This window comes from Lytechinus pictus, chromosome 5 (assembly GCF_037042905.1).
Source record: "Lytechinus pictus isolate F3 Inbred chromosome 5, Lp3.0, whole genome shotgun sequence".
In the NCBI taxonomy this organism is placed as follows: Eukaryota; Metazoa; Echinodermata; class Echinoidea; order Temnopleuroida; family Toxopneustidae; genus Lytechinus; species Lytechinus pictus.
Window position 1 is genome coordinate 46,239,126 of NC_087249.1, and position 72,089 is coordinate 46,311,214.

Consider the following 72,089-nt stretch of genomic DNA (forward strand, 5'->3'; position numbering starts at 1 on the left):
ATACTTAGAACGTCCTTTAATCCCGCCTCGAATGATTCTTGCACATTCCGGGTGTATTGACTGTCGAATGCAGCTCGAATACAGTCGGATCACAGGAAGAATATTAAGAATGCTGTTAGAATGCAGCAAGAATATTTAGAATGCAGTCAGAGAGCAGTCAGAATGCACTTCGAATGTCGTTCGATATTTCTCCACTTCGAATGCACTTCGAAAGTTTTGAACATGAGCAAAACATTCGGGCCGGTCACAAGAATGGACCCGAATGTCTGGAAATGCACTCAGAATGCAGTCAGAATTTTTAGAATGCGCTTTGAATATCCAGGAATGTACCAAGAATTTTCATTCCGACGGCATTCCGGCTCATTCCGCCTCTAGTGTGACGGGGGTTTTATGGCGTGCGCTTGTTATCTTTTAAACTTTATGTGAGAAGCGCAAACTGATTTTTATAGAGGTCCGTGGTTTGAAAGCTGACATGGACAAGTCTTTATGATATAGAGATAGATCATTACTCGTGATGGTAACTGCTCAAGACACGTTGTAAAACACACCTACACACCCACCCTCACACCCACATTCGCATACAAGTTTACATACGCATGAATCCTATTTCTCCAACAAGATAACCGTGATAACTTGGCCACAAAGTAAGACCATCATGGGTCCAGATTTAGGACTTTGTCTTCCACTCTATACATGATAGGCCTATACGCGACGTCTTGATTTGTGAAAGTGATATATGATGTGTGGGCCGCCATCATCACTACCGACGAGTACGAGTACTTGGATCATTGTCACCATTGTGGGTGACGGACACTCCAGATAGCCACTTGACCTGTGCTGGTCTAGGAAACCCGCCCTTGTTCTGCATGAATATTGGCACCTTATCCTCCAGTTCAGGCACTTGCTCATTAACAACGTCGAAAAGTGAGAACGAAATTTGAGCGCACGAGGACGGCGATATGAATCCTATAGCTCCTTAGCCGATATCGTTCACCTTCAAACCGGACAAAGGAAGACAATCATTTTAGCTTTCAGCGAGGTTGTAATATGAATATATCCCTAAAGGTTGTAATACAAAATACCCCCGCATCTTCATGAATGTATAAAAAAACCAATCGTTTTGGGACTTTTTAAAATAAATTCATTCAAAAAGTAACGGATGAAAAATAACACCAAGATATCCTTACACGCAATCATACTTCAGGAGAGAAATTTTAGTGTAACATCTAAGGACGTTGATTTTGTTTTATTCCCATGCCTAAAATACATATATTCATATATAAAAAACAACTTTGGTCAATACTGGATTTAGCCACTTTTGGAATCAAGCTCTTCAATTGTTGAATACGGTGCACAAGAATTATTATGCCCTCCGCAAGTAGAAATGTAGGTGTAGACATGCCGTGTATATATACGGGTGTGAATCATTCGGAAGGTCATATGACTATCTACCATGGACTACTTTCTCAAGCTTGATCTGGATTACCTTCCGGCAGGTACTGAATTCGATAACTTTTTAATCTTTTGCTCCGTTTCATAAAGAGTAAGTCCAGATGAATATATATATTTTCTCTTTCGTAATTCGTCGTTTGCTTTTATATCTCACTATCAGTTATCATCCAGTAAACTATTTATCAATTCATGTATTGGAACTGTTTATCATATGTAATTTTTTCAATGTTTTTTTATTATTATTACAATCTATTCACTTTTGTTCTTACTTATTTCATTTTCAATTTATTGCTGATTTTTTTTTTTAATTTCTATTATTGTTTTGTTTTACCGTATTTATTCTTAGGGGGAGGGGGTGGAATCCCCAAATTTAAGTGCATCCATGATGGGGCCATATCTACTTGTAGTCTCAATGGACATATCATTCTCATCACCCCCCCCCCTCCAAAAAGACACACATATACACACACACCCCCTCTCTCTCCCCCACTCTCTTTTACCAATGATACTCATCTCTCTCTCCCCCTCTCTCTCTCTTTCCAATGATACTCATTTTGTTTTTACACAATGGTGAAATCGTTTAAGAAAAGAAATAACGCTGAATCCAGAATGAAATCTAAAAATAATATATATATATTTTTCTATTGAACATCTATCGAACATCTATTACTCTGTTTCCGAGTATGTAATGTGGCGTAAAATGATAGTTATATGAGACTACGCTTGATTACCTCATTGCCGTGATCATTGGAATGTGAATATTACACCTTGATATAGCGACAAATCTTTTTACATATAAATTACATATACTTGAACCACACGGTTGCATACATGGTCGTATATCGAAACAGCATATGGTATATTTATGATAAACATTATTCAATATTTAAAGGGCTGGATTAAAAAAAATACAAGAAGAATTAACTTTATATCCAACAAAGGGAGAAAACTATGAACAAAAATAAAGTCAAGTTGCCAAAATTCAAACAACTTTTATGCAATTTGAAACATGACAAAGCTAATCAGGGAAGATAGAAACATCGGCTTTAAAGAAAGAATACTTAAATCACAGGTTTTCTTTAAAGTTTGTTTTAACATTAACATTATATTGGAACTCCTACTTTATGGAATTGTCACGACTTGTATTATTTATCGCGAGAATATAAAATGATCCCCCAAAAGAGCAAATCAAATGTATAGACTCATAATAGTAAACGTGCTAAACATAGTTACGAGGAGATAGGGGAATATGGAAGGGGGGCAGAGGGGAGAGGGGGTTGGGAGCGAGACAGAGGGGGAAGCAGGGCCGGATCTGATACACACTATATATTGTGATGCGGGTGTGGACTGTGCATTGAAGGGACAGAATAATCTGGTAGAATGATATGATAGGAAATGTTAACAAAAAAAATCAAGAAAGAATGCAATGAGCTAGATATTTACAGACTTGTTTTGTATGAATGTAACAACGATTTTAAATTACTTCGTTGAAAAAAAAGAAAGATGTAATGATGAGGAGAGTCGGATCCATAATTCATTACAGACCACATCTTTCCATTTCCATCTGATTATTTATAATGCGCTTGAGACAAACATTACCCCTGTCATCGGATTCATTCAGTCGCCCCCCCCCCCCCACATAACGTATACACATTCTCCACCCTCCGGGGAGTATTTCAGCCAGTTGCTAATGAGGGGCGCACAATGCTGGACAAGCTACAGCGACTCTCACATCATACCTTGGTGGAAATTGGCAAAGGGATTAACGCCTTGCCAAGTGACGCTAGGCCGCGGTGGGATTCGAACACACGATCCTCTGATTACAAGGCGAGAACCAGAACCACTACACCATCGGCTCTTCAGTTCTATTGCTCCGTAATACAAATACATGGATAGTTTTCAAAGTTGCACGGTATCAGGGATTTTCCATAATGGTCCGAAATACTTGCTATAAAATTGCATTTGGGTGACTGCAATTTTCAAAGGAATTACAAAGTTTTTGTAATCTTGATCTGCATGTATATTAAATACAAACACACAAACCCCCACACACCACCACCCACACGCACACAAACGCATTCGCACGCAAATTGTAGTTCTTGGAGTAGAAACTCCAACTTCTGACTGCTTGTGAATTTTTAATGGCTGATATTTTCACACCAAGCAGTGTCGTTGTGTTTTGCACGTACTTAAAATATTTACATGCAAGAGTGTAACAACGTCCTTTCCTGCCCTTTTCGATATGACAAAAATAGAAGCATTTTATTTGATACGTGAAGAAAACTGACAAAGAACATGTATTAATCGAATTTCGGTGTAATATAAGGAGCGGTCTGAATGCGCACGTTGATGGCACGGTAGATGAAGAAAGGCTCATATTTCCATAGTCTGAAAATAGTTTCTTTATGAGTTGAGTTACTGTATACTTTGCGTACAATAAATATTGTAATATGCACAATACCACCAATGCATCATAGTCACTTTGTGTTGAATTTAAAGGGATATACTTACAAATGTATATGTACATATACATGTTTATGTCATGAATATTGGGCGAAGACTACAGTTTCTGATATTGCTCAATTCTATTATTGCCTCACTCATGCATGTGTTTAAAATTATCATGTGTTTGCTACTCAGATGCCGATGAGCTTTCGCGCGACACAGAATGTACGACTTATATTTAAACTATTTAAGTCTATGAAATTGAATACATGTATATATATATATATATATATATATATCTATACTGTACAAATTGAAGTGATAATTTAGCACTTACAGTGCTTGTATAGTGACTGCACTACGAGTGCTGATTTTCTTGTTTAAATTTGAACTAGAAAATCAGCATTCGTAGTGCAGTCACTATGCAAGCACTGTATAGTGCTAAATTAGCACTTCATTTTTACAGTGTATATATATATATAATTATATGTAATTCATGTATATTTATGCAACAAATTGAGGGAATAATGATCGCGTAGCGCAAATCAAGTTTACCCCCTGCATTTCTCCTCCCTTTCCTTCGTTAAATGTCATTCGCATACGGCCTATATATGTTTCGACATTATTGAGTGGTGCACTGTAAAAAATGAAGTGCTAATTTAGCACTTACAGTGCTTGTATAGTGACTGCACTACGAGTGCTGAGTTTCTAGTTCAAATTTAAATTAGAAAATCAGCACTCGTAGTGCAGTCACTATAAAAGCACTTTAAGTGCGAAATTAGCACTTCATTTTTTACAGTGTGGTATTCTGATGGCCTTTGTTCAGTTAAACCTGGGCTAAGATAAGGCCACACTTTTATGGAGTGCCAGTTGTCAACTTATTCAACTGTTAACAATTATTATCTTGCTGCTGCAAAAAAAGTTGCCAAATATTAAATGAATCGTGAAATGGAAAGACTTTGAAAATACAGAAATATAATGAAGATTATTATTAATTGGTACATAATATATCCACGAACGTGGAAGAAGTATTCAATATGAAGCAAGCATTCAGTAGGAGTGTGGTTTAAAATTTTACTTTAGACTAGGGTTAAACATAGGTTTAATTGTCAGAATACCACCGATAAAGTGTAATGAACCATTTTCAAAATAAACATTTTTTTTGCTACGCTCTTGTTCTATATAGTAGGCAATGAACCGAAAGGAATGCTGTTATAAAGGCAGATATTCTGATTAAGTTACTTATTCTGGATTTGTTCGGGATGTTAGACTCCCATATGTTTAAATTCAGATTGTACGAGTAATAATTGAGATGCAATTAGCATGGTGAAAATTAGTTTCTTATCCGATTTCCAAGATATAATTCTCTCCGCCAGCGGCAAATGGCTTCTAATCCCATGTATCAACACGATGAATACGCATGCGTGATGTAGGTATATATATATTTTTTCTAAATTGTCGTTTATCAACCAATTATTGGATGGATGTGCCTTCATCAGCAATAAAAATATATTTTTCTGTTCTAAGGAATCCAAGTGAACCATGCATGCCATTTAATATGCTTCCCATTCCCCTTTCCACGATTGGGATTAGAATAGGATATTCAAAACTCGTCGGTGCATATACACATAAGTATGGCATAATAATATGTCTCAAATTTCAAAGATAACCATGCTCAACCAACCACTGGAAATGAACTCAGCTTTCAATACATGAGGGGTTCCCATAATAAGTTGATTCTATTTAATCTTTGTTAAAAGTCTGTCAGGTTTATTGTCACGTAATCAATATGATGCGAATTTAGAGGACTTTAATTTTCTTTTTCTTATTTTGGATACAATTTCACAGGAGAAACTGGCGTCATTGGCTGTATATTTCGACAGGTGATTCTATTCCGGAAATGGATTTCATAAAGGTGTCATTTAGAAACAATAGGCTCATGTAAGATAATATCTAATTTAGATATCCATATTCAATACAGTTCTTTTTTCTTACATGTACGTTCTGTTTCTGTTGATGTAACTCCTGTATAGAAACTCGACACGACAGCTTCTTTCTGGTTTCACACCAAGCCGGTATACAACCAATTACACAGGAAACATTTTTGGAATTGGCTCCCTTGATAATATCTATACAAGAAATTATTATAAGGTTAATAAACGACCAAGAATTGATTCCTTTGATTTTCAGCAAGTAATTTAGGACGATATTCAAGCGAGCGGCATCGAATATCTTGGTAACAAACGTGGCACATTGACGGTTTCACCTTGATTAGCCTATTTCCATCGAACGTGCATTAAAAAACAATTAGGCTGGGATAACATAGAAGTATACTATTCGGGTATACGGTGCACGTTTTCGAGGGCACGCGAATAGCTTGAATCGAACAATAGGATTTCCTAATACCGGGTCACATGAGAGGGCATTATACGAAAATGCCGTATAGCTGCGTATAGTATAGTATAGTGGGAATCGTACTTGTTCGATTTTCGTGAAGCGTATACAGACGTGGCAGGTGGTGTTCTGAATTTCCCTATAATATTTACTGTGTGCGTTGGTTAAATGAGGTAAGTTCAAATGAAATGATTTCTTGGTACTCATTTTATTGGAATTTCTTAGCACATGCCGTCATATTTAAGTTATCCAGCACTTCAGATTTTATCTTGGGCTGGGTTCACATAGAAGTATACTATTCGGGTATACGGTGCACGTTTTCGAGGGCACGCGAATAGCTTGAATCGAACAATAGGATTTCCTAATACCGGGTCACATGAGAGGGCACTATACGAAAATGCCGTATAGCTGCGTATAGTATAGTATAGTGGGAATCGTACTTGTTCGATTTTCGTGCAGCGTATACAGACGTGGCAGGTGGTGTTCTGAATTTCCCTATAATATTTACTGTGTGCGTTGGTTAAATGAGGTAAGTTCAAATGAAATGATTTCTTGGTACTCATTTTATTGGAATTTCTTAGCACATGCCGTCATATTTAAGTTATCCAGCACTTCAGAGTTTATCTCATGCACATGCTGTATGATTTATGTGGGCTCTGCATTTTTCGTTCTGTCTTTTTTTACCTAGAAATGACTGAAGATACAAGGTCAAAAAGGTCCGCAGCGAAGGCTACTTGAGCTATGTTGTTGTGTATCGCTGAGTCATGTTTAATTAATTACTTAATTATTCTTATAATAAGTCGATAATAATGTGGAAATAGATTTCATTCAAGAAAATATTGTTTATAAAATCATTTATTTATTATTTCACTTTTGCTATGATTTCACAGAGCTGGGATGGGGGAGTAGAATCAAGCTCCCCCCTAAAAATGACGTCATCAAAGCAAAAATATGAATAATTGATAAAATCAATTATAATTTTGGTTTTGGTGGTGATTTTTTACCTGATTGCTAAGAAAGCATGAATGCTTGTAAGAAAGCAACCAGAGGACCGACGGCTTAAAGTCCTCTCCGAAGGACCTGGTACTGAGGATTAATGCCTTACCAAAGGGCACTAGCGCACCAAGTGGGAATCGAACCCGGGTCACCGGAATACGAATCCCCCGCTCTACCGACTGAGCTATCGCGCCTCCATATTAGGCTGATACAGGTTTGAAATCTTAAAATATAAATTTGGAAACATAACTACAGTATTTCCAATAACATTCCTCAACCCCCCCCCCTCCCCCAAAAATAAAATTTTAGTTTTTAGTGTACAAAATCATATGGCTCAAATAAGCCCATCTCGACGGACTGGCTGAACTAACCCCGTTAAAAAAAATCATTAAAAGTTGTATTAAATAGAAGTTTAATATTAAATTTGCAGAGGTGACTTCTCTGCTTGAAGTTAGTCCAAAACAAGCTTATTTTCGAATCTTAGTAGGTTATGTAGAAAAAATATGATTTTTTTTTTTCCAGAAATTAACTTCAGCTAGGAAAAAAATTGTTTTGTCATACCTGGGCCCCGTTGCATAACACTTTTGCCATACCGTTCTTCTTTACTTCATATGTACCTCCTCAGCCTCGGCCAGTAGGAGAAGAGCCAAATCTTCTTCGTCTGAAGTATCAATTTTGAATATTAAAGTAGGACACGCATGCTACCTTTATGTGACCCGCCATGCCCGTATAGCGTATAGCGAATAGCGAATAGAGAATACCGTATACCGTATACTTCTATGTGAACCCAGCCTAAGGACACGAAAACCGCTGTCGTCACTACGACATTTACGTAACCTCTGTTATCGTAAGATTCCTTTGATTTTCAGCAAGTAATTTAGGACGATATTCAAGCGAGCGGCATCGAATATCTTGGTAACAAATGTGGCACATTTGACGGTTTCACTTTGATTAGGCTATTTCCATCGAACGTGCATTAGAAAACAATTCTAAGGACACGAAAACCGCTGACGTCACTACGACATTTACGTAACCTCTGATATCTGTAAAACGACGCGAATGGTTAGAACATGGATCTTCGGTTTTGCTTTCAGTGACGCCTAAGGGTTTTGTATTTGTATAATGATTCAAAAAGTGAACAATTTTACCCTGTATTTTATTGATTAAGTGTAAACACTTTGGAAAGAACTTACAAAAGATTATGCATCGATTTCCACGAAATCTGAGTTTCTTGGTGGATCGATTTGAACACATTATCTTGGTACATTACAATTATTTATCTGTTTACATTTATTCATAGTATTGAAAGGTATTCAAACTTTCAAATTATAAATAAACGAAAGCTTCCAATTACTATCCAATTTCACGCTTGTAAAATGGTTGGTTTAAAAAAAAAAAAACATATTTGGGATCCAATAATTCAATTTTTTATATTTTGTCTTATACGGATATCGTATCGAAAACCTACAGACAGAATAATTGGCAGGAAAGCAATAAATAAAGCTCCTTTTGAAACTAAACCCCTTTTATAATTTATTGGAAGTTCAAGGAAACGTCCGACTTTCTGCGATTTCTTGCTTTCATTCCAAGCAGACAGTTCTATTTTTTCAGGAGGGAAAATGGGTGGATCTAAAGCGCAAAGTACTTATAGATCTTGCATATTTATGACTGAAACCACGGCGCTATAAACCTGTGCAATGCATTCCTAATCGATATCGTCTCTCTGAACGTCATTCACGACCCATGCGACGCACTCGTATAAAGGGTCTTGATGTGTTGCTGGCCATCAACATGTGAAGAGCTTTCGATTCGGGACGAAGGAGGATTCTTGGCATCAACATCTCATTCAAACAACCATACTACATGAAGTTGTAATTCCACTATATCCATCAGACATTGATAGGGGATCTATACTCTCTTGGAGATGAATTTTGAATAAAACACCGGTGTTGATTTAACACAAGCCCGGTATCTATATCGGTCCACACCAGAGAAGCGTTGACGCAACACCAGTTACGAATGTTGCTTAAATGCCAAATTGGTGTTAGCCTTACGCCAAACCGGTGTTGTTTCAACACCTCTCTGGGGTGGACCGATATACTGTAGATACCAGTATGGTGTTAAATTAACACCGGCGTTTTGCAGTGTATCCCGGGCCCCATATCACAAAGCTTAGTGATTGATCATTGGGCTGTTTTCTATGATTGATTGCATTGATTATTGTGTATGATGAATCGTTAAAAAAAATCAGCCCCAAATCGCTAAGCTCTGTGTTACGGGGCACAGGTAGCTCTTCCTAAGTTACGAGCGACATCACGAACTACTGATGATTCTTATTAGTTTATTTGGTGTGGATTAAGCTCCCAAGAAAAGGTCAGCAGTCGCTCGTAACTTACGAACGGCTTTATGCCCCCCCCCCTCCATTGAAGGTGTTTCATAATACTTAAAAAAATTAAATGTGACTTAGAATCGCACTTAAATCCCCAGTTTTGTGTGGTATTTATAAAAGCAATCAACACATTAGTCAAATCAAGATAACTTTAATAAGCTGGTAACTTATAATGCGCTTAAGACGTGCTATATATAAGCGCTTAAAGATTTATTATTACCCCGGTCATCGGATTCATTCATTCATCCCCGCATACAACGTATGCACATCCTCCACCCCCCCCCCCCGGGGGGGGGGGTACTCCAGCAAGTGAGGCGCAGACAGTGCTGGTGGGTGTTTAAAGCTGTTCGTAAGTTAAGAGTGACTTTAAGAACGACTGAGGAACCTTTCTTACGCGCTAAATAATCACCAATGAATGTTGAATATCATTTACCACAAGAAGCTACCGGGTACTTATTTAGCATCTGGGTGGAGAGCGGCAGTGTGGATTAACGTCTTCCAATATGATGCTAGGCCGCGGTGGGGTTCGAACACACGACCCTATGATTGCAAGGCGAGAGTCAGAACCACTTATATGCTTTTCACACTGCACTTTTTCCCCTTTACCCAAGGAAATTGGTGGGGCTAAGGGGGGTCTTAGCCCCACAAATTTCCCGGGGTTAAGCTTAGCCCACTTCGTTTTCACACTACGTTTTAGCAAAGTGGGCTAGCACGGGAAATAGAACGGTACTATCTGGCCCTGCAAAAAAGCAGGGTTAGCCGGCTTATATGCTTTTCACATTGCATTTCCTTAACCCCGTACTATCCTTAACCCCGGACTATCCTTAACCCCATACTATCTTTTTTTTCGATTCACACTGTCTTTCTTAACCCCGTACTATTGCTTAGCCGGGGTTAACGCCTTAACCCCGGGCAATCACACAGCTCATAAATATTGATGATTTTACCATACAGAGCGCGATTAACGTGCAATTTCGACTTCTGTGATTGGCTAATGCTTAGCCCCGCTTTTGCTTAGCCCTGTTTCGTTTCACACTGCATCTCTAAGCACCGCAATTGTGGTAGCACCACAATAAGCCGGCTAACCCTGCTTTTTGCAGGGCCAGATATAGTACTGTACTATTTACCGTGCTAGCCCACTTTGCTAAAACGTAGTGTGAAAACGAAGTGGGCTAAGCTTAACCCCGGGAAATTGGTGGGGCTAAGACCCCCCCCCCCCTTAGCCCCACCAATTTAGGACAAAAAGTGCAGTGTGTGGTGCTAGCACCACAATTGCGGTGCTAAGAGATGCAGTGTGAAACGAAACAGGGCTAAGGAAAAGTGGGGCTAAGCATTAGCCAATCACATAAGTCGAAATTGCACGTTAATCGCGCTCTGTATGTTAAAATCATCAATATTAATGAGCTGTGTGATTGCCCGGGGTTAAGAAAGACAGTGTGAATCGAAAAAAATATAGTATGGGGTTAAGGAAATGCAGTGTGAAAAGCATATTATACACCTCCACACACTATATGACGCATATTACTGCGCATTAATCAATAAGATTGCTTGTTACAGACGGTATCATGTGCGCATCAAAGTCACAGATAATTCTTTGCGAAACACCACCGGATCTATATCATTCATGAGCAATTACCTGATTACTGTATAGGAAAATAGCTCAGCGAGTTCTTTCTGCCATTCATGCTTTCTTTTCTTATGAATTTATCAGCAAGTGATGGTAGCTTGAGAAAATTTGGAAAATGCTTTTGCATGCCGCACTATGAAGATATGGTTTCACAACAGACTTAAACCTGCTCTCGAGGTTAGCGAACCATACAACATATCATCATAAGATGTCAGTAATGATTGCACTAGAGAAGCGTCAGAATGATGAAACGGATTCCGTCGAAGTTACTTTATATAGAAAATATGTTGACAGGTAGAGAAGATGCAAATCCTTAAAGGGGCGCCTACAATTTGAATATGAAAGTTGATTGCTATAGTTGAGCAATGCTATATGTTTTTATTCAAGTAGTACGTAAATGTGTTTCATTTTATCAACGATCACGGTCAAGACATCGTTATACATGTATTTTTCCCAAAGGGGATCTTTTGTCATAATTGTTGATTCCTCAGCATAATATCATCAGTGATTTTGTCATATTCATAATTACATCCATGATCATCAATATGGCAATTTTCTCCGTTTTCGCAATCTCCTTCATTATCACTTATTGTTTTGTCATCACAGACCTTGTCCCCACTGGCTTAAAGAAGGCAGGGGGTAGAACAGAAAGGAAAAGGGGCGAGTTATGAAATTTTCTGAGTATGATGTGACAAATTTACGTTACATTAGATTTTCGTTAGAAAATCAAATTGTTTGCTTGCTCGCCTCGCTCGCTCTCTCGGGATTTAAAGGAATTTGACTTTTTATACCTATGCCATTTTGTGCCCCTTCAAAACTGGTGGCCCAAAGGTACCTCTGCTCGTCCTCATGTTCAGTTTACCATTACCTTTCCTCATATTTATTCTTTACCCAGACTTCTGGCATTGTTTATTAATTTCAATGAAGATATTGGTTCGCCACGTAAGTACATGAATGCCTAAATGTTATTATCATCAATTTGGTCGTTGTTCATATTTTTACCAGTATCGTTATTGTTATTACTATCATTACAATTTTATTGTTACTATAATGTATTTTCATCATCATTATAATTACTATTGTTGTTATTTTTTTATTTTATACTATTTCATTACAATCTCAAGCTCGTCTTACAATGGCCGATTATGGTAATGTAATAATGTTCATCCGTAAATTGAATCTGATTATATTACTTGTATTATGTTTAAATAGAAATGAAACAAAGTCTTGAATAAGAAAAAGAGTATTATTTACATGTACAATCATCATCATAATATTTTTTATTATTAGGCACATTGGGCCCATCCCTGAACCATTAATCTCACTATTTATGAGCATTCATTCTGAGGGTTTTTTTAATCATATAGTCAGGCAGCATATGTCATGATTTACCGGCTACTTCGACAAATTGGCTAAGTCTGATTTTTCACTTTTTTGTATGTGGTGACATGCATTACAAGGAACAACTTCCAACTTGGTGACAAATTTCTAATGGTCATCTTGACCATGTTAGGGGTCAAAATGTGGTTAATAGGGGTCATTTTTTAAATTGTCCCAATTCTGTCGAGTGACACATTAAATTGTTTGTCTTATTATATTGAACAAGAAAATGTACACAATCATATACTATTGACCTCCCGTTAAAACGTTATGACCGGAAATGTCAAAAGGTCAACAAACTTTCGGTAAACATGCATGGTAAATTGCAAATTACCCTGAAAGGGTTAAGAAAGCTCTTTTTCAGTGTTTTTATGCATGTGTGTACTTTTTTATTTTCGATTTTGATAATTCTATCGTCAGAAGTCCTTATCCAGAAGATACAAAGGGTCAAGACAAGGTCAGGGAAAGGTCAAAAGGTCAACAAACTTTCATTGGAAGCCAAACTACACTAAAAACGGTTAGAATTTTAGAAGTCTTATATTTCGTGGGTTCTTTATTTTGAAAAGTCTCTATCTAAGAAGACGTTATATATAAAGGGGTCAAATCCGAGGGTCAAATGTACTTATTTAGGAACAAAATAGATAAACAGAGATAGACGTCGAATACATTCAGTGTGGTATCCTGGTATTACATGAATACCTTGAAACGACTTGACAAACCCTAATGCCCTTAAAATCATCTTCATGATGTGATAAGTGCAACAAGCTCTTTCCGAGTTTTTGTTCATTTAGGAATTCAATTCAAGTTCAGTTCATTTTCAATTACTAGTCTTTGATATGTAAAGAAGTATTTCCTTTATTTGCTTTGTACAGAATGTTTTGATTAACATAAATTATTGTAATGTATTAAAGTATAAGTATAATACTACGTTAACAGAATAATCATATCGATTGATCAGTGCTCCCAGTTCCTAAGAAAGGTGCCTAACATTTCATTTGGATTAACTTGCGAATAAGAATAATGAGGTTAGGATTCAGGATGATAAGTTGGGCTCCTATTGCTCCTCAATTAATTCGAATGTGTGAGGTTATTATTTCTGTCAAAGTGGCAACATCATGCAGGCATGCTCATTGTAGTCATGGGTGTCCATTTTGCTGTTATGATATATTCTGACCGTTTCTGGTGCATGTGCTGTTCTGATCTTATCATTGGGGCCCTTTTGCATTTTGTAAAGTGAAATTTTATGCATACTTTTGTTCAACTATATTTATTTTTCAGTAAAAATGCAAGTCTTCACAATTTCTGGGGGCAGCTGCCCCCCCACCCCCCCCCCCCCCCGCTGCGGTATGACCGTGGTTTACTTGACATATGTGATTATTCTTTCTAGCAACATCCAGGTAGTTCAGCAAGCAGGAAAAAACAACGACAAAAGAACAAAATCAAAATCTGCATCTACATGCACATCACTATCGTGAGAACTGGTATTAAGTTTAGTTTCACTTTGTATGCTCTGGAAAAAACACACTTGATAAAATAGTACAAGCCGTGTTAATGGCTTCACATAATCAGAAATGTGTAGTCCTTCTTGGCTCCAGAGATCGAGTAATGGTCAAAATATATCACATCAGCATGATGGACACCCATGATTGACTGTAAGGAGCATGCCTGCACGATGTTGTCTCTTTTTCAGAAATAACATAACCGTCATACATTAGAATTAATTAAGGAGCAATTGGAGCCAAACTTATTATCATCCTCAATCCTAACGTCATTATCTTATTCGTAAGTTAATCCAAATAAGATGTTAGGCCTCTTTCTTAGGAGCTGGGAGCACTGATCAATCGATGTGTTTAGTCTATTAACATAATATTACACATATACCCCAATGCATTTCAATAATTTATGTTGATTAAAATATTCTGTACAAAGCAAATGGATGAAATGTTTCTTTACATATCAAAGACTAGTAAATTGAAAATGAATTGAACTTGAATTGAATTCCTAAATCAAGAAACTCGGAAAGAACTGGTTGCACTTATAACATCATAAAGATGATACAATTTAAAGGGCATTAGGGTTAGTCCAATTGTTTCAAGGCATTCCTGCAATGCAATGATACCACACTGAATGTATTCGACGTCTATCTCTGTTTATCTATTTTGTTACTAAGTGAGCAAATTTGACCCCTTTTTATCTAATGGATAATGTCTTCTTAGAAAGAGACTTTTCAAAATTAAGAACTAACTTATAAGAGTATAACCGCTTTTAGTGTATTTTGGCTACCAATGAAAGTTTGTTGACCTTTCGACCTTTCTCTGACCTTGTCTTGACCCTTTATATCTTCTGGATAAGGACTTCTGAAGATGAACTGATCAAAATCTAAATTAAAAAAGTACACTCATGCAAAAAAAAGATAAAAAACGAAAAAATTAGCTTTCTTAACACCTTCAGTGTAATTTGCCATTTGAACTTTTGACATTTCCGGTCATAACTTCTTACATGGAGGTCACCGGTATATGATTGTGTACTTTTTCTTGTTCAGTATAACAAGACAAACAATATGATGTATGACTCGACACAATCGGGGCAATTTAAAAATTTGACCCCTATTGTACCCCATTTTGACCCCTCACATGGTCAAGATGACCATTAGAAATTTGTTACCACATTGAAAGTTGTTCCTTGTGATGTCACCAATCACATAAAAGTGAAAAATCAGACTTAGCCAATTTTTCGAAGTAGATGACATATGCTGCCTGACCAATACGAGTCGTCATGATTATTTGCAAAGTCATGACTAATTGATGGGGGTGTTCATCATCCAATAATGTCCTCTCCCGATTCGGCACATGGTCTACGCCAATTCTCAAAAAAAAAAATGTTACAAACTGCCTTTATATGTCCTTTTTCAATTTGGTTATTCACCAGCGAGTCTGCGATTACAATCAACAAACCATTTTTTTTTAATTACTATTTCACGCGTCACATAACGTGCCTACCTCACACCCCTACTTTTCGCTTACGCTCGTTGAATACTGATAACATGGAAAACACGTTTGCTTAAGGCCCGGTCCCACTGCACCTACGGATGCAAAGAGGATGCAAAACGAACAAATATATATGACTATCCATTGGAAAACGCTATGCATCCGTTGTGTACTCATTGCATACGTACTTCACACGCTCTATCGATCGAGCATCCGTCCACTGTGATTTCATCCGCGCAGTAAGTTTTAAGCAGCACAAAACTTTTAGAACGGATGAACTTTCTGCCGTGAACGATGTAAATCCGCATAATATACGAGCAAAGCGCTCCATGTTTGTTATCATCCGTTAAACGTCCATTGTATCCTCTCATACATTTCATATCGTACTATATATAAATTATTCAAAACCCCCGATAACCCCTTCGGAACTGTCATCCACTTCCATTCGCTTTCATCCGCTAGGTTTCCAACGAACATCCGTTTAAAGGCCCCCTCACACCTAACCGAATAGCCGTAAATATGCCTTGCGATGGCTGGCGAAAGGCATTTTTAAACAAATCGTTTTCAATGGTAACTGATAGTAAATCATATTTACCCTTCGTGTTTGGGTTCGTACATCTTCTGAAATAACAGCTGCGATTATTCAAATTCGCGCGGAAATTTTGAACATGTTTGAAATTTTCCGACGAATTGAAAAATCGTTCGTCATCTGTTTGAATTCGCATCTCCTATTTAGTCTGCGGTAATCGTTTGTTTATCGTTCGTGTGTTTTTGTCGCGCATAATCCCTCTTCGCGCTTTTGCCAAAGTGGACCGATCTCGAAAGAAACCGTAACGAAGCAACACGATGACACAGCGAACAAGATTGCCCGATCTAATCCCTCGTCTTCGTTTCTAATCGCACGGCATACCAAACCATTGCTCACTGTTCGTTCGTCTTATTGAGTTATATCAACCCTTCGATCGCCTTCGGCCGCAATTTTCTCAAAGAGGTGAACAGAAAAATCGATATAGTTCGCATGTCATATTTATCCTTCGCTTACCGTTCGTTGTTAACATTTGACAATAGTTACTGATCGCATGATTTGACCGACATTTTATTTGAATTCGTTGAATTCGTGTGCGTTTCGTTCATTTTTCCCATTCGTCACCCTTCGTCCGCCTACACTCGGTCAGGTGTGAGGGGGCTTTAACATCCGAGCTGCATACTACCCACGTCCGTCAATTCTTTCCATGGTTTCGCAATTTTTTTCTCTCCAATTTTGTCCATTTCTGGAGCGGATGAAAACGGATGGAAACATCCCCGAAATTTTGATCGTCCGCTGTGTTCTTTATTGATACGTATTGTGTCCGTCGGCCGATGGGACCAAGCCCTTACATCATTTGTCACTGATGTAAAAGTGAACGTATACATGAATTGATTGTGGTCTGATATCTTCCCCTAATGCTCCTTCAAATTCAGCATTATTGATTTCGCGCTTAGGTACTTTTTAGTCTGGTAAATGGCAAGGACGAGATCGTGGATAAACGTTGCGTAAGTGGGAAATATCTGTATACTGATTGGCGCGAAAATGGTAGGATACCGTGTGAGTCCCCAAAAAAGAAGAACTTGACACCTCACAAATTCCCAATTTAACGAAACAGTTCTTTGCACAATTCAGTGACATGCAAATGAGAAACTCGATGATGCCCCTCGCTCACTACTTCTCTTTTTTTTTAATCATCTAATATTTCATTCTTTACAGATTTGACAATAATGCCCAACTTGACTGAACCATTAATGTTAACACAAAAGTAATTCCGCATGTTCAGTGAGGAATAAAACTTTGTTACAGGAAAATAAGGAGAAAATTAGAATATTTCATATGTCATTTAATAAAATACAAAAGAAATAGTGAGTAAGTGATGTTATCAGTCCCCTAATTTTAATATCGTCTAAGATGTGCTTATAACTGTTTTGTGAAATGAAGCGAAAATTTAAAAAGGTCATAACTTTCTTATTTTAGATCCGATTTTTATGACATTTTTAGTGTTTTGCTTCTTGTATTTATCTCTTTTTATTCAAATTTTTGTTGGGGTGGGGTGGTCCTTTAATGAAGAAATATTCTTTGAAGTGATGTAAATGTAAAGAAGGCCATGACTACAATTTATGAATCCAGATGTAAATGATGTCATAATCCTATTTGAGTTTATTAGTAAACATATTTGCAAATCCATTTTCAATGAAATTAACTTGATAATTGATACTAAAAAGTGTTTATTAAACAGTAAGCAAATTTGGACAAAACAGAATGTCCAGCTAAATCACCGAGCAACTCTTTCAGCCTATTGAACTTTGTACTAACACGAGCCCCTATATATTTGCGCACTTTCAGCCATTGCAGTTAATACAGAGTACATCTTTGCAAGGTAATGCGTTAGTTTCCAATAAAAAGTTTGTTCCAAATAAATTCCGAATATTTTCGACGTAATACCACGTCTTCTTCAGGGATACATTAAACACGCTTTGTATTTACTCTTTGTCTCTTCATCTGTATCCAACACGCGGAATTTCTCTTCGTCATAATAACGTAGTTGATAACATGAATAAATAAAATACTGAAATAATAAATAAAGAAACAAAATCAAATAAGAAAGAAATCAATGAAAAAATGGAAATTAAGAACTTAATTAAACAAATAAAAGAACAAAAAACAATATTTTAATTTACTTACCAATAGCTGATGCAATTGTCAAAATGCGAAGTATCATATCCATTTTCACCTGAAATCCCGAGTTTTAAAGCATGTTGATCACTTTATTTTTATTGCTTGAATCAAAGGATGCTTTGTTGCTCCTGCACGGTGGGATCGTTCCCCTACGGGAAATGGAGTCGACACGGATCCTGATTCTCTGGGGTCGATTATTCAATGAAGATGATCAGGTGCGACACCAGAAACGGAAAGGGGGATCAGAAATGCTGTCTTTATGCGAGGCACGTCTGGGATACTTGAAGCAAACTGTCCTCGTGCTGATCTCTTGTCAGGTCATTAAGGGGTTTGTAGAAGTGACGAGTAGTTTCGAAGTCCCGACATCGGAGAAGCAAGAGCTTTGAAAGAAGTGTGCTCACAAACACTGCTTGCGGGATGAATGTGATGGCAGTTTAGGCAAGAACTAGTTCTTTGCAAATGGAAACCGTTACGTCGCCGTTCAGGAAAACTTGAAGATTCCGAATGTTTCCAAATTTAAAAGAATGTATAAATAGAACCAGAACTGTCTTTCCAGTATCAGAATCGACAAAACCGAAAGAATCCGCCTCGTTGTTGACTTTTTCACTTCATCTAACAATAGGTGACGGGGGAAAAATCATCACCGCCTCCGAAAGTAATCTTTTGATATATTTGGGAGAGGCTGTCACTATGAACAATTTTGTTTAGCACTTATTGGAGGAAAATTTATTCAAGAACCCTGTATCATTTGGTAAAGATGTCAATGAATTGTCATTTTTTAAGTAGATATCCGTTGGCTGAAGAAGTATTTCTTCCCACACCATGGCAAGAAGCGCGATGCGTTAAACCACTAGCTGACACACACTGTGCGAACTGAAGCAAGAAATATAAAATGGACTTGGCGGTGATGATGTGTTCTTGTTGAAAGTGCATTAACTGGCGTCGATGAGATGGAAAAAAGAGAGAAAAGTGTACATCTCAATTCTGTTAGTAACGAGATATGATCCGTAAGTGGTTGACGACGAGGCGGTTGCAGGGGACGTGTGACGAGCGAAATGCGGGAAAACTGGGGCAGCTCTCGAGCCGACGTGTCAGGAAAAGACGAAGGGCGCCATCTTATGTCGAGAAAATGACAAAGAGATTGTGCCTTGCCTGTGATGTAGCTATTACTACGTCTCTGGATAAAAAAGGTACCACCCGCTTCGATTTGTCCAAACAGGAAATATTATCATAATAATCAATTCTACACAGTGTCAGGAGTAAAATATATTTTCAGCTGTATCGATTAATCATAATTTAATTCTCGATTGTGATTCTAAGGTTATTCTTTTTCTCTTTGTCGTTCTTTGCCGTACGCTTTTTTATCATTGCTACGTTTTATGTAGATTTAATTTCTGTCATCTGCTGTCGATCATATGTTTTCATATTGTTTCTTCTTTGTTCATGTCTGTGGACGAATCTTCCTTTAATTTATTATTTCAACATTATCTTTCGTACCATATTTTTTTTTAATTCAAGAGCATAGTACCCTGTTGATCATGTGCCTTTTCTGTTTTTAAATCAAAATTTCACATTTTAAGTTGTCTGTTTTATGTCATGTTGCCTACTATATTCAGTATTTGAAAAATCCTTAAAACCTACGACATTACATTGTGCAACTCAATTCACCTTGTCATTGCTATTTGTCTCGCCTGCGTAGCAGAGCGATACTATTATATAGGCCAACTTTTCCGACGGCAGCGGCGGCGGCGGCGGCGGCGTCGTCAACATTTAATCTTAACCTAAGATTAAGTTTTTGAAGACCTAGTTCATGAAACTTGGACATAAGGGTAATCAAGTTTTACTAAACATCCTGCTTTGGTGTCAGGTCACATGACAAAGGTCAAAGGTCATTTAAGGTCGATGAACTTTGGCCATATTGTTGGTAATTGTTAAATTGCCGCCATAACCCAGAACGTTTGTGGATGTTTTTAATGAAATGTGGACATGGGCATGGTGGGGGTAATCAAATAACATTTCTCATATAGCACAAGTCGTAGGTCACTTGATCAAGGTCAAATGTCATTTGGGGTCAATGATCGTATATGGATTGTGTTTTTTGTGAATTATTATTTCATAGTCATTTTTTAAGTCAGCACTGCTGCTAAATTGAATCGCGTAGTGCAGGCGAGACTGCTCGAGGCGCTCCACTTGTTTCTTAAGTGTAATCGCGAGTCTTTCTGCAACAGGGCCCAGAACAGTCATCATTGTATACAGATTAATAAACGAATGAACGAATGAATGAACGAACAAACGAATGAATTAATTGATTAATTGATTCATTTATTCATTGTATGTTATAAACTTGTATAAACATGACGTATTAATCAAATTGCATGGGTGATCATTTGTTTTATCATTTCAAAAGCCATGCTATATTTTGCATTGTTTTTCCCCCAATTGTTTTGTATTGTACTCTGTTTAGATAATTTTTTCATGTATTATGTATTTATTGTTTATGTCACGGTGCACTCATCACAAGCTGTGCTTTCTGAGTTGCTACCTCCATTGTGTTGTTCAAGTTCTTAAAATGTATTGATGCTTTTATCGTTGGAAATAGACGTACTTTCATCTATTCAAACCTTACGCGCATAACTTTTCAGAATTAATCTTAAACTTCACGAAGTATGTGTATTCTCTTATTTGCTCAACCTTCCCGCTTATAAAGAGGGAGTTGCTAAACAAATACATGACTTCATGAAATTGATCATAAGATTAAAGATAGATAAAAAGTTTCACTAACATTAGAAAACGAATTCATCACAAGATTTATCTTGTCATGAGCCAATGACTTTTTATACGGTTTTTAATTTCTCATTTGCCATCGGTTTATCAATTAACGTTTTATATAAAAAAAAAGGTTTCTATTATCGTTCACTATATCTGAAAATGAATTCGTTACCGTATTGCATCATGATTTTATGAGTTGGGTAAAAGGCAACTCTTTTTGCAACTGGGGCCCGTTTTCATGAATGTGCCAAACTATCTCAAGAGAGCAGGCACATGGATCTGAATTGACGGTCGAGTTATTATCATCATTCTTCTTCTTCTTCTTTTTCTTCTTATTATTATTATTGCTGTTGTTGTTGTTGTTAAAATTTTGGGGGTATCGATAGTAACATATTGGTCATCATATTATTACTCTAAAATATTCCAGTACTGAATCTTACTGAAAGTGTGCGTGCCACTGTATACCCATGACGCAGAGTGAGCTCAGGGTAGCTTTGTCAAATAGCGCCATCTTAACGTTGGAGATTTGAAAGGCATTTAAGATTTTGAACCCACAATGCTCCATTCTCCCTCCTACAGGAAAGTATTGCATGTCCACGTAATTTTCGAACTTAAAGAGGAATTCTGCCCCAACAAAAAGTTGATAAGAATTAAAAGAGTGAGAGAGAGAGAGAGAGAGAGAGAGAGAGAGAGAGAGAGAAAGAAAGAAAAATTCACTAACACCATTTTCTTCTGAATTTCCTTGTTCGAATTAAAACGCAATTTCATGTTTCTGCAAATATAACAACAACGAAGCTCTTCCTTAAAAATTTCATTTCATTGCAACTCCACAGTAGACCCTATTTGAAATTAGGGAGAAAAGGGGACTTGTACCCCCCCAAAAAAAAAAAATTGATAAAATACAAATATACATAATTCCCCATGTATGCCGCTTTTCAGACTGAATTCAAACTTAAAATTTAGTTTTAGCATAGAAAAGACTGGGTATGAAATGTCTCATTCTAGTTGATTTCCAAACTCTGCCATGAATTTTCAGTGGCATCACTGTTTTTCTTTTCAACCCCTCTTTCTATTTTCTCTTTCTTTTATAACGATTTTATATAGTACGAAATACGTTCATCATCCTGGGGGCGTTTCATAAGGCTGTTCGTAAGTTAAGATCGACTTTAAGAACGACTAGTGAATCTTTTTTACGTGCGAGCTAACCATCGCCAGTCAACATTCAGGTGTATACCATTTACCACAAGAGAGGACCACCAGTCGCTCTTAAAGTCGCTCTTAACTTACGAACAGCTGCAGTTACGTTATAAAACACCCACCGGGTAGTAGAAATACGTTGTGCTGAAAAGTGAATATGTCGTCACATGATGATGGTGAAAATCTGACGGAAGCAGTCGAAATGTCGCAATTTTGCGACACTCATGTGACAAGAGATTATTAACTTTTCAGCTACTTATTGCATTATGCAAGTTACAAGTATCCGTTGCAGGAAAGCACAGAACATATTTGTTTGAATATAATGTTTTTATTATCATCTTTCAGCATAGAATATAGTCTTGGTGTCTTATCGAGAGATAATATAAAAATAATAGTATTGAAATATATACATGAAATACATTTGCACAATCAACAGATTTGTCATCACTATCACATATCAATGAGTAAATTGCAATCAAAAGTACTTCAGGACAGTCATCAATTGATAAATTGCACATCATAGTACATTTCTTGGATTAAATTGTTAAAATTTCCAGATTCTCTTGTACTGCGTAGAAAAGATATCATTTAGATATTATGGTAAATCTATGTGTCTTAATATAAATAATTGGACAAAGACGTCATATGACGATAATATAAAGAGGTGCATATGTAAAGAATCATATATATATATATTTTTTTTTTTAATACAATATATAGCCCGGCCTGCCGGGGGGCCCAGCCACCATACTGTGGGAGGGGAAGGGTGGAGGCAGTTTGTCAACACTGTCTTTCATACCGTGTCGATATACATGGTCATTCCACTGTTGGAGTACCTAGTGTGACGACACAGGGTGGATACACTTTATCCCGCGTTATTGCAATGATTGAAATGATTCTGTGAAAAAGTGTGAAAAATGTTTACAAAAAAAACCGCAGTGTTGTGAAATAGCCGTCATACCGTGCACGATCCGATTGACTTTTATTTGAATCGATCTCAATTATCTATTTGACCACAAGGTAAAATTGAGTTTCAATTTCAATGGTAATAGCATGGCAAAATAACCTATCATACAATCATACACATGACGTATTGCAACCACATGGCAACAACATGTCTTGACACATTGCAGCTCTGCAAATCAGACTGACATATCTACCATGTTTACATGAATTATTACATGTTTAAAAAATGTACATAAAATTTGGAGGTCATAGTAAAGTTTCTTTCAGAGTTTTCGTTGCAAACTATCTTCTTCTTTTAATGACTTATCTATACAAGTGGAACGCCTCTGGCAGTCTCGCCTGCATTGCGCAATTTGATATAGCAGCAGTGCTGCCTTTGAAAACAGCTAATGAATAATTATTCACAGAAGAAAAAAACTGATATGATAATGAAATATTATGTCTATTGACCCAAAATGATATTTGACCATAATCATGTGACCTAAGACATTTACAAAACAATCATTCATACTTGATTACCCTTATGTCGATGTTTCATGAGCTAGATCCATAAACTTTCTCAGTTATGATGCCAATTCAACACATACTCCCAGCAGAGCAAGAATTCATTGACCTTTGAATGACCTTTGATTTTGGCCATGTTCCTGAAATGCGCACTTGGTATTCAGAAATACATTGCTGCTGATATGTCAAAGTTTCATGAACTAGATCCATAAACTTTTAAAGTTATGACGACAATTCCTCAAATACCCCCACAATCACCAAAGTTTGTTGACCCTATAAAGTGACCTTTGACTTTGGTAATGTGACCTGAAACTCGCACATGATATTCAGGAATACATGATTGCTCTTATGTCCAAGTTTCATGAACTAGATCCATAAAATTTAAAGTTATGATGGCGATTCCTCAAATACCCCCAACATGGCCAAAGTTCGTTGACCCTATAAAGTGACCTTTGACTTTGGTAATGTGACCTGAAACTCGCACATGATATTCAGGAATACATGGTGCTCTTATGTCCAAGTTTCATGAACTAGATCCATAAACATTTAAAGTTATGATGATGATTCCTCAAATAACCCCAACATGGCCAATGTTCGTTGACCCTAAGTGACCTTTTACCTTGATCATGTGATCTGAAACTCAGGCAGGATCTTCAGTGGTACACTATTACTCTTATGTCTAAGTTTTATGAATTAGGTCCATATACTTTCGAAGTTATGACAACATTTCAAAAACTTAACCTTGGTTAAGATTTCGATATTGATTTCACCAACATGGTCTAAGTTCAATTACCCTGACCTATGACATTGGTCATGTGACTTGAAACTCAGGCAGGATGTTTAGTAATATTTGATTACCCTTATGTTCAAGTTTCATGAACTAGGTTCATATACTTTCTAAATTATGATGACGATTTCAATGTTGACGACGCCGCCGCCGTCGGAAAAGCGGCGCCTATAGTCTTGCTCTCTGCTATGCAGGGGAGACAATAAACTAACTATGAAAAGGTGGAAAGGGGATAAATCCCCCTTTACCTTCAAAGGTTCGAGGAGTAAAAGCATCTCCAATATGGGTCGAAAACGCTGCCACTACTTCGCCCTTTCCACCCTTTATGCCTTTTGTGTTTTTAGAGTGTATGTTCACTTGGGCCGTTTTTCAAAATATGAAGTACACCCTGTACTTTTTTATTTAACGTATACGTAGAATAGGCATATACTCTGTGCTGAACAAGTGCCACACATTGGCCATCTTCTGGCAGTGTGGAAGTATGTTAATACATGATGCTTAACGAACGTCATACCTTGGCTCTGTAGCTACCTTCTTCAAATAATGGTTTTTGTCTTCACTCCGTGTAGGCACTATAAATGAACGAACTGTGACAAATAGATCTCACAAAGTTGCAAGTTTCCTCACCACGTTTTGCCCATGCTTGGTTCCATGACATTTGCTCCGGCGACAATTGGTCCGAGGGAAAATCTGCACGTTAAGCCAAACTTAAAACCTATCCTCCGAAACTAACAGCCCTTTCACACGTAATTTGAATGATGATTCCAGTGAAATTTTTGGCACGTTTGAAACCAAACTAGAATCACAAAGGCTAAGCACAATCACGAATTCAAATTCTACTCCAGAGGTGAATTCGTTGAAATTACGGTACGAATTTTCCGTGTGAAAGGTCCGGTGATTCTAAAGACGAATTGCAATCATCATTTATGATTCAAGATTCGCGTGTGAAAAGGCCCTAATCCTTACCTTAACATTATTCCGAAATAAAAACTTTATTACAATTATAACTCTAAACTCTATGCACTCCGAGATGTTTTGTCAACGTTCGTTCGTGGGTAACACAAAAGGTCAAGTCCACCCCAGGAAAATGCTGACTTGAATATATAGAGAAAAATGAAACTAGCATCGTGCTGAAAATTTCATTAAAATCAGATGTAAAATAAGAAAGTTATGACATTTTAAAGTTTCGCTTATTTTTCACAAAACAGTGATATGCACAGCTACGTGAGTCAGTCGACGATGTCCATCACTCACTATTTTCTTTTGTTTTTTATTGTTTGAATTATACAATATTTCATTTTTATAGATTTGACAATAAGGACCAACTTGACTGAGCCATATAGTATTGAACAATGCTAATTCCACATTTTCAGGGAAGAATTAATCGTTGTACCACTTGACAATGAGGAGAAAATTAGAATATTTCATATTTCATTCGATAAATACAAAATAAATAGTTAGTGGATGACGTCACAGTCTCCTTATTTGCATACCAGCCAGGATGTGCATATAACTGTTTTGCAAAATTAAGCGAAACTTTAAAATGTCATAACTTTCTTATTTTACATCCGATTTTGATGAAATTTTCAGTGTTAAGCTTGTTGGATTTTTCTCTTTCTATTCAAATCAACTTTTTGTTAGGGTGCACTTGTCATTTCAGAAGTTAACTCACACACATTGCTGTTTCAGAGTGTGCTAGCTGTGTATCATTGCTGCGTAATACACGTAAATCTAAAACTGTGTTCATACATATGACACAATGTTGTATTTTCGGCAGGTAAACGTGCAATCATTATGTGAAGTAGTTTTATTCTATTCTTTTTAAGCCAATTTTTTGAAGTTGGTCTAAAAAGAAACACGTGTGAAACCCATGGCCCTGGGAAGCGGGGTGCTGCATGTATTATTCTCCATAGGCAGCACCCCCTGGAAATCTGAGAGGTTGTAAAAAAATGGTGGAATGTAAGCAAAATTATATCCTATATTTTGTAGTTAACTCCCCCCCCCCTTTTTTGCCTCTTCTCAAATTTACATCAGCACCCCCAGTAAAAAAAAAATCGTTCCCAGGGCCCTGGTGAATTAATCGTGCAGCAATAACATTACGAAAGTCATGAAGCATGTAGTGTTCTTTACGTAATGCTTTTTCTAATGACTTCCAATTCGACTTCAAAATGCAATACTAGAGAGTTTTAGGAGCAGTGAACATGAACGACGTAGCAGTCATCTGATCGTTCGAGTCAACGTCGTCGTCTGCCCTGGTTCACTAGAGATGCGAATACTTTAGATTTCACTCGACTTGTACGTGTACGTACGTCCACATGAAACAGCGCGATAACCAGCGGGTCATGACACGCTGCCCGACCCGGAGGATCTGGCACACCATCGCTTGGCGACCCGGTCGGGTGATGCGAAGGTGCAACTTGTGCACATGTGCCCTTTCACTTGCTTTGATTCCTTTTTACGCGAGTTAGGATATATATCGATGTATATTTTGGAGATCAGAAAGCAATTTCAAATATGATAAACATAGCACATCGTACAACTTACATTAATTTTGTGAAAAGTCACTGAAAAATGTGTTTTAAAAGGGAAAGGTTGATCTTCATGCTGGGCTTGAACGGTCAAAATTACGTCACTCACGTACACGTCTACTATGATTTAGGAGAACCGCAAAATGGATGTGGCGAGGTTCTCGATTCTGATAGTGGACGTGTGTGAGGACCTGATGCATATGGCAGGCCAAAAAATGACGTCATCTCGTACCAGTCCACTATGTGGACGTACATTTCTAAAAGTGCTCACTACATTTTGGACACTGAACGTATCCTGAATCTTTATATTAATTACACGATTTTATAAAGCAACATGGGCTGTTTCATAAAGCTGTTCGTAAGTGAAGAGCGACTTTAAGAACGACTGGTGATCCTTTTTTTGGTAAATGATGTTCGCCATATTATGTTCATTGGTGATTATTTAGAAAGGTTCACCAGTCGTTCTTAAAGTCGCTCTAAACTAACGAACAGCTTTATGAAACACCCACCAGGTCATATACATGTATCAAGTAACCGAATAAGTGATTAGGCCTACTTTGTTGTCAGGACTGGTGGGTGTTTCATAAAGCTCTTCGTAAGTTAAGAGCGACTTTAAGAACGACTGGTGATTCTTTCTTGTGATAAACGGTATTCATTGGCGATGGTTTAGCACGTAAGAAAAGATCACCTATCGTTCTTAATTAACTTGCGAACAGCTTTATGAAACGACCCCCATGATGTAATATGATTTTTTTTAATAGTGCATAATTATGCAATGATACTGAGAAAAACAGTTTTAAATTCTATGCTTGATTAGTGCAGATACAAATATACTGAAATAAATATTCATAGGTCTCTTATGGCCGTATTGTTGCTTTTCAGTGGATCTAATGAAAAACTATAAATTTTAAAGAATATATATATAATCTAACAATGAAACTTAGTGCGTATGTCATCGAATATTAAGCTACAGCCCCATTTGAGTTCAAATGACCTTTATCTGATCATGCGCAGAATGGAACTACGAACTGGTTCGTGTACTTGTGATGCAGGACGACATTCTTCGTTTTACACTTTTGACACCACTTCGTCTGAAATATGTCCTCAAAACCTCAAGTGATGAATCTTTCCCGCATGCGCAGGGGTATTTATTTTGGTTGCAGTTATTTCGTTGAGACCCACATGACCAAGCTTTCGATTCTTTCATAAAACTAGGTTTCATGGTCGGCCGTAGGGCAAGGTGTGTCACACAAGTCTCTTGCGTCATTCCATTAGGTCGCATAATAGAACAATCGGAGTTCTTCGGAATTGACTTCTCTCGGGTCTTTGGTGGGAACTGTCAGAACCATTCTCTCCTTCATCGATAGTGTCCAGTGGCCTTGGTATGTTTGTCATGGCTATTGTTGATCTAGATGTCGATGATTTGGCGGTCGATCTTGATGCTATGCTGTTCGAAACAGCGGAGATTGCTTCGTCCGGTGACTTGGTGTGATTTTTAGGGTGAATTGATAATATTGATGCACGCTTTGCCAGGTTTGAATACGACGTGAAAGAGCCAGATTCTTCGATGCGACCTGAAAGAGAAAATACAAAATTGCAGTACGATAATCTGATTGTTCATTGATTCAGAATGTAAATTTTCTGCACTTTCAGAATTTCTCTTAATTTCCTTATTGGTACGACGTCATGAAATGTTATATACAGCGTAATTAACCATTGGTTATTTTTCAAATGTTATGTGTGTCGCACAAACTATCTATAACCGCTTATCCAGGTTTAAACTCTTACCCCAATGTTATTCTACAGGGGCCGCGGTGGGGGGGGGGGGGGGCTGACCATGCAAAAAATCACAATCCTATGGTAATTTTTACGTTTTTGTAAATGGTTTTGGAAAAAATGGGGGGGGGGGGAACTGAAGCCCTCCCCCAGCCCCCCCCCCCCCCGCAGCCCCTGTTCTATGTACATATACGTTTACTCTCACTACCCAAATACACACTATAGTACACACACACGTTTTTGCGTAATGCATCGACTAATACAGTTTATTTGACGAAATGAAATGAAATGCTTTGACAACAAAGCTGAAATCGATCTGAATGACTTCGCTGTGAAAAAAATAAAAGAGAGGGGGCAGCGAAACAGGAGCTGAAGCATCATAAAGAAAATGTTATGGCGCCAAAAGCTTTAATGCATCCCATCCCATTGATTCACAACCATCATGTTTCGTCTGTAAGTTTCGTGTTTCGAAAAACGTAATTTTCCTCCATCTCTTACAGATCATGGAGCTGGTATATCGTCCCCGTTGCCGTCATTACTTTATCCCAATAGTCCCCAAATGTCGATCCCTGGATGACATCCAAATAAACAAAATGCGGAAATAGTACACCTACCCCTTTGCACTAACTCACTCAATTACAATCGATCCATGATCTGTTCAAATAGGGCATTCTTGATTGGTGGCGTGAACAAGTATTGAGCGAGCAGTGACAGTCACACCAACAGAACAGCCTCCAAACCCAAACTATGACGAATGGTATTTATTTGATCGCCATGGAGTCGGTTTGATCAGTGTGACTGCGGCACGCGCGTGCTACTGTCTCCGTTCAGCCAATACCTGGCGATATACTTGCAATAAATCGCATTTATCTACGTTAGATGTTTTGAAGCTTCAGGAACCGTGCCAAATCAACAAGCTGCCAGAGGGCTGGATGGGATGCGTGACAACCGATCCTATTCCCCATTATAGCCTCCGGCGAACATCATGATGAATGGTATTAGGGACGCAATCCAGGATGCAATATCCATAATTTTGACAAAACCCCCTATAGCGTTAGATCAAGGTCAATCGTAATAATGTGATAAGGCCGAACATCCTGGCAGATTAGTCAACATGTTAGATCGCTTTGACTGCTCATATTTCCTTCAAAAAGGCGAGAATAAAGAAGGGAAATTGAACCTAGCCTTAGTTCGACCTTGGATTTATACGTCATGGTCATTGATATCAGTCATTCCAAAGAATTTCTTATCTGCTTATTCAATAGATGCCTTTGGCAAATCCCAGAGATATTTCAATGGCGGAAATTAATCTTAACAGTACACGTCAAATGAAACCTTCAAAAGAGAAACGATTGGCTGTAGGATTAACACTATTTAATAAGCATGCCAAAGCATGCATTGAAAAATGCAGCTAAATCATGCATCAGCTTCAAATATAAAAAAAAGCAAATTGGTTTAAATAATAGAAGAAAGCACTGCATAATGGTGGCTTGCGTGATGCTTTATTTAGGTGTTGTATTTTGTTCATTCAATGATACATTGATTACCTGTAATCAATAATCAATCAATGAGAATGTGAAATCTTAAGGAAGTGAAAGTAGATAATTCATACAAAAATAGCAACGTATAGAAGATAATTTAGAAAAGATATGTTGACCATAACCCTACGAAATCCCCCAACAACAAAATATGTTTGCATTGTAAGACAAAAAATTAACACACCAATTTATCAAGTCCATGAAAGCAGGTGCATTTTTAGCTTCGATCAAAAATCGTTTTTTATGAAAACACCCTGACGGCATTTGTGCATCATAAATTACGAAAAAGAGAGAGAGAGAAAAAAAAAAACCTTGCTTACGTTTCAAGAGAGCTCAGTGGTCTAGAGGTATTGCCATTTGTATATCATTTGATGGGAATGCAAGGAGAAAATCAAATCAAGGTTTGATTCAATTGAGATATGAAGGGCTTGATTCCAAAAGGGGCTAAATCCTCTTTTGACCAATCTTTATTTAAATATGAATATAAGTATCTTAGACTTGAAAATCAAATGCACCATATCGCACTTGAAAATGAAATGGGAAAGTTGGTAAAAATGTATTCCATTTTTTTCCCAAAAGGAGCTAAATCCACTATCTGGTAATAAAAATTTGTTAATCTTACTACTTTACATAAATTTATGCTTTTAAGTGTTAGGTACATGTTGTGGATACAAGTTTAAATTTCGATGAAATTACAAAATGTTACTATGCTCCTTTTGAAATAAAACATGGAAAATGCACCATTTTTAGAAAAGATAAAAAAAAATCTATTTTAAGTTTTCTTTGGATAATCATAAGAACAGATGCAAAATTTACTTTGCTGGCAATATTTGTATGTTTCGTTTTCAATTTTGAATATTAAACCTGTTTGAATTGGCGAAATTGGACATACGACCAAGGTTTTATTCCACAACGAGCTAAACCCATGAAATATAAAATTTGAAGAAAACCAAATTGATATTGATTGATTATCTAATTAATTCAAGATGATAGCACCAATTTATATCAAAATAAAACAGCAATTGATAAGGGTAAGTGGTGAATTAAGAAAACCATGATTTACAGAAAAACGCTAAAAGTGGATTTAGCTCCTTTTTGGAATAAATCTTTTTATATAGCGTTCAAACATGTTTAATCGATACCACAAGTAACTGAAAAACAATGTTTTGTAATAAAATCCTACATCCTTGCAACAGTTTTCTCTTAATAATGTCCAAAATATATCTACAACTCTATTGCGATCTAACTTGAAGGTGAAATCTTCACTTATTTGAACTACTAATGGTTTTTACGTTATTCGTTGAAGGGGAAAAGACAATATTTTGACCAAGCCAGTTCAAGTGTTCTTTCGTCTCAGATCACCGGTTTGGTTGCACACCCCTCCCTCAAATTGACTTATGTTAAATGATTGTTTGGATTTAAAAAGATATTTAAAAAATATGGAAAATCCGTCAATAATTTTGTCTCGTGGCCTGGCATTGGGATTATTTACAATTAAGAAACTACAGTAAAAGTAAATTCTTATCCTGTATCACCCTGCCCTTCCATTATGGTTGTCTGATCGGATATCTTCCTTCTGTGAGTGTCAAATTGAACACAAACCCTAGAGTAGGCCTGAAGTAAAAAAAAAAAATATCCAGAACTACTGCTAAGCAATTTCTATTTTTGCGTTGATCGGTGTTATCCCGTTCATCTATTACATGTATGTCGTGGATTTAGATTCCCTTTCATCAAATAGATCCTGCAGGGTCAGTAAACATGGTCGATTTTTTCTTTTGCTCTTTGGCTATGTCTTTTGATACTCTAACATTTTGAAAGAACAAAGTAGTAACTTTGAGCATACTATACAAAATCATATTTTCCAGTATTGATAAGAAAATAGGAAAAAATAGACCCCGTTTGAAAGAATTTCTGATTCCTTTAAAAATGGATGGATGTCACTTGAAATATGCTTTACCGAATTTTAACCGAATACAATAATTTGCTTTGTTTGTCCCCATAGAGTTTGTCAGTACTCTGTCAAACAATCAAAATACTTCCAAGAGTTACGCTGCAAAAACGCCGGTCTTAATGGAACACCAACCTGGGGCCTGTTTCGTTAAGGACTTGCAACTGTTTTAACTTTGCCATTATAACAACTACCATGGTAACAGGACTCAGCAGCCAATCATAATCAAGGTTTCCATGGTAGTTGCCGTAATGGCAAAGTTACAACAGTTGCAAGTCCTTTATGAAACGGGCCCCTGGTATCTGTATCAGTTCACACCAAAGAAGCGTTGAAACAACACAAGTTAAGAATCAAACCGATATTGGTTTAACACTAATTGGTGCTGCTTAAATGCCAAATTGGTGTTAGCCTATTGCCAAACCGTTGCTGTTTCAACAACTCTCTGGCGTGGACCGATTTAGATACAAGGCTGGTGTTAAATTAACACCGGCACGTTTGCAGTGTAGCGAGCATGATTAAGTCATAGTCGATTTGACACTTTCCGAACCTAGAAATGTTCTTTCCGATGAAGTTTTTTCTTGATTTGTGTTCCTATGGGGTCCTAGAACAAATTCAGCTTGGTTGCCCAAAGTTGCCGTTTGGGAAATTTTGCTAATTTGCATAAATCCAAAATGGCCGCCACATGCCATCTTAAAAAACTAACTTTTGAACCCCTTGCCCTAAAATGATGAGGAAGGACTCCTTTTATGGGTTTGGGTGTGTGTAGAATCCATTTCTATTATTATTTTTGTAATATAAGGTCATCTTCGGGTCAAATCCAATATGGCCGCCGGATGTCATCTTGTAAAATTGAATTTGAACCCCTTACCCCAAAATGATGAGCAATACCTTTGTTTAGGGGTTTTGGGGTGTGTAGAATTTATTTCTGCTATTTTTTTGCAATATAAGGTCATCTTCAGGTCAAATCCAAGATGGCCGCCAGATGACGTCATCTTGAAATATTAACTTTTGAACCCTTTGCCTCAGAATCATGAATAATAACTTTATTCGTGAGTCATTTGGTATGTTGATTCAATTTCTGATGTAATTTTGCAATAAAGGATAATCTTCAGATCAAATCCAAGATGGCCGCCAAATGCCATGTAAGAGCTTATGTAAGGGGATTTCAGTAAGAATACTAATTTCTTTTTATTAATTCTCAATTTTTAGTTCAAGGGGAAGCCAGATCTGAGATGTTGTCAGACGCATTGGCGGCGGAGCAGAGGATTATATTTTGTGTTTGGGGGGGGGGGCGCAACAATAGGTGTCCCCCCCCCCCAAACACAAAATATAATCCTCTGCTCTGCCGCCAATGGTCAGACGTTCGACATTAACTGCTCACCTTAGAATGATCCTCGTTAGGTTTGGGCTATGATCAATTTCGCGTGTACTTATTTTTTTTAATGTCCATCCATACTTTTGTACTGAAGAGGCTTTAAAGTCTTTTTTTTTATTTGAAAGTATTTTCTCCATATTTTTCCTAAATCAAAGTGTCCAATGATAGGTAGGCATCAGTTCATCTAGGGTCGCTAGGGTTTACATTTTCGAGAGTGGCTGTAGAGCTCCGCTCTACAGTGGCAGTCTCTAAAGCAAATTTGTACAGATGAAGGAGGATGGCGCTGAAACAGGTTCAGATAGTGAAGCTGCCCTAGCCTTCCTCCTTGGTCTTTGGCCTGCCAATGTAGCATTCTGATTATTTTCTGACTTATTGACCCCTGTACTTAGTAGCTCTCCATAGATGACGACTATCATCTACATCTTCAAAAGTGTTAGTGTTTATGCCGGCCAAGTTTTATGTCACGTTTGCAGATGTGTTTATAACAGAGGTGTGATCTATCTGGGGACCAATCACATAGCTCACCTTACATTGGTGAATTCCCTTCTAGGATTTGCCAAAGTTTCATGCGGCGAACATGCCCCAACCACTTGAGGCACCTTTCACTAAGAAGCGAGAATAAGCTGGTGATGCCAGCATGCACATACGCTGAAGGGCCTTAAATTTTTCACTCTGTCCTGCCATTTCATGTGCAGGATACGTCCGAGGCAGCTGACATGGAAGGTGTTTAGCCGCTTTCTTGATCGGCGTACGTTTTCGAGGACTTATTTCAGTTCAGGAGCTTGGCCATGGCTGTGACAGATATTCCCATCCTGGTGCTTATCTCCTTGTCCAGTGAAAGGGAACTAGAGACAGACAGTCAATCCAAGGTAGGTGAGGAGTCCACCACAACCAGACGAGTGCGTGCTGTTGATAGAGATATCTGTCTTGAGTCTATCAGGATTCTGTCTTACAGGCTGATGGGTGATCCAAACTCCTTACATGCACAGGACAGGTGGCTGTATTGCTAGGTCTTGTAGGCCTACTACCGCTTCTTTATAAAAAGGCAGGGCGACGTCACGTCGTTGCCGTACAACCGCCAAGGGTTAATAAGATAAGACTTAAGTAAATAAACTAGACAACTTTGAGGTTACGTGTGACTGTCTTTAATGACCATGGCCAAGAGACCAACACTAGATGGCGCGCTTACAATTTGCGGTTGCAACATCGAATCATCATAATACAACATACTGGCGTGACTGCCTTTTACTTTTCTCTCAATCTTTTACAATATAATCTGTATAACAAAATCATGATGATTCGTAACTAGCTCACTATTAAATAAAAAGGGTTAGACCTCCGTTGGTGTAAAACTCTAATAAATCTAAACACCAATGTATCATAACGAGTTAAATATTAAACTAATATATGAATACAACAAAGCTCACAATTCAAATAACATCAAATGGCATCACCACTTCCCATCTTCCTCCATCATCAAAAAATGGGAAAACCACATTTGTGGGCTTAAAAAGGTGTAAACAAAAAATCATTATCCCTATCTAGGCATCAAATTATCAAAAGTAAAATGTTGACCCGCTCTACTCCAAAATACAAGGCTCAATTAATGCTATGCACTAAAAATCAATTCCCGACACAAATTAAACAACCATAAACTCGCATGAAAAAGGAAAAAACGCAAATGGGCAAATGGTTCAAATAAAGAAAAAAAAAACCCAATAATCTCTCAGTGCAAAGTATCCACATAACAAATAGACTAAACACAGTTTGACAGCCTCATCCTAAATAGCAAATGTATGTGTATCATAAAACAGAACGGCACAAAAAGTAATGAATCATAAGCAGTTCCATACCATTCCAATGAAATCACAAAATACTTGCAAAAAGGGAAATGGATAAAATACAAAAAACAGCCATGTACCAAAAACTTATGACTATTTAACTACATGAAGTTGACACGCGGACTCAATATCACTAGGCATAATGCATGATATACATGAACATACAATGACTGAAAACAAGGGCATATACATCATTATTCAAAACACAATAATTCTAATTAATATCAGAACAAAACAGAAATCATTTCCCAAACATCACAGTAGGCATATATTAAAGGACGAGTAAATATTAGATAAACATCACCAGTATGACATCATAAAAACATACCACATCCATAAAATCAACAACACACATAACTGGCAAAATCACTCACCCAAAATACATCACAAAAATTAATGACAAACATCATGAAACTGTTTATAGTGATCAACCAAAATCACATATCAAAATGCAATCCTGTAACATAAAAATACCTGCAAAGGAATATAACGAAACATCCCAACATAAAATCACAATCAGAATCACTATCAATACTATAAACAAGGCACTTTAAAGCATGTCAATTGAAGCAAAATATACCTGCAAATAAACATAAAACAAATCATCATGGTAATTGGTATAAGAAATCAATTAGGCATCGGTTAATAAATAACTCAAAGGACATATCCTAATCAAGCGATGAAACTCCTGTTTTAGTCCGTTCCTCATAATCATATGATAAAATTAAAAGTCCAATCATAATAGAAACATTCACATCTGCAATGGTCACTATCCAACACATGACTCCGTCAATTCTTGGGAAGGCTAGCCGAGCGGAAATGGACTAAAGTAACAAGTCTCTGTACCGTCGATATTCAGGCGAAAATGGCCTAAACCGCGAAGCTCTTCCACTAGGGGAGACAGACCAGCAGGACCATGCCCTGGGTTAGCATGGGGCCGGTCTGGCGGACGAGTGCAACGACAACCTCCAGGAACCAAGGGAGAAAGACCAGCAGGACCATGCCCTGGACTAGCATGGGGCTGATCTGGCGGACGAGCAGGACATCCTTCAGGGACAGACAGATCAGCAGGACCATGCCCTGGAATAGCATGGGGCTGATCTGGCGGACGAGCCTGATGACATCCTTCAGGAGTGGACAGATCAGCAGGGCCAAGCTCTAAGGCAGCAAGGGGCTGATCTGGAGGGCGACTATGGCAAGCGACATCAGTCCAGATGGAATGAACGTGCTTATTAGCAATTGAGACGCTAGCCGAGTACGGACATTCAGTTGAAGGCGACGCTTGCAGGGTGAACGACCGAAAGTTCTGCGAAATCAACCCATTCACGACAAACGGTACCCGTGCCAGATAGATAGCTTGCGAAGTAGAGCTACTGCTGCTGACGTTAGCCGGGCACAGAGGCATAGCGGTTACCCCGGTGCTTGCTCCGTGGCTGTGACTCGCGTCGAAAGGTAACACCGAATCGGCCGATGGTGTAACGGACACGGTATCAACACTACTGGGAGTGTCAAACCTATGATCAAGAGGCAGCACGGTACCTCCACGGTCAACGACACGGTTGCTACCAATGCAGCGATCCAGTAGCATATCAGGCGACATGTTAGGCAATACCGTCACGTCAGGCAAAGTTGTCACATCGGGCAAAGTCAAGGTAGGCATAACTGTCACATCAGACAAAGTCATGATAGGGGAAACTGTCAAATCAGACAATGTCAAGGTAGGCGAAACTGTCACATCCGGCAAAGTCAAGTTAGACAAAAATGTCACATCAGACGAAGAGTGAGAAACATAGTTCCGACTAAGATCCAAATCAAGGGAATCTGTGAAACTGTAGATCACGTTGGATTGGCAACAATCCCAAAGTAACGAAGACTGAAAATCATCGGCAGACAGTGGAGAGCAACTCGATCCACTCGGAGTAGGAGAGGCAACATTGCCATGCCAACAATCAATGCAATGAAGTGAAGAGGTTCTTAAATCACTCAAACATGAAACTGGAGAACACGAACTGCTTTCATGAGTGTCTTTAACTGTACACTCTCGGAACAATGAGGGCACACTGGCATTGGTATCCAGACCAATTACATTACTAACATTAGACCCTACATTATCTTTCCTTGTTTCTTTTACGTCTCTCATGTGACCAATAATCACATCATCTACATTAGCTTTATTTACCACACCAACATTAGCATCATGTCTATTTTCCTCATTCCATTGTTTCACATCACACTGGTCACTTTCATAAACCAGACAATCACTAGTTGCATACTCAACCTCTTTATTCCATCCTTCCATGTCAGCACTGTTTGTTATATACACCTCAACATCACTAGTCTTGTATCCATAATCTGCATTACATTGTTTCACATTAACAATGTTAGATTCATTACCTCCACCATCACTACTCTCATAACCATCATCTACATTGCATGGTTTCATTTCACCTTTGTTAGTTTCATGCACCTCACCATCACTAGTCAGGTATCCATCATCTGCATTACATTGTTTCACATCAACTATGTTAGAGTCATGACCTCCACCATCACTACTCTCATAACCATCATCTACATTGCATGGTTTCATTTCACCTTTGTTAGTTTCATGCACCTCACCATCACTAGTCTCATCTCTTCGGTCTTCATTCCGAGATTTACAACTATTACTTTTAGATTCATTCATCTCCCTATCACTTGTCTCGTATCCAACATCTTCTTTGTGTATGTTAGTGTTTACTGGTGTGACAGTGGTCCCTAATGTAACATGATTATTAATTCCATGACTATCATTCATTTTACTCTTATTCTTCACACGTTCCCGATCAATGAGAGTGTGCGTTGTAATTGAATGTATGCCAGCGAGATCAACATCACAAAAACATGGCGGAGCTGCTTGAGATGACGAAGCATAGCAAAAAGTAGCACTGTCTCCAAACATGATCAACTGCTTGGAGGGGCGAACCGAAATATCGTTCTGCTCCATAAATGGAGCCCCAGCAACAATACTGTGAGAACCACGCAAGTAGTCATCATGGACTACCACACCATCAAACCAAAGTTCACAACCATCATAGAATAATGTGAACCGAGTCACACCCACAATGTGGGTCTGATCGACGAGACTAACAATGGACACATCATCAACAATGTATTCATCAAAACCAAAATCATCAACAAGAATCTGGACACCAATATCATCTGCTACAGATTCAGTGATTAAATTGAGCTGTGATCCGCTCTTCAATTCAACATTAATCCACGAATTATCAATTGTGCGGGCACAAAAACAAGGTTTATTTAATATCTGCCTGCTAGCAGAAAACTGGCGCAACCCTGATGGTTGCGACGACCTGCTAGCCGCATCGTGAACGGCTGCCGCGGCGGTCAACGCGGCCCTGGCCATGGTACAGTACGTATATGTGGGACTACACAAATTTATCTTCCGACTTCGGGAAGTAACCCAACCTCTCGTCTACCACCGATAATATAAAACACGGCGAGCCTAGCCCCAATTTACAGGGTGAAATTAACTTAGGATGGCTTATTTATTTTCGATGGGTGGATAGAATCCAGCTGCCACCACGCCAAGGGTTAATAAGATAAGACTTAAGTAAATAAACTAGACAACTTTGAGGTTACGTGTGACTGTCTTTAATGACCATGGCCAAGAGACCAACACTAGATGGCGCGCTTACAATTTGCGGTTGCAACATCGAATCATCATAATACAACATACTGGCGAACATCTTACGAATGAGAACCATCGTGACCATTGTTTTGGCACGAAGCCGGTCGATGTTGAAGAGTTTCCCATCTGCTCTGGTACGGATATACATGTAGATGCCTTCTGTGCATCCGCCAAATGCATACTGAGGAAGCATGAAGAAGAAGATCCCAATGAGTGTCAGGGCCAGGCGCACAGAAGAAGATCCCAAATGAGTGTCAGGGCCAGGCGCAGCATAATTGCTTCACGCCACTGTTCACAGGAATTGAGGGAAGCTACCAGATGTTCCAGCATTGTAGCAAACTGTGCTCATGTAATGATGTGACCATGGATCAGTCTTGGGGAGCCTATCTTCTACAGGAGGCTAAAAAGTGCACTCGTGCTGACCAAGTCAAAGGCTTTTGTCAGTACGCAAAATCCAATGATTATTATAAAGGAAGGTAATAAGTTAACCAATTTTATGAAAAATACGGATAAATCACTTTTTAATAACAAATAATACTTTTAAGTCCTTTCAATATAAAAATATGGCTGGACATAAAAAAAATGATGAGAACTCCCGAAATGGGTCATAGCCCAAACCTTGAATGGTTTCATTCTAAGGTGAGCGGTTAATGCCGAAATATATAAACCATCTGACAATCTGAGACCTGACTTGACCACTAAAAATTGAAAAATTAAAATACATGAATCATTCTTACTGAAATACCCTTCCATGAGCTCCTACACATAATAGTAACCCTCTTTAGGACAGCGTGTACTTTTTGGGGAGAGTATATTCAATGTTCAAAGTTCAATAGTCTCGGGAAGTAGTTTTTTTAATATGGCGTTTAGCGGCCATCTTTTTTTTTATCTGAATGATCCTATATTGCAAGATTATTACCAGAAATGGAATCAACATATCAAATAACTCACGAAAAGAGGTATTATTCATGATTCTTGAACAAAGGGTTCAAAAGTTTTTTTTTCCTTCAAAATGGCGTCATCTGGCGGCCATCTTGGATTTGACCTGAAGATGCCATTATATTGCAAAATAGATAGCGGAAAGAGATTCTACACACGGTCACCCCAAAACCCCTAAACAGTGGTATTACTCGTCATTCTGGGGCAAGGAGATCAAAAGTCAATTTTTCAAGATGGCATCAGGCGGCCATCTTGGATTTGACCTGAAGATGACCTTATATTGCAAAAATTATAAAAGAAATCGATTTTACATCCCCCTAAACCTCTAAAAAAGAGTCTTTACTCATCATTTGGGGGCAAGGGGTTCAAAAGTTAAGTCTTTAAGATGGCATCTGGCGGCCATTTTGGATTTATACAAATTAGCAAAATTGCCCAAACGGCAACTTTGGGCAACCAAGCTGAATTTGGTCTAGGACCCCATAGGAACACGTTTCAAGAAAAAATCTTCATCGGAAAGAACATTTCTAGGTTGGTGTATTGAGCCTATGGGACTGTCAAATCGACTAAAAGTGCATCAATGACCGACGACGTCAGGCTTTACCTGGGAGGCTTTATACGTTTTGATTAAAAACCATTACTGACGATGCAACAAACATATGTGTTAGAATTTTAGAAGTGCCGTGTCCATGCTGTCAACAACTGGTCTACACGAAACACGTGCATCACTGATTCAATCACGATCAACAGCTCTACAGTTTTTAAAACAAACCTCTCGATTCTGACATGTCAACTTTTCTGCCGTTGTAACAGCCAGATGTGTTCAATTTACCTCTCTTCAATTGACGCATGAACCACACGGCGAATGACGTAGTGCTGAGTGTATAGAGTATTGGATTTAGGGCGCTGTTGATAGGTAGGACGAAAACTATTATCCAACCGTAAAGGGTTTCTGGAAGAAAATCAAGTTTTATCCAGTGTCAATGATGAATAAATTTAAACCACTACCAACACGAATCGGTTGGGAATAACGTAATCCAGTATTCAACAGGTTAAATTCGCAAACCAGATGTTTGGTAACACAAATGTGAACATGAAAAATATTTCCCGGTTAGTAGTTGAAGAGTGTAGTACGGAGCCTTTAAACGTAAAATAATGTATTAGTAAATTATTCACCACTAACCATTCCATTAACACCACATCAAAAGATTTAAAAGCATTATACGTGTATATAGATACTGATTTAACAGAGATCCGGGATTACTGACAAAGGGTTGAGGCCTATATCATAACCACTGTAATGCCCTTTTGATCATCAGTCTTACTAATTGGTAGATAAGTTCGCCTAATGGTAGCAATATTCATATTGATTCATGTAAACCTTATTGGAGCCTGTAAAAGTCATTAAAATAAAGCATCTAACATTGCTTTGGTTCTCTTCTCAACCGATATATCAAGATTCATTCCGAACTGATATCCCATTAATGACATCGGTGCCCTTATCCTCCTAATGTAGAAATCACTCAAAATGTATTCTTTTTGTGACAGTCTAATCACCTAGGTAATTCAGACACCCATTAAGGCACTTCTCTAATGTGACGTACCAGATATAATGAAGTTGCAAAGTGACATGACTTTCAGTATAGCAATCGGCAACCAGCATAGAGAATCGGTCAGGATGACAAAGAAGAAACGCTTAGCGTATGTCATATCCCCTTTCATTCCACACTGTGCTGCAGCGCGGCGTGTCCTTCGAATGCTGAGAAACATACCTTGACAGTGAGAACAGAAGATAAAGTCATCAACATATTTCCTGGAGAGCGTTTCATTAACATTTTCTTCCAAAAAGTTGTCATGTCTGACAATTTTCCTTGATTATGATTTGCTGAGAAGCACTGTTACCATAGTAACAGTCTGATAAAACAGTACTTGTCGGATAAAACGTCTGGCAAGACCTTTCATGAAACGCTCCCCTGATATCAGTTTTCAGAACACAATACGTATAAATGTACATGCATTTTTGTTGGGCGGTGATCTGATCATCTGAGTTGAACTTCGGGGTTCAACTTGAGAACATGAAAGAAAACAAGACAAAATTGTACAAACTAAGAAAAATCAGGTCCAAAAATTATTCGTTATGAAAGTTCGATTTTTGTTTTCAAAGAGAACATATTGGATGGGCGGATTAGTTCAAATATCACTGTCTAACCTTGAAGAACACTTACGTTAAATGCATGTTGTCTACTAATTAAACATTTACAGGTATTTGCTACTATTGATACTATCCAATACATGCGAGTTGTATTTAAGAATGAAATATTTTGAGTAACATCATCATCATCACTGGTATTCAATAGGGAATATGAACCCAAACATTTCTGGACAGAAATTAGAGCTTTGGTCCTCAACTCAGATTTATCTACGGGGATGCCATCCCATTACAGTAACACCAAACATGACATGATATACACATTTTCACCCTTTTCCTTTAAATGCTAACTGTACATGAATATCTTGATAAACCCCGTCATGACATTATTCGTATACCCTTTGATTACTTGCTATCGTTTGATTATGTTATGATGCTTTGCCCAGAAACATTTTTGCTTAGCCACTATGTTGTAAATAAATCAGTTGTTTAAATGAAAGCGCCTTTGGGGGTGAATCAAGAGTACAACTGAGTTAATTTATATACCTGTATACGAAAGGACAATGGCTATGAATGCAGTCGTGTTGATACCTAAGAACACGACAACCGAGTATTCCCAACCTCTTAGCCTCGGCTCGTGTAGATGAAGTGGGAAGCAAACGCCGTTGCTTCCATAAAAGTTCCCAAAGTATTCCACAGGAATAATCGGAACAACTGCGAGTAGTGTTCCGAAGAGCCATATACAGGCCAACACCATGATCGCCCTTCTTGTCTTGATCCTCTGGAAGCTGTATGGGTAGACTATGATGAAGTAGCGCTCAAGGGATATGAACATGAGTGTCAGGACCGAGACTTCACTGGAGATCATGGCGAGAAGACCAGAAACCTTGCACGTCACGCCGTTGGTCCACTCCAACGCGTGTTGGTTGTAGTTATCTCGGTATTTCACATCATGGGTGCCAATGATTAGCAAATATATTCCCATCAAGAAATCGGCAGCTTAGAGGAATAGTAACAAAACGAAGAAACGTGATCAATGAGTGGTCATGGATAACAATCATTTTGATTACATTAAAGTGATGAAAAGAAATGTTTATGTCGTGTGAAACGAACCTGATGAAAGTGACTCTTGTAACCATGTTTCAATATTGACTATTCTGCCCAATTTTGGCAAAAGGAAGCAAGAGACAGATCAGTCAAATTTGAGTTATTGTTGTTTCTGAAACACCGTCTGTATGTTGCACGTTCAGGAAAAAAATTGGGGAAGAACTGATCGTTCTATGGAAAGGTATTGAAGAAAATATGTTATTAAATTGCATTGACGCCCATGTACATGTACATGACGAACACACACACTGCTCATTTACAACAAATGATACTTGTGTAACTTGCCTCCTTTTGCCAAAGTACGACAGCATTGCTTTTAAGTGTGCTACATACAATACAATCAATGTTTTGATTTCACACAAAATGTTAACTGCTATGAGATCTGACTGCATCCCTCTTCCAATGACTTTCATATTGATTTGAATTAGAATTAATCCCTGAAGTGAATTGTAATCATTTTAATTTATGTAATTTGTTATTGTCCAAATGAAATGAGGTATTTGCGGGTCTACAGAAGTGACAATATATCTTTACATTGCATAATCATGGTGATTCTGTCCACAGATACAATAAAATCACATTTTATGCTTTAATGTTTTTGTTAATGCTGGGAAATTAAAAACTTACTGCATAGATTAATGACGACCACCGTATGAACTTTATTTTCTGCTTTCATAAAAGCACGGCTGACCAAGACACCGAGATTACCCACGCTTGTGATGATACCTATCGTCCACACAAAAACTCGTAGAATCACGTTCTTCAGGAGATTTTCAAACGACGAGATTCCATCGGATCGAGGGGTACAAGTTCGAACGTGAGGGGCATAGCGACAGTACTCAAACTTTGAGAAAGCGCTGAAATGTGAGGAGGTAAGAGTGTCCTTTTAACTTTTTATTAAGCAGAATAACATATACTTTAAGGGAAAAACACATTTAATTATTTGTGGGGTTTTTTGTACTTGCTGTACGAAAAATGGTCTCATGTAGGTTTCACGAGCTTGATTGCAAAAGACAGGTAAGAAATATTCATTAAGCCCAATTATTACATTTAAACTTTAACGATTAGGTGGCGGTATGATAGTTGTGTTAAATACTCACACTTTTTCAAGTCTACCGAGGCTCTGAAACATATTAACGTTGATATTTCCGATGATAACTTCTGCAAGGTCTCTTTTGGTGACGATGGGAGAGAGAGAGAGAGAGAGAAAGAGATATAGAAATCAGAAGAATGCTTCTAACGATTCGAGGCGTCGGTGAAGCGTCGGATCAAGAAGGGGAGGGGGGGGGGGTCTACAACTTCACACTTTGAATTTCAATTCGTAAATATTCAAAGATATAGGTCTGCTCCATTTTAATCTATTCTACACCTGATGTTCAAATGAGAAAAACCGCACCAAAATTCCCACCTCCCTCTCCCTCATCGATCAAATGACCCTTCTGTTGGCTCTGATCATAACAAAACATCAAAACATGGAAAGACATTTAAAACCAATGTGGGTTATGCAGCTATATTTATAGTTACATGTATAGAATAGTCTCCGATGGCGTTACGAAGCAAACACATGTATACACAAATCCGAGGTACCTTCACAGGCCCTTCCACGTGTGGCAGGTGTAACTTTTTGAAGTAAATGAAATTGATTGACCTGAATCGATTTGGAAGACATTTCTTGATAAACACTTAAATGATATCAATGTTCAAAATTGATGTCAATAAGCTATTAAAGCAAGGTATTTACCCAATTTCGGTACAATGTGTATGAAATAATTGTCCCAGCACTACAACGCAAGGGAAAACCGTGAATATCGCTGAAATAGATGAGACATAAAGTAGGCCTCTATCAGCTTGCCAATTGATGCAATTTTTTTAACCCGAATTTTGGCTTTGATGTTTAAGGGAAAAAATCACTTCAGATGAAAGTACTTGCAAATTTGTTGGGTTTCTTTAAAAGACTAATTCAAAGATGTGGGAATACAGTATATCGATGATCTAGAAAGTGTGTGCACGCCTGTGAACTATAAACAATGTTAGCCTTCTCCATTGAAAATAATCTTAACGATTGCTACGGATAATAATACTTACAAGTCAACAAGGTTCTCCAAACCTCGGAACACATCAACAGGAAGGGAAATTAGAGGGTTATTCCTCAGTCTCCTGTCAAATTAATAAGATTGTAAAAATAATGAACCTCCTTAGAAGGCTCATTTTCTTTTCTTCTCCCGTAATATTAACATAAACATAATCCAAACAAAACAAAAACAGAATGAACTTACAGGAAAATTATGATAAAAATGATCTGAACTGAACTTGTAAATGGTTGACGATTTAATCAACATATTTGTACATTATTTATGTAAATTAGTAGATAATGTACGTGCAGAATCGGTGTGTTTATTGCCTAATGATTTTAAACCTTGTCGTATATCCTCCACTTCACTTCACTGAAAATTACAATGAATTCAACGTTTAATGTCACACGAAACTTGGCATGTTGGGACGTGTGTGATATTCAAGCTGCGATGAGCATATAATTATTAATTTTCCATAATATCTTGTCCACAGTTGGTAACAAGCGGACTATATCATGTTAAATTGGCCTTGTGGTGAAAATGTAATCTGTAAAGAACTGTATGAGCTGGTTAATCTTCCTTCCTTAAAGGCTCATAGCAGCTTAATAGTGGTCACATCAAAGACGTAAAATAATATGTAGTGGAGAGCAAACATATACTCATTATACTTACAGAATCTCTAGAGAATGCAGTCCATCGAAAATTCCATCGGGTAAATGTGAAATCTGATTGTGAGATAGATCTCTGTAAAATAAAACATGCAATTGAAAAGATGGAAAAACAATATACTGTAGAGAATCTAAACCGACCATGAAAAATGTAGATTTGAATTTTTGAGCTGTGGGCAAATTAAATTCGGTAGCAGCCACAACAGTCTATAAATAGAGTATTGCCACTGATCCGTACAGTACTTCCTTTTTATCTTCGTTATCACGTCCCTCGGTGATGACGTTAAACCGTCTTCGTTCTCCTGGTTGTTTGCTAACAAGGGTTCATGCTCTCTTAGCAGCCAGGTGAAGTAATTACAATCTGCATCACCACTTCTTGCATCAAAACATTTACTGAGTCGGGAGCTTTATATTCTTACAAAAAAAGAGTTCACATCTAATGAAGATAGCTTTGACTATCAAAGAGCTCGAGTCTCTTCCCATTGGACAGAAAATAAATAAATTTGTAAAATGCTGTTTTGCGCAATCACCTTACTCTTTTCCACATCTCTCTCGCTCCCTCTCACTATCTCAATTTTCTACCTTTATCCGAGATGGTTTCGCCGTGTGTGGGATGATACTGGGTGCTACGCTGCCCCTTCCCTCAGATACAGATCGCAATATCTCTGTCCCAGGCTGCTACATCACCCTTTTATCTCTCTCTCTCTATTTCTCTCTATCTGTCCCCAGTGACCCCCTACATTTTCAACCTTTACTCCCCAGGCTGCTATGTTTTCTGCATTTCTCTTCCATTATCTCTGTAACATCGTTAGGTCTATGCCTAACGTGCTCTATGCCCTCTTTGTTAATTCGAATTGCATTACGTGTTATCTTGATTGATGAAGCTGAAATAAAGTAGAATATCTAGAACGAGCAGCCAGTTGTGTAATATACTTTATCAAAAAATAAAAAAACATGGGTCCTTCTTAGTATTTAAAAATTGTTTTGTGTATACTTCTTGGTCAATAGCGTACAAAATATCATCTTAAAGTAAAGCAACGCATGATTTTCAAATATTACATGCTTACACATTAAAAAAATAATTGTTTCAGCTCGTCACTGTTATGACAAGTTTATTAAACAGATTGTCATTATTTAAACAATAGTTGTTAGAGTGACGGGCTTATACAACGTGCTTAAAATGTTAAACAGCTTTGTTACAGTCTACATAATCACGATCACATACTTACAATTCCACCAGGGTTCCGAGCGAGGTGAATGAATTCTTTTCCATCGATTTTATACTGTTATTTCTCAATATTCTGAGGCAGATGGAAGAGGTAGAATGGAGGGAAAATCATGAAAATCAATGAAAATATAATGCAAATATAAGAATACAAGACTTTTGCATGCTCTTTCATCTGGCTTGAAATCCTTCAAATCTAGGGAAACATTCTGCATGCTTTGCTTCTTCCGTTAATCAAAATAATGTCTGGGAGCCAGATCTTGAAACACGGGTGATCGTCCTCCAACCTGTTAAAAGTCTTAGCATTTTGCATTCAATTCCCGTGTTCCCTACATTTCCCTTTTGAGTTTGCATCATTAATAGTCGACGGCTTTTCAAAAAAAAAATTGAAGGTCAGCAATTTTCACACCATATCATGAATACAAGATTATGTAGGAAGGTAGACTGAAAAGACTTCAATTGCTGCCACACTGGCGAGAACAACTCCATACCGGTAAGAGTTATTACATCATTGCCAATGGCATGATATCGGTCAGTGTGAAATCGGTATCGTTTGTGTGACTGTGGCCTTAAGTGCCATAGACCTACATGTATAATGGTATTTGAGCAACAACATTCATATTTATTTGCAATCCACAGTGCTCTCCTGGATCCCGTCTTACAAAGAGCTGCGATCGACCCGATCAAACGCAACTATGGTTGACCAGCAACGTCAACATCTAAATGCAAATCTGTACAAAATATTTTCTAGATATGTATATTCATGCATTCATCATTTTCTTGAAGATTCAGTGTAATTCTTTTTGTTTACTAAGGAGATTGTGCAAATATCTAGAAGAAAAATTATGGTATCGATAGACTTCCATACAGTTGAGATTGATTGGATCAATCGTAACTGTTTGTAAGTTTGTTAGCTTATCTTGTTTTCAGTTGTGAGTGGCACCTTTTTTCCGATATACGTCATTTTCTACTAAGAAAACATGGTTCCCCGCAAAGCTTTAAATGGGGATGTTATTTTAAATGCGTCCATTAATATTTTTTTCCATAACATTTTATGTGTACATTTAATATTCGTCCGTCGCCTTCTTGTCTGTCAATCTGTTCCTCATTACCCTCGTTATCCAACAGTTATCACATTTTCTGACGTGGGAGGAATAGAACAGAAATTGCTTAAGGTTACTGAAAGAACATTAGGGAAATGAACGGTAATCGCGTTGATTTTAAGATGGTATTCCACTATCGGGTAAGATGAAAATAAAAACACTATTGTGAGCTTTCAATTCTCTTAAATTCATTTTATTTTCAAGTTGAGCAAACCGAGAAGAAATAATCCCTTTGCAGTTAATGAAAAAAATCCATATTCTATTGTTCGAATCAGAAATTGATTTCCTCCGGAAATTCATTTTGCCCAATTAATCGTGGGCCCGGCAGCCACTGAGCAGCGCCAGGAAACAGTTTAATCAACAATAATGGCAAAATTAAGAATCCGAGTCACTGCTGTAAATATTATGAATTCTGTAGGGGGTTTTAGCGTAATTCCTTTCGCTTATAACAATAAACCACTAATGGACTTTAGCGCTAAATGCAGTCACGTCCAGTGATGTAAAAATGAAAACGGATATATTGAAGTTTTAGAATAAACAATCTTTCCAAAGGACATTAATGAAACACCTAAGCAAACACTGAAACATAAGTGTCATTCAAACAGGAAAAGATGATTGAACGTGATGGCAGCTGTTTTAGCAGTAAATACATCATACTAATGTACCAAGTTGACAATCGTTGAGAGCCAGTAATGCTTAATGGATTATCATAAATAGGCGCCCCTGTGCGATGATTGGAATTATGTCGGCCTATCACACGAATTTACTGGCGGTTTAGGATTTCCTTTTCTATTTTGGAAAATACATTCTGGCACAATAAAGGGTTCGTATTTTAATTTTATTTGATATTGCATTGGCTTAAAATGCATTCGCAGTCAGGGCTCCGTGGAAGATTTTTTACAGGGGTGCTGATGTATTTTTGACGAGCAGAAAAAAAAAACAAGAAAACGAAAAATGTTCACTACACACACAAAATGAAGGTTATTTCCGTCCCGAGAATTTTGACAGGCAAGCAAATAACGAAAAAAGGGGGCTCACCGCGATTTGGTTTACAAAACACCTACCGCAATTAATGGGGGTGCTGTCTCTAGAGATTAATACAGGCAGCACTTCTCAAGCTTCAAACAACAGTGCAATATTCTATTCATTTAATTTACGATTATAAACACATATCGAGCATGTCGATTAGGAAGGAGTATTGACAGTGTACTTACAAAACTGTGAGGGATGTGTTCCCAGCAAAAGATCTTGCATTAAGACTTCGGATGTCGTTGCCTTCGAGGTCACTGAAGAAATTTTCATGAGTGAATATTGACAAACAATAAGAATCATTCAATGTTCAATTCAACGATTTTTAATGAAGACTGGCTGTTAGATTTTTAGAAATACAATGAGACAAAAATTATTCTGCCAGATTCAGTCCAAGTTTAAGCCTTAGAAGGTAAAACTTATTAAAAAAAATATTGTGCTGAATATATGTCAATCAACTTATGTACTGGACTGCGTCCACATCCAATCACCTCACCGCCTCCAACTACCTCCTCAAGTACATTCTCATGAATTGTTGTCTATAAAGGGCATCCCACAAAAAAGAAAACCTGTTTTATAGATCATATTAATTATAGATTTAATACTACTGGTGAGAGTGAAACTTTTGTTTTATTATTTAAGTACAAATATTTATTGAATTGTTCACGCTCAGACAATACATACTGAATCATAATGTCTGAACAGATTTGCTCAGAATTTCACGTGTAAATCTACATCGACTCCCATTTAGAGAATTGTGAAAACAGCTTTTTAAAAAAGTAAGTAAAAGAATACAAAACGATTGCTAATAAGCCAGGATCCTTCCTTGCACAATGTCGTCGTATCATTAGCAAAAAATGTGCACCTTTTTGTGCAACTTGGTTTTGACATTGACATTTCAGACTCATCCTACTTATCTGCACGTAAAATATTTCTATATATAATTTCAGGTTTCAAAATAAAGAACTGAATGAATACAAACAAATAAATAGTAAATTTCGTGATGACGTGTGAAAGAAAGAACCTATGAATCCCAGTTCCTTTCTTTTTAGATGCACTGTACACACATGCTTTACTTATTTATTTATTTGTTCAGTCATTCATTCATTTATCTATTCATTTAAAGCTGTCATATACTTACAGCCATACAAGTGACTTTAGATCGTTGAGACATTCTCCTTCCTGCAAATCTCTAATTTCATTGTTGCGCAGATCTCTGCCGTTTTAATCAGAGATAATAAACATTTATTTATTGTTCAGGTAAAAGCGGCTTGCTGTTCATATCAATCCCTCGAGTGGGTTTAGATTCATTAATTTATTAAGTAGTGACATATTCGCTCCGTAATATTCAATAAAATTTGCACTGGACCGGTCTATACAATTTACTTTTGATATGAAATCATTATAATAATAATACATGTTAAATGAAAAGGTTACCTTGGCAACGAATTTGGGAGGGACAACTTGTAGAATAACCTAATCACTACGAGAACAAAACAGTGGTTTTTATTTTGATTATACCGTGTTTAACATCAACACTACAACTTCTAATACTATTACCATTGTATCCACCACTGGCGGATCCGGGGGGCACAGCCGTCCCGTGCCTTCCTTTTGAGAGGCTCAATTACAAATTTGTAATGTAAAAATGCCTTTCAAAACAGAAATGTGCCCCCCCCCCCCTTATTGAATGCGAATCCTTTTTTTTTTTCTTGTTATTTTTTTTCGTGGACGAAATGTCCCTATTTTTGGTTGAAAACCCTTTTTTGGGCTTTGGCTTGTCCAATTTTTCCTCGGGAAATGTGCCCCACCCCCTTTTTGGAAATTTTTTTTAGCAACTGTCTGAAAACCAAACGGTTTTCGCACCGCGGCGCTGAATAGATTCAAGAACACAGTCAATGTATCTAAAATGCCCATAAATATGACAAAGACAATTGGAAAGTTTTTGTCGAAAATTTGTGAACCGGAACAGCAGTTTCGTCCTAAGCATCGAGGCCAACGAGAAATTGCGGATGTGCCGTTTGTCCAGAGTCCAAGACGAAACCACCGTTTTGATTTACCAAAATTCGACAAAGACTTCTTGGTTGCTCTTTAATTGTCATGAAAGGCGTTGACAAAATGCATTCTATTTTCCTGGATCCGTTTTGCGTCGCAATGCGGAAGCTTCAAACAATTACGACAACCACCAACACCGCATACACCACTTATACAACACAACCAGCAAAGCACGCCCACTTACAGCCAATATAGATCTTCTAATCCGAGAAAAATGCCAGGTTCCAGGGTCTGCATTTTGTTGTCGTTCAGAAATCTAAGAAAACAATGATATGCTAAAGTTAATAAAGTAAAGTGATTTGTAAAATGTGAGAAGGTAAGTGCATTAATTTCTTGCAGTTAAGACCGGAGCTAAAAGTGAAATTGACAAAGCGGAACTATATAAGCCATATCGTACATCATTACTTTTATATTTATATGCGTATTAACCGCTTGATTTGCTTGTTTCGACAAATTACATTATTAGGCTTCCTTAAGGCCTGAGTTTAATACGTGACGTCACATGATTTCGGAGGGCTGTGATTACTTAGACTTGTACGTTGACATTGTTTTTCTGATTTCCAGGTAATAAAGCCTGCAGAGGAAATTGGCACTGAAAATTGTTCACTGCTTAAACGGATGGAGACCTGCAGCTTTTCACTACATATGTTTTTTTTTTTTCGATTTCTTTGTTTAGCTCTTGTAGGGCCTAATTTTCTATGCAGGAAAGGCTGCTACACATAATTTGAATGCAGATGAAATTGGAAAGCTGCGCCAACTAAGCGGGAAGTGAAATATGGAGAGAAAAATAACTACAGTCCAAAGCGGTCGGTTCGTCAATATAAACGTACATGAAAGTATATGAATGATATCTCTATGTGATAGAATTAAAGAAAAACAACTGCGGAATCTGGAAAGCAAAAGTCCCACCCAGTTTTCAGTGTAAAAACTAATGGCGTAATGACCGAAAAAAAATTATATATAAAAAAAAGTTACGATCAAGCAAAGATTTTGAAATTTTTTTATTACAAAAATCACATTTTGTGATAGATTTTTACATAATATTCAGAAAATGATATCATATTTCGCCATTGTCTCTTTCCTTTTCTTATTTTTTCTTAGTCGTGAAAAAAATGGGGAAAGGAGAAGCGCTCCCAGCCCCCACCCCACCCCCCCCCCCCCTGTAGGCCACCGGTACAAACCAATGGAATCACAACGATTTTAACACAGAACGAAGTTGACAAGCTCTCTACTGACATATGATTTGTCAATTTCACATTTGCATGATTTGGGTTATGGCGGTTGGGTCTTTAAGTTGTTTTCCACATTACTTATGGCTCATTTCTTCATTTCTCATCCCGATAATTGCGCTCATGCTTACTGGCTCGATAATGGCAAGGCTTGATGAATGATAGCTCGGGCGTGTTGTCGAACCGTAAACAAATATTTTTCACATGAAGAAGCACAATTATTACAATATGTCCGGAATATGTCATCGGAGGCAAGCATCAGCGCCATCAATTACAAATTATAAGCCACCAAGTTATGGAGTTTTTATTTATATAAGCATATATAAATTTACATTTAGAATGACTTCATCTGTTAAAAAAAATGGAAGTTCTAGGACCCAGGAAAAGGTGATTATAATAACAAATTAATTCAATGATCCACTAATAGGGTGATTTGTGACGAGGACCACGTCTTCTTGTCACCCCCCCCCCCCCCCCACCGGTGTACTGAAAATTCCGATTCCGCTTTGGTCCATACAGACACGGACTTGGGCAAAGTGGCCTACGGGGCAATTGTGGGTATGAACCCCCTTGTTCTGCCAAAAGTTGTACATATTTAGTACCATATTATAATAAGTGTCCATGCTTCGTTCCCCGCCCCTTCCTGGAAGTGAGGATAAAAATAATTCTCTTTTTTTCATTCAGGTTATAATGTATGTGTATTTTTTCGTTTGTTTTGTAATATGCTAGTCAGAACATTTTAAGGGAAACTATTACCATTGTGAAAGCGAGGGGTGTTTGTTTTCTCCTACCCAACAACAAAATGAACAACTTTCTGTTTTCTTCATTCAGGAATTCCTGTATCCACTTCTGGGTCGACATAATGTGCACGTCCACGAAGCAGGGATAAGCACTTTTCCCTGTTGACAATCTCACTGGCTCCTATACCTCAGTGTTACGAAATGTGGGCATCTTGGTCATTTGGGACGGGGGATAGCACAATTGGTTGGATTTTTGCATCTGTTCGTGCCACGACAGCATTAGATTTGGGCGCGCTAACCTAAAAGCTTTATATCCAGAGCATTAGGTCAATGCATACTCACAGCCAGTGCAATCCGCTTAGTCCATTAAAGGCTCCAGTGTCTATTCGTGATATGTTATTTTCTGAAAGAAAGCTGTGGATACAAACAAACATACAAGGAAAACATAAGACCTCGTCACATCGTGTACTATCGATTATTATATTCTGGTGACGTGTCTGAAAGGACAACGCACTATTGTTGAACGCATAAAAGGAAACATGGTTTGTATTATAAAATTAAATTGTGTAGATAATATTCATTCTTGGAAGAGAGGTTAAGGAAAAGAACAGCATCAAAGCAAACAGGTTTTTAAAGATGCAACGCTTCTTCTTATGAATGGCAAACTCATCACTCAGCCCAAAACTGATGTTTCGAAGCCCCTCACCGTGGTATATCAAGGAACATCGACTCCTTGGCCCCCTCCCAACCTCTCAGCCGGGTTGCGTTTTTAACTTACATTTTTGCTAGCAAACTGCAAAGTAACTAATAAAATTTACGCATCTTTTTTTTTTAGGGGGAGGTGTTCAGAGGCGGCAGTTCAGCTGCTAGTCACCATAAGCTCTCGTAATGTGTTGGTTATGCACTTGACAAATCACAATAAACTTACAGTCGTGTGAGGAAACGAAGATTCCTGAAAGAATTCGCCGTTATTTCGTATATTCTGTTTCTCATCAGGTTCCTGTGTAAAACAAAATTCGTGAGTCTAATAATTGCTCTATATTTTATATTCCCAAAGAACGTCCGAATTCAATCAGAACTGAGAAAGCACATACTGCATAGCATTTATATCTACCTTCTACCCTACTTTATTTAGTAGACCTACATTTGAAATTAAAATACGTCATGAAAATGGAAAAATGTAACCTCATCACGTTCGCTTGACATAATATAAGTCATGCTGGTGTTGGTACGTTAACCTATTAATCTGCAATATATTTGAATCCAAACTGTAAACAAAATTAAATTGCATGAGAGAGCTGAAAAACTAGTACAACATTTATCTATATGATTCAACATGAAAGATAGTACAGACATTTGAATAAGGGTACAAAATTGAACTAGTGCGTGTATTGCAAGTGAATGACACGTTGCATGGGTTTCCTACCTACATGTACTTTAAAAAAACTTAAATAATCTCAACGAGTTTGCAGCAAAATATACACTGTGGGTGGACTTAAATTATAGGAATATTTAATGTAGGTTGACCAAAATCGACACGATCTTTTTACAAGCTTATCTATAGAAGACACAAATAACCGGGATTCTCAGATGTGTAAGATAAATAAATTAATATATTGACATTCATCAATACGGAAACAGACAAGGTCTATCAACTACCCATTATTTGGTAAAATTATTGCATTGTGTTTTGGAAAACTGTGAAAAATCAAAATCAATATCCACTATTGTTTGCACAGACTTTTCCAAAGCCTTCGATAGACTTGACCATAATATTCTGATTCGAAAATTAATTGAATTTAACGTAATACCTGGCATAATTGAGTGGATAGTAAGTTTTTTGGAAAATCGTTCACAATCTGTAAAATATCAGGGCGTTTTGTCTTCGTATATTACAAATCATGCTGGAGTGCCTCAAGGCACAAAATTAGGCCCGATATTATTTTTGATCATGTTTAATGATGCATGTCAGAATGAATCTTTACCGCACTTTAAATATGTTGACGATCTTAATATACATGTAGTTGAAAATCTTTCAATACAAACTCCTTCTGCATTACAATGTCATCTAAATGCACTCGTTACCTGGTCATCTGATAATCATATGAAACTAAATCCGAATAAATGCAATGTAATCAGAGTTACTTTTTCTAAAAATCCACCAACACCTAATCTATTATTGCATATTGGTGTCACTTCTCTGCAATATTCAGAAACTGTTAAAATACTTGGTGTTTATATTCAGTCAAACTTAAAATGGGACAAACAAATTTCAGATATTATAAAAAGGTGTAACAAAAATATTTATATGTTCAGACTTGTCAAACAATATAAACTCCCTATATGTCAGACCTTGTTCAAATTTACATTGGATATATTCGTCCAATATTGGAGTATTGTGTAACGGTTTCAACGGAGCACTAACTGCTAAACAGGTAAAGGACTTAGAAAAAATACAACAAAAGAGTTTGCAAAATAATTCTTGGCTCAGATTATATGGACTTTGAAAATGCTCTAGCAAAATTTGGATTAGAGTATCTTAAAAGAAGACGAAAAAACTGAGTATGGAGTTTGCTAAATCTCTTTTAAAAAACCCTCACTGTAATAACTGGCTACCAAAAAGGAAAAATGTCTCAATGTCATTAAGAAGTGTTCCAAACTTTGCTCAGATAAAATGCAAAACAGATCGTTTTAGAAAAAGAGCAATACCATATTTCATTGATTTACTAAATTCTAAATAAATTTTTACTTTCATACCCTTAAAATCAACTCAAATTTTTGCCATTGTTTTAGTCTCCATTTCAATCCAATTGATATTTGAATTTTTAATAGTCTAATATTCATCACTTTTAATATTGTATTTTCTTTTTCCATTCTATATTATTATATTTAATGAAGTGTTATGTACACTTGCTCTTTAAAAATTATTTATTATCTATGTACATTACATGTTCAAATCGTAATTGTTGCTTTTATCCATGACTTGTGAACATTTTATTGTAAACATGCTAATTTCAGCCTTGTGGCTGTGTAACATGTATTGTTTTTATACGAAATAAACCATGATTGAATTGAATTGAATTGAATAAAGAAAATGTGAAAAAACACCGCCCATAGATTAAACCACCCAAAACTAGACAAATACACGTATAATACATGTACCCTGCTCGAGTAAGAGTATTTGTGAACTTGGAAGATTTTGTTTGATTTTATTTTATTTCTAACATTTTACATGTTTTATGAAGCATTACTTCATCAGGATCCGATAATGATGATACGGAATAAGAATGACGTTTAAACAATTTATCTTTAAACATATGGTACATCTTATGTTGAAGATAGAGGAGATATCATAAAGATAAAATTGAATATTGTGTTAAATGTCCAGGTACATAATTGAAGCAGTTAGCGCAATGAACAGTAATGTGAAATAACATGAACGCTATAAGACATCAATCAATACGAAATTTTGAAACTAGGTACAGTATTTTTCATCAGTATGCTTCAATAACAAGGATCTCGATTCATACTCACAAGTATATAAGTGATGAAAAGTCGTCAAATAGTTCACTCCCGATGTTTACGATGTTGTTTGATTTCAGGTATCTGTGTAGTTAAATTACGGGATGCAACTTATCATTTATTACGTTTAGATATTCAGTGGATTACTTCACTTTTTACTTCATAAATGGCGGCCATAATCGGAGAATAAAAGGACTTACAACTGTTCAATCGGAAATGCATTGAGCCGAGAGAAATTGCATAAATTGTATTTCCCCCTCCCCATTCCCCATTCAGTTGTAAAAAAAAGTCTCTCTCTCTCTCATTTGTGAAGGCCATTGACTTATGGAGGTAAGGACGATGTGCAGTCAGCCTAATGCGCTTATGTACGCGCAACAATGTTCTCGGTAAAATATAACACACATACAACTCTAAAGAGGGAGGGGGAGAGAGGGGGTAGGAAGAGAGAGAAAGGGGGAGTCGTAGGACGCTTGGCGGAAAACAAAAGGCGCGCTGGGTTGAAGAGATAGCGCGCGTCAAATCAAAGCTAATTATTTGAATAAGAATACATGTATGACCTTGGAGTGACCAGTATACTATGAAATATGAAACCTTATCACAATTATTGGTTGAAGTCTATCGCCGTGAGACTAGTCTTTTATTATAGATAATATACAAATTTGCTTATTAATAGTACTAATGACTATTAATACATTCTATTTGAGATGAGGACATTTTATCTAATTACATGAATATGCCTCATTTTAATAGTGCACATTATTTTGCCAGGAATAACATTAGAACCGTCAAACACACATGGATATATCTCGGGCATTAAAGAACTATTTACAAGGCGCCTCATGCGTCTAATTGTGACCCCAAAGCGAATAATAAGTAACCAAGGAAGAAGGTTCTTGGTTTGATCTTCAAAAAGCAAGCAATTAAAAGTTATTTGAAAGAATTACTTTTCTTCTTCTTACTGTCAAATATTCAAGTTGTGAATTTAAATACATGATAATATATAAAAGTTTAATTTGAAACTATTTTTAAGGACTGCTTGGAAGTTTCATGGAGATTGAATAACGCACATCTCATGCGTGATATGCAATCTCTGTTAGTTTCTTCTGCAGTTTCTCTGTTAGTTTCTTCTGCATTCAATTAAGTATGTGTGTAGGTTTTTTTATAGTAATTTTGACAATCTATATATCATTTAAAAAAGTTTAGGATATGCTTTTTCAACCTGAATGAAAAATCTCGAAATTTATTTGGGGCGACCTGCTCTCGATTACTATCACAATACCGGTATGATACTTGTATAATCATGATAATACTTACAGTCTTGTCACATTGTCTGGTAAGTTGGATGGCACTTCATTCAAGTTCAGTTTGGAGCAATCGAGTTGAGTTAATTTGCTGCAGATGCAACCTTTTGGATAGTATGCTAGGGCTGATACCAATGCGAAGAAAAATGAAGAATATTAAATGGTTACCATATTGGTACAAGTGCAGTGTTAATATTAAGCGCTGTAGGTGGGAGCCTGGTGTAGTAGGTTTCACGGTACATTATGTATCTTTCGTGGGCAAGTGTTGGTCCGAAAACGGACCACCCAAACTCGACGTTTCGACAAGTGTGTTCTTGTCGTCTTCGGGAGAATTAGCTTAGTTTGTAAATGCAGGCCTTACGTAGGGGCCTATTTAAACTCATTTTTCCTATTTTGTTTATTACCGTTTGTCAAGTGAGTGTATTTTATTGGACGGCTTTTTTACTTTCTTGTTTTTCCATGATGTAGTCATCAAGCCAGTTTTTTGGTTCTATTATTTTTTTCAGAAATTGTATGGAATTTTTCAGAGGCACTGTTCCATTCTATTTAGGGAAGAACAAGAAGACATTTATCACTTCAGAATAATTTCTTCAAGTTCCATGCAAACTGTCCCGGCATTTTCAAAAATCTAAATAAAGTAGGATGGATGCAATAAAATACACACAACGTTAAGGGTTAAAAATATTTTTTAAACACAATAAGACACTTGGAAATTCACGGCCTTGCTATTGGTACAGGAAACAATTAAAAAACTTATTATAGTCACTCTAGTAGCTCCATGGTTAAAGATAAATTCCAGTTCTGGTAACGATCTCAAAATGACTTTTTACATAATCTAATATAATGACCACCCAAGTGTCTGTATGAATAAAAAATATGTGCCAAAGGATTCTGGAAGATATTGTGTAATTGCTGAGAAATAAGCAAAATAAGCGCGGATTCGGTCACTTCCGTCGGGTCTTTATTCCAGCAATAATAATACACTGTCCCACGTGTGCCTATCTGTGTTGGTGATCTTCAGTGTGATCGTATTTCAGCTTAGATTTTATGATTTCACAAAGTTCAGTTTATGTAATTGTACCAGATCTAGATCCACGATGATATAGTTACTTAACCTTGGTTTTACAGACTTTCTCACGAAATTAGTGTTTTACTGCAGCTACTATCATTTAGCTTTAAGGTATACTTGTTGACTCAGATAATATTAATGACCTATCAGTTTGTCGGTGATCTCCTATAGCCTACACCTACTCACACATCCGTTTTGGGTGTGCGGCATTTCCGTTAAGGAAAATATAGAGCTAGAAGTAAAAAGGTTACGCCTTTTATATCCCATAAATAATAAAATAATAATTTAATTTATTAAACGCTCATATCGACTCTGTGCTCAAGAAGCTTATTGTCATTACTAGTTGGCAGCAGCCGGCTACTTTCCAGGCGCACCAACGTTTTGAGGAATGGATATTCCAGTTCAGTAAAGCGCGTCTTACACTGTGCGATCCGATACGACATTACTTTCTTAAATAAATCACATTTTGCATCAAATATGAAAGTTCTAAAAAAAAAATTGCTTTATTTTAAGTTCGGCATAATGTTAGGAATAATGAAATCATAATTTCGCTTTGCGGCAAGCCCTATTGTCGTAGTAAAGTCCAAATCGGCTTTAAGTCGCAGCCGATGATGACGTCATTACGATTTGGAATTGAATTTGTTTTTATTCCTTCATTGAGGCTCAACCTGCATTGAATTTTGATTTTGACCTCAGATCGCTTAGATTTTATTGTTTGGAATGTTCATGTCAAATGTTATTACAATATTTAGAAAATCGGATCGCATAGTGTGAGCCGAGCATTAGGTAACCAACCATCTATAACACTTGATTTTTAAACCCATCGATATTAAAAAATGGATAGAGTTACAACGCCCTTTTCATGCCACTGGAAATACTTCAAAGTACTTTAACTGTTCAAGCGCGCAAAAAGTTCCACACATTTTTTTTCCTTTTGCGTGTGTGTGTTGTTTCTTCCGTGATGGTATGGCTCCATGAGCTACCATTTTTGTACTTCGTGCGTGTGGCAGTATACAACGAGCCATGTTTTTTTTTTTCACATCGATGTAATACACCAGTATTTTTTAGTATTGATATCTCACCGCATTCGTTGAGGGCTCTGTTTTCTCCAACCGGCACTGGATGAACGTAATCAAAGTGGGCAACCCAACCGTCATCAATTGCTGCAGGCAAGAAAAGTAACGGATGTAAATTTTTTCCCGCATCCTCCGAAAAAAGTTAATGTTAGGTATATATATGTATATATATATATCCTTGTTAGAAAGACCACAGTGTCCCACAATCCACCAATTTGCTCAGTAAGACACAATAAGTGTGAAAACTACTTCACGGTATCAAATTTGAGTATTTTAATGGGGGTATTCTAGACAATGATCTATTTTCACTGTTTTGAGCGCACTTAGCTACGTGTAGGCCTACACTAAACGTGAAATCATACTTAAAAAAACAAATAATCGGGTGGAGGAGGCAAGGGGGTGGTTGTCTTTTCATTTCTTTGTTCGTTTAAATCCCCAACTACCTTATTTGGAAAAATATATACATTTTAATATTTCATATTTTAGTGGCGTATCCAGAAAACCGCTTAAAGGCATAAGTTAACGTTATAGACATGTAACTTTAAAACAACCAAAGGAGAGATGAAATGTGTACATGGATGCCTTTCTATCAACCTAAAAACTCTGAAACCAAAAGAAAATCTAAAGAAATTCTTTTGATACGTTATAATCAAAGATTTTGAGTAATTTCTATCACGCCAATAATAATAGAACACATAAGTGTATGTCATGAAATTAAGATGGTGTTTCCGGTCACTTTATATTTTATTTGATTGAAGCACTATGATTTTCGGGCGTGATTTTTTTAACATATCACAGACCCAGGGGACAAATGGGACCTCGCAGCTCAGAGTTTTTAAAGTCAAATCAATGTTAGCCAATGCCTTTAACGGTGATGGTTTTCAACAGATTCTTCTATTGGCAAAGATTTGGGGATCAAAGAAATAAATGTCAAATGTATAAAAACATTACCAAATCCTGATTAGTTTTTTTTTATTCCCCAAAGTATTTATGCGTGTGACGTCATAATTCAACTGCGCCCTTCCTGAGAAGCTACAGGAATACGCGTAATCTGAGTACTGTTGTCAGAGATACGACACCCGCTAAGATGGCGCCGCGATTACGTCAATACATTTATGCAACAAATCTATAAGAGACGACTTGTCGGATTGTTCTTTCCTTTCAGATTACCTGCATGTTGACTTACCACATCCCACTTCGTCGGCAGCATTTTGACAATGTGCAATGTCGTCACACTGGTATTGCTGAGCCACACATTCTGTGCTGTTTCCACACGGGAAGAATCCAGGGTCGCACTCTATAAGATCGTTGGCCCACTGGCAACTTCCAGATCCGATGATGATAACTAGAATTAGAGCGGAAATAAATTGAAAACAAATCGAGGCTTAAAACTTGTTTGTAAGCGACGATCGTTTTATGATCAACCGCCTGCAGCCTTGCTTGATTCGTAGACAGTGGGGTACTGAACCCAAAATTTGGAGGGGGCTAGATATGGCGAATCACGTAAAATTTCATAAAAATAATATATTTTACCCTTATTTGTTTCCTTTCCCTTTTCTATGTTTTGTTCTTGGTCGTGATTTTTTTTTGTACGCCACTGCTCATAGATGAAGAAAAATCTTAAACAAGGATTGGGTAGTGAAATTAAAAATAAATAATCATTATTTCAATGTTCATACGAACATAATGTGATATTTTTGGAATAATCAGCGAACCCTCCAAGCGAAAATGGTAAAAAAGGAGATAGAGGGAGGGGGGAGGGGACGGGGCGCGCACGGAATTATCATGCAGGATATACCATGGAGTTCAAGTAATGTTAAATGATAGTGTGCGGACGCATCTGTGCGGATATGTGTGAGTGTGTGAGTGTGAGTGCATGGGTGGGTGTGCATCTGTGTGTGAGGTACAAATGATACTAAATCAAGCAATAATCCTCTCATGCCAAACCATTCAAATTCGAGTCATGTTTTTACCCGTCTTTTGTGTACAGAAAAAAATAGGGGAGTCTGAATGCCTACATCGTAATTTCTGAGCAAAGATAGTGACACACATAAATCATGTGACAAAAATGATGGCGAATTTTGAATAATGATTCTTGGAATTCATACTATAGAGTTGAGAGTTATTCTGCTAGCCCACAGAAAGCAGCAGAGCAATAGAGGAAGAATGATTACATCACGTAAATATGCTCACTTGTATTACAGGCTCTTATGTACCATATTTAGTTCAGTGTAGACCTAGTTATTTTAGTACCCGTTTTATTATCATTATCAGTTTTGATCAGGTTGCTTAAGGGAATTGCAGTAGATAACGAATAAAGTTATAATAAAAATTTCATTTTTATGGCGTCTTTTCTTGGAAAGGTACAGAGCGCATTACCTATAAAGAATTCTAAATGAAACAAAACATAAATATTAATGTGGATGAAAATGGAAAAATGAAAGACCAATGCTGGCAAGCGTGCGTTAACGGATTTTTAAAAAAGATTTTTCTTGAATACATCGAGTGAAATAACGTTCTTAATAGACTTGGGGAGATTGTACAATGCTCTTGGAGCAGTGACTAGGAATGCGCGCTTGCCAACATTGGTTCGACATCTTGGAATATGGATTACTTTATTGGCATTAGTTCTAACTAGATTGGGTTATATGAATGAATTCAAACAGGTATGTGTCCATTAAGGGCTTCGAAAGTGTAGCCGTCTTAAACTTTGTTGTACAGGTAGCCAGTGCAGAGTGTTAAGTAGAGGTGAGGAGTGAGTGTTCTTTTGCTGACAAAAGATAAGACGAGCGGAATGGCTTTGGAGCAGCTGAAGACGATGGATCTTAGTCGTAGTGCCATAAAGAAGATTGTTGCAATAGTCTAGGCGTGACAGGAACAGGGCACGCACATCAGCATGTGCAATGCTTTCATCCAGATATTTCCTGATTCTGCTTAGATTACGTATTTGATAATTAACATTCCTGACAACATCTGAAACATGATCATCAAGCAGCATGAGGTTGTCAAAGACGGCTCCAACGATGCAAAGATTTGGTGATAGCCTCAACTCAGTGTAATCATGTAAGGTTAGAGTAAAGTCCTTCAGCAGATGCTGGTCGACCTTTGAAGAAAATAATACAAGCTCAGTTTTGTCTTGATTCCGTTTCAGATTGTTTGATGTCATCCATGTGTGAACCTGGTAATGATGGATCAAATTTCAGGAAAAGCTGGATGTCACCAGATATTTGGTAGCCTAGTCTACTCCATATCTGTGGAGAATGTCATATACTTGCTTTGAATACATCGTAAATAGCAGTAGACCCATTACTGATCCTTGCCATGCTTGTGGGACACCATACTCCAGTATAGTGTTAGTTGACTTCACCCCCATAGATGTTCACATGCGGTACCCGTCCCATGAGATATGACTTCATCCAGCTCAATGCTTTGTCAGTAACACCATAGTCATCTTGAATCATTTTGATCAGAATGCTGTGGTCCAATGTGTCAAAAGCAGATGACATGTCCAACGAAAGCAGAATGACACACGATCACCAAGAGCACAAAGAATATCGCTCTGCAGACTCACCAGCGCTGTCCAGTACTGTGATTCATTTTACATGCAGAATGTCTTGGGTCTCCAAGATCGTTATCATCAATGTGATCACCAGTTGTGCTGAGACAACCCTTTCAAGAAGCTTTTAGAGGAATCTGACGTTTGAGACAGGCCTGTAATTTCTTAAATTAATTTTGTCAAGAAACTTTCTATTTAAGTACATGCACCGCTGATGCAAAGCCATAAGACATTGGGAATTCACCTGATGTAAGCGATGTGTTGATGATATGCGACAGCCTAGGTAAAAAAAAATCTGGAGGTGACGCTTCATCAACCATGTCGTAAGAGGATCCAAGGAGCTCGTTTAACTTTTATAACATTTGATTAGTAACATGACTACTAATTACAAAAGCATGACCTACGTTAATGAATTAATTATGGATCTTACTAATGAGGAATCAAAATTAGGGAGTTTTACCTCCGCGACGAAGAACAAATTAAAAAAACACAGTAAATGCATTGAAAATGCCCGTCGAATTACAATGAACAGCTGGGAGGTCTTTGTCGAAAATTGGGGAACCGTATAAGCACTTTTGTCCCAAGTTCATGAAGTTTCGGAGCTAATGAAAATTTGCCAATTTGTCCAGATTCCAAGAAGAAACTGATGTTTTGATTCACAAATTTTCGACAGACTTCTTGGTGGCTCTTTATCAAGCAGGTCAGTTGGCAATATTCTGCTATGTTCTTGAAAGTGTTATGCGTATTGGTGCAAACAATCCCTAATTTTATGAACAAGACAGAGACACATAAATAATGCGGTAAAAACAACAACGCCGAATTTCGATTATTAGTCCCCGGATGACATGGAGGGACAATAATTATATCTACGTAAATTTGCTGACTTATAGGCCTATGTATATTACTGGTCCTTATGTACCGTATTTAGTTCAGTGCTAGATATAGGTATTTTAATAGGCCTACCCGTTTTAATATCAGTTTTTGATCAGGTTTATTATAGTAATCGCAATAAGATAAACAAGGATGATTATTAGTTATATAATCATGGATAGTTATTCGTCTCATGCTGAATCCAAAATGATGGAGGCAAGGTTGAATTTAGTCATGTATTGCTGCTCTGATTCCCAACGATAAGAATCATTTTCCCCAAGAGAAATCTGTACGATTGCGATTGCCTGCATTTTCTCGTCCAATATATTCAGATTTCCAGTTGCATGCATGGTTATATAAAGGCTTATATGTTCCATCCTCGCACAATTCATATCATTTGTTAGACACAACACAAACGTTAAAAAAGGCAAACTACTTTGCTTATTCTCATTCAAGGATAATGAAATTGAACAAAATATGAACACAGAAAAATCAAAGGATATGCTCAATTAAAGTTTGAGATCACTTGAACAAAGAGTTAAGATTATTAAGAGCATTTCAATGTCGAAATCACTAATGCTATGGGGATCCATAATTTCTTATGGCATACAAGTAAAACGCCACGCCCCCCCCCCCCTTATACACTGGAAATATATCCAAAGACATATATTTGTGGTCATTCTAATGATAGTGCGAACTATTTTCCCACAATATATCTTATCGAATTCTATATTACATCTCCTCCCATGAAAAAAAAATCACCCATCATCCATGGATAGACTTGATAAAGTTAGGATTTTGATGTAAAAAAACAGTAATTCGGGAGTTGAACAAGTCTAAGATCAGACATGATGGTTTAATTGTCGGTAGTCATTAGTGATCTCAACATTCTCAAGCTTTCTTTGATTAGTTTCTTAGATTTTTCTGTTTTTATTCATGAAAGCCTACTTCTTCAAAGGATATTATTCTCCATGAATATTCTCTTGTTGTATTTCAATCAACTAATGGGGCTCGGATGGCCGAGACTTCAAAGCAGTTTTCTCATGTTCCCACCTTTTGGAAGCCATTTAGTTTTCTTTGTTTAATACCGATGGCTCGGATACGGCCTCATGCCTCGAGACAAATATCGCACTTGTTTCCTTGTCCAAATAGTCTGTTCAATATGTCTTGATGATATTTTTAATAAATGTGTCCCTCTAGACCCCAGTGTATAAACCATAACTTTGATTTTATTCCTGCTTGCCTTACAAAACAAGCACACACCTGCAAATATACTCAAATATGATAATAATAACTGAAAACATGTGCAAGTTTTTAATGGCGTATATGGCGGCATGAAAAAAAAATCGTATACGTCTTTTTCTTTCATTAGGAGGACTTGCACACTGTCAAAATTATTGGGTGAAATTTTAACCAGCACGAAGGTAAATATATGTCCAACCAATTTGGGGCCTATTTTACCCAATGTGGGGAGCATATTTTCCAGTAAGGTAAAACAAAATGAGCAGTAATTACTTAGAATTGGCAAAATTTCCATTACACTCGATAAATAAAAATGCCCAGTGTTGGTTGGACACAGAATTACCCTCACGGAGCATTTCTACCCATTACTTTTGTTTGTCGAAATATTGCGTAAATATGGTGATGGAAAGTCTTTTGGAGTTTGAAATGAATCCAATATGAATTTAAAAAAAAAATCATATATATGCGGTACTCATGTTGCCGAGGGCTCCACCGAAGATTTCGGCTGATGTTCACTGGTCAAATTTTAACGATTTTTTTAGCAATCATGTGTTTTAAGTTTTACCGCCGAAAAAAAGGTTTTTAGAAATAAACTGAGAACTAATTGATGACTGTGTCTCTTGTCCAATAAGAAACATAATGACAAAATAGATGCAGAGTTTTACCTTCCTATGTTAGTTTATTGTTCTGCGCATGAAGTAGCGTCACTTTGGTAAGCACGACGTTTCCCACACGATCAGTGTTTCAACTTTACCGAATTCCGGGAAATCCGGATCATTTTCAGGTACTCTTCGGGAAACGAAAAAAAATCCAGGAAATTACTGGAAATCAGAAAATTACAATTAAACTGCTATTAAACGTAGCAACTTTCAATATTTAATAATGTTTTAACAATGTATATAACATAATTCATTAATGAAACAGGCAACATGATTCAAAAGTAGAAAACAGTCTTTGTACCGGCCGTGATTCAACTAATTTCTAAATTTTGCTGATCGAAAAAAGTTGCTTGTAAATTAACTTTAATCTTACGTAATAACAATTCTATTTGTAAACATGTCTATTTGAATTTTATAAATGAATTGTATAATTGCGTTACCATGATTGCCAAATTTAAAATTTTACCTTTTTCATATCAGTACTCTGTATTCTCATTTTGCAATACATTACGTGATCTTTTTTTCTTCTTGTGATTCTTCTTCAACTTTCTTTTTTTTCTTTAGTCATTGTCTTCTTCTTCTCCATCTTCTTTTTCTTCTTCTTTTTCTTCTTCTTTTTCTCATCCTTCTTCTTGCCCCTCTTCTTCTCTTTTTCTTTTTTCTTCTTCTCCATCTTCTTCTTCTCCTTCTCTTTCTTCTTCTCTTCTTATTCTCATCTTTCTTCTTTTTCTTTTCTTCTTCTTTTTTTTATTCTTCTCCTTCTCTTTCTTCTTCTCCTTCTTCTTCTCCTCCTTCTTCTTCTCCTCCTTCTTCTTCTTTTCTCCTTCTTCTTCTTTTCTTCTTCTTTTCTTCTTCTTATTCTTCTTCTTCTTCTTCTTCTTCTCCTTCTTTCCCTTTTTCTTTTTTCTCTTCTTCTTTTTCTTCTTTTTCTTCTTCCTCTTCTTTGTTTTAATTATGGGTGCGTTTTACATAACTCTTTTATCGTAAATAGTATGTATGGTTTAATACGCAGTAGTATGTTATTTATTGCATTCAGTCTGTAAATAATTTCACTGTGTTGAGACTGTATATTTTTGATATTGTATATCCATGTGCAATTCAGTCTTTGTAACTGCGATGCATGATTTAATAAATACCATACCATATTCTTGTCATATTTAAATAATTTTTTTCCTCATACGTAGCTCAAAATTTGCTGCTCGCGCTCCGCGCTCGCATTTTATAATTTTGTAGCTATTTTCAAAAGTGTATGAAAAAGGGTTGAATTCCTTGATTTTGGTAACTTGGGCCAAGTTTAGGCTCGCTTTGTTATTGTCTGATTTTTGTTAAGAAAACAATTTAACAAGTCTGGAAATGTCTACTAGTTTCAGAAAATTAGAGATTCAGTTTCGGGAAATGTCTGTAGAAACACTGCACGCGATAGAGAAAAAAAGGTCTTTGAGCTTCCTGACATAAGGAAGTGAGACGTATCTTATACGCCGGGTTAAAAGGCTTTGGGTGTTGCACAATTCATGAAGTTCACGATTGAACTATTTTCTGCATAATTAACCGTAATAGGGCACATGGATGGCTATAGCCCCTGGGGGACTCGATGATCATGGAGAAGAATATTTTGGCCCCTGCATTTGAGGCTTGGCTAAGACCGATAGTCCCCGAAGGCAAACCCTCCTTGACATAAATTCGCTTCTGTTATGAATTTCATAGTTCTTTATATATCGTCCATAGACTACATAGTATCATACAATGATGATGATAGTGATATTTAAAAAATAATAATAATGATAATACCATGATAATAACAGTGGTAATATATAAAAATAAATCAACTTCGGACAGTCAAATGCCAAAATTAATAGTTTAATCTCGGTTTGCTGATCAGTTTCCACAATAAACCTCAGTATTGCCAATTGCAATTTTGAAAAGTCTTCATTTATCCATTGCCTATTAGAACTGGAGTGTCCCTTTGCTACAAATTAAGACTATTTCTCGTTTGTTTAGAAACTCATTTTAATTTAATGGTATACACTCAGAAAAATACAGTGCGTCCAACATAAACAACACCGAGATTTAGTGATGATCTATCATGACTTAATCACAAATACAACAGACAAATGATCTACCATTGTAAAGTTTAGTATCTCCTCTTTCATCTGGAATTACTTATATTATTCCTCATTCACGCATTAGTGAGCAAAAACAATTTGAAGAAAGGAAACCCAAAACCCATTTGGCGGGGGTATCTGAATTTCAAAAAGGAAATCACATGCCTAAAAAGTTCCATACCTGCTTTTTTATTTGATACCATAATCACAGAAAATGGTCAAGAAGTAAAAAAATTTTGTTCACTCGAAACAATGCTTGCATTTCCATAATTTTATTAAACAAACGTGTTTTCACCATTTTCCCAACAGAAGCTATCGCACCGTTACCAGAAGACTTTATGCATGACTGATCGTCCACAAAACGGAGTGTCGAGTGAGTCTGAACGCGAGCATGTAAAACCACTTCATTTCATAAAATTATTGAAATTCAAGCCTTATTTCAAATAACCAGAACTTTATTATTTCTTGATCATTTTCTGTAATTGAGGTATTGAAGTACTTTTTAAAAATGTTGTTTTCTTTTTGAAACCTAGATACAGCACGCCAAATGACGTTTTGGTATCTCTTTTTCAAATCATGTTTGCTCACTCAGGCGTGAATAAGGAATAATCTAAGTAATTTCAGATGAAAGAAGAGATTTGAAGCTTTACAATGGTAGGTCATTTGTCTGTTGTATTTGTATTTAAGTTATGATAAATCATCGATAAATCTCGGGGGGGGGGGGGGGGGGGTTGTGGGACGCACTGTATACATTATATATTGGATCGGTTAACATATGAACCAACAAACTATTTGTTAAAATGTAAACTTGAAGATCAAAATACTTTCTTCATTTGTGATTAAGTTATGATAAATCATCGATAAATCTCGGTTTTTTTGTGGGACGCAATATATTAGATCGGTTAACATAATTTATGAACCAACAAACTATTTGTTAAAATATAAACTTGACGATCAAAATACTTTCTTCAAGTGCAATGGTTATTTCCATCAGGTATAGTATTAATTCAGTTTATATTTTAATATTTCGTGGTCTCACATTTCATATTACATTGACTTCGTTAAGAAGCTATTTGTTCATCTTGCCTGTTATATAGAACTCATTAAACGCAGTTTGTGACTGTACTTACCAAAAAAAGAAACCCGGAATCAGAAATACATTTCACTTTTTTTTATATAAATTTGATACTCATGGTAAGAGTGGAGTTTCATCTCTAATATAAAACCAACAGCCTCGCAAATCGTTCACGCATGGCAGATTACAGTTCAAATTTGAACTAGACAAATCAGCACTCCGACGTGCAGTCACCGACTATACACGCTCTTAAGAGCTAAATTCGCTCTTCGTTTTTTAGAGCGTATGATTATGTAAATTAAATTTCATTATTTATTTGCATTTAAAGAAAATAGACATGGGAATCCCGGTTTCCTTTTTTTCTGGGACGCACTGTACATCCCTAACACCAAAGTGTAATGTTATTGGAAATGAGCCGTCTCTGCTCCCGGTGGATATTCCTATGAACACAATTTGAGACTGCGTTGCATTGGGCGAGTATGATAAATCACCCTCTCAACCAACGATTATTTGTTATTACAGAATTCAATAGTCAAGTACTTGAATTCCTGAATGTAGACTTCTGGGACTGGTCGATGATGTCTTTAATTCGATGTTAACACTATCCTGAATATAGACATGTAGACGAAGCAGTGACTGCAATTAAGATTGTTTTTCCTTTTCCCCGTAGTATATCGTTATCATATTTGCCAGATACACCATTCACAGCAGAGTAGGACAACCTCCTCGGCACCCATTCAACGATTGGGCAGGTACTTCTCGAGTCAAGTGGGACCCAGACAAAGTGGAAATGCCACGATTCGATTGGAGAATGAAAGTCCCACGTGAATAGCTTCAGACCTCTCAGGAGTAGTTTTACGCGTTTGCTGACATCCCCGTTGAGGTGTCATTGAGTGAAATTTGCCTTTGGGTTAAATGGTTAATGGTGTGAGAGATGCATTTCGTGCTTATAAATAGTTGGCATTCTTTGGCTGAAGTTAAAGAGGATCGCAATACAATATGTGATTTTCTCAGTAGCGCGCGCTGAATTTCAGAGTTCGGAAGGGGGCATAATTAATTTTTGATATGGAAATAAACAAACGGACAAAATATCCTTAAAAAGGTACACGTCACCATCCAAGATACAGTAACCCCCCCCAAAAAAAAAAATTAACAAATAAATAAATTTGAAAAAAGGTAATAAGTAAAACTAAAAAATACGTAAATAAATAAATCATTGGATTAAAAAGGACAGGCAACCAAAAATGGTCTTCTCTTAGAAAAAAGGATGCCGACTCTCACCTTACTCTTAAAGGAAAAGAGGAAAGAGGACACTCAAGAACAAGAGGGGGCGCAATGTATTTTTCATGGGATGGTTATATACCACCTGTGTCCCTGGATTCACACTTGATATTATTCAAGAGTGAATTTAAGCCACAATAGTTTATTGGTACAACAAGCTATTCCGGTAACCTGCCTTATCATTCGTCTTTAGTATATAGTAGAGTATGGAATAATACCAATATAATATTATGACAATGACTGTCTATCATAATGGCGGCATAGTTGCAATCACATCCATGCTTATAGCAAGATTTTGAAAAAATGAAGAAAAACAACTTAGCAGCATTGGACGTATACGGTAAATGGTCTTGGACATCCTCGAAACGAAAGTGCAACATGTACATGTACAATGCTTTCGTAATGAGGGGATCGTGCATGGCCATCACTTTATTTACATCTCAGGCGGAAAATTATCAGAATTTAAAAAGTCTTGATATGAAGGGTACCATGTCAGCATACAGAGTCGACTTTTGGTTTGAAATCGCTCGAATTTCGGCACGTAGGAGGTTCAAAGGATATACAATAAAGGTAGTCTTTTGTTCAATAAAACACAGTATTAAAGCTAAGTATTTGCCAGACGCTTAAAACATTACACGATTCGTGCTTTTTAAAGTGCAGCATTCCAGATAGGCACATACGTCTGTTAACATTGATAGCTATCATTTTTTTTCCTTTGGTTTTCATTTA

At 37.1% G+C, this 72,089-nt stretch overlaps 1 protein-coding gene across 1 annotated transcript; it reads right to left on the minus strand.

Moving 5' to 3' along the window:
* Nucleotides 1-40,472: 40,472 nt before the first annotated feature.
* LOC129260165 (relaxin receptor 1-like) lies at nucleotides 40,473-57,207 on the minus strand. The gene is made up of 15 exons (XM_064099527.1): nucleotides 57,142-57,207; nucleotides 54,536-54,607; nucleotides 53,950-54,021; nucleotides 51,823-51,894; nucleotides 50,725-50,799; nucleotides 49,769-49,840; nucleotides 47,456-47,527; nucleotides 46,231-46,302; nucleotides 45,572-45,643; nucleotides 44,587-44,658; nucleotides 44,114-44,343; nucleotides 42,926-43,378; nucleotides 41,835-42,002; nucleotides 41,003-41,182; nucleotides 40,473-40,507 (listed from the first exon to the last, which is right to left on the minus strand). Exons 2-15 carry the CDS (start codon nucleotides 54,598-54,600, stop codon nucleotides 40,473-40,475), a joined length of 1,710 nt encoding a protein of 569 aa, XP_063955597.1. The 5' UTR covers nucleotides 54,601-54,607; nucleotides 57,142-57,207.
* Nucleotides 57,208-72,089: the final 14,882 nt, after the last annotated feature.

Excerpts from the sequence above, each read along its gene's own strand:
- LOC129260165 (XM_064099527.1), bottom strand. The coding sequence starts at position 54,600 with ATGAGAAACAGAATATACGAAATAACGGCGAATTCTTTCAGGAATCTT. Across the intron at positions 45,644-46,230 it reads CTGCATTCTCTAGAGATTCT|GAGACTGAGGAATAACCCTC; the intron begins GTAAGTATAATG and ends TTAATTTGACAG. Across the intron at positions 43,379-44,113 it reads GGTCGTCATTAATCTATGCA|CTGCCGATTTCTTGATGGGA; the intron begins GTAAGTTTTTAA and ends TATTCCTCTAAG.